At 42.1% G+C, this 63,997-nt stretch overlaps 2 protein-coding genes across 2 annotated transcripts; both read left to right on the forward strand.

Moving 5' to 3' along the window:
• The first annotated feature begins 20,533 nt into the window (after positions 1-20,533).
• On the forward strand, positions 20,534-40,701 carry cnksr3 (cnksr family member 3). Its single transcript, XM_030770731.1, has 13 exons — positions 20,534-20,747; positions 28,863-29,026; positions 32,492-32,694; positions 33,149-33,236; positions 34,792-34,833; positions 35,503-35,622; positions 35,776-35,835; positions 36,105-36,173; positions 36,634-36,780; positions 38,177-38,301; positions 38,578-38,765; positions 39,314-39,400; positions 39,833-40,701. Exons 1-13 carry the CDS (start codon positions 20,696-20,698, stop codon positions 40,135-40,137), a joined length of 1,650 nt encoding a protein of 549 aa, XP_030626591.1. The 5' UTR covers positions 20,534-20,695; the 3' UTR covers positions 40,138-40,701.
• A 4,344-nt stretch (positions 40,702-45,045) lies between these two features.
• On the forward strand, positions 45,046-50,393 carry ipcef1 (interaction protein for cytohesin exchange factors 1). Its single transcript, XM_030770880.1, has 7 exons — positions 45,046-45,204; positions 45,760-45,833; positions 46,617-46,688; positions 48,291-48,303; positions 49,213-49,429; positions 49,823-50,004; positions 50,127-50,393. The coding sequence occupies exons 1-7, from the start codon at positions 45,046-45,048 to the stop codon at positions 50,391-50,393; spliced, it is 984 nt and encodes a 327-aa protein (XP_030626740.1).
• The last annotated feature ends 13,604 nt before the right edge of the window (positions 50,394-63,997 follow it).

The following is a 63,997-nucleotide window of genomic DNA, read 5'->3' on the forward strand; positions in this document are numbered from 1 at the left end:
TGACTGATACGCTGTACGTTCAAAAGAACGAGCTATCATTGCACACATCTGGACCCGACTAATGCACATCTGGGTATGTACTGTTAAATATTTCAAAATAATCTGTATTTACCTACGCTACAGTTACATCGTCTATCTTTACAGGGCAAAATAAATGAAGTGTTCAGAATTTCATGAGTGAAAATATTGTTTTAGCTACGTTACCTTGATTCTCCAAAGAAATGCGGATTATTTAGAGATGCAGATTCCACAATAAGATTACTTTCAAGCGTTCTGAAAACGATTTTACAATCGGCAAATCGGGAGTTCGCTGTAGTTTCGCAGTGTGCAAAAGAGTCTTAATTCGGGTGCCTCTTTTCCCAAGTTCTCGTTCTTTGAAAACTTTCCTCTCGAAGCAGCTCGCTTGGATGTAGTTCATGCGTATCCTATTATCGCCCAACGAAAACGTTCTTTCCCCCCCTACTTTAAAGAACAAAATAGTACAAATGCTTCTGGGATTATGAGTTCGGTTGTTTTTTACCCATCGGCGACAAGATTTAAACTACATTACCCTAAACTTAAAGAAACAGCGAACCCTTTGATGCGCAGGCGCAATACCAATAGCTCCTGCCTTAGCGCTTTTGGGGGAGAAATGGCTGGAGTGTCTACGACCTCTAACGGTCGATCACACAATTCAAAAGAGAGGGATAAAAAAGGGTGGTTGTCCAAACGGACACATTTCACATATCGTTGGAAACCAGTGTGGTTTCAGATGAAAGAAACAAAACTTTTGTATGGTGGAAGTGAAAAGGTAAGTGTAAACCGTAGGCTAATTCCAAGGGCTTCTATGGCATCTAAAACCTAGAACGTTTCAGAAGCTATTTAAACTGTTTATTTCATAAATATCTTGGTGATGTTATTGATTGTGGTCGGCCATAGCAGAAATGACACAAGTTAAAGTGAAAGGTTACTTTATTGTGTAGATCCGAGAGTTCCAATTGACCGACCACGAGCATAAGCCGTTGTCATGTTGCCATGGCAGCCAGCCTTGATCCTGTGAACATACTGGACCATGCAATACTCGCATGTGTCAGTATAACAAATAACCGTACAAATCGTCACAATCCAGCAAAACAAATATCTCCTCCTCTAATCTGTTGAAATAAAGCATTTTCGCGGTGAAACCACATATTTCTCTTAAGTTGCTATGGTGGACAATAGTTCACATCAGTGAACTTGATATTGCCAAGACATTTTGTGTGTACATTTCCAACAGAAGTTTAGGATTTCAGCGCACTGTCATACCGATAGGTGAATTTATTCACTAATTATACGCCTTATGTATGCCATCAGATATTTTGCAAGATGATGTTGTGGCTTGATTCTTTTAATTTCACTTTCTATGCTTATGAATGCACTGTTCTGTAAACCAGCAGTATGTGCATAGCTTTTATTGTACATATTTCAAAAGCAATATAAGGCAGCTCTTCATTCATTCTGACTTTCCTCTTACCACCACAGTACACTAGCCAAAGTAGTGAGTTGTTTGGGATGATGCATATTTTGTTTAGTCGACTAGGAAATTATATGGCTCTTTGAGAATTACCATGAGCCTCTCAGTGGCCTTTCTGAGCAGGCTGCTGTGTGTTTAGGTCGTCCAGCCAACCTCATTTATGAAGGATTTCCCTGGTGTCACACAGTCAACCTTATCTTAATAGTTCTAGCGACCGTACTCAATGAGATGTTCAAAGCTTATATTTTTGTCCATCCACTAAGTTCCATTCCGTTTTGGAGCTCCATTTGAAGTTTATGCTGAAACAAAATTTGAAGCTTTTCCCCTTCTATACAAAGTGCTTCATATGTTTGACAGTACATTTTCACCTTCACCATACATATGTTTCACCTTCAGAAACTTAACAAGTGCATCAACCTTGTCGGGGCAAAGGTTGAGCCAGTAGAGGGAGACGGATCTTTTGGTTGGACTGTCACTCCAAAGGACAGCAAAAGGACATTTTACCTGAGAGCTAGCACAGCTGAGGAGCAACAGGAATGGATGTTGGCAATCTGTGAAGCTCAGCTGAACTGTGGAGAACATGCCTCCAATGCATGTGTAATTCAGTAATTTTTTTTATTTATATTTTTATTTTATTTGTCATTTTTATTAGGTTTTTCTTTACCTTGCAAATTAACCTTTTAATGGAGTTCTACATTATTTATACAGTTTTTATGGATTGTTAGAAACTGCATGTACTCTTTTTGAATTTATAAAATTCAACTGCTTGTAGAATATTTTTGAAAATGAAAACAGCATTTTATACCCTTCTGAATACACTGCACATAAAAACTTGAAAAAGATATCTAATCAAATCTGCTTTTTCTGTGATCAAACAATCAAGTTTTACATAGAATATATAGCTGTGGATGTTGTCCTTTCTCAGAGATGTTTCCTGTGTTACACATATAGGCCTAATGCACATTGTAGTAACCTCAACCCTCTTTATCACAAGCACTGCACAGCCACACAGTGGACCGCTGGACAAGGTCACTGTATAAATATTGACAGTTGCCATGGTGTAATTCCCCATTCACTGGACTCCTGGTACAGGGAGATAAGCCGAATGGTCTATAGGTTAAATACATTCAAAAGGTGTAAATGGTAACACCCATCACATAACTGTTGATGAGGTCAGAAATTAATGAAAGAGTAAGGGAGCGGAACGTGTCAGTCGTAGAGTTGAAGTCAAATGTGAAGGAAAAGCTTATGAGGTCTTATGGAAAAGCAAATATAAGGTATGTTTAGAGGAAGACAGCTGACAGCCTGTTAATTTTCAGTGTTACTCTGAGTTCAGTATTCCATCTGTGTTAAAGTTTGTGTGAACATGCAACATTACCCAAACACTTACACACACGCGCGCACATGTGGCAATGCATGTTAGTACAGGTAGGGCTGATGTGTTTCAGTTATGCTGAGGGTAAAAAAAATCCTCCTGACTTAGTCTTTTCTTATACCAGAAATAATAATACATTTCTCAGTTGCCATTACTATTTACGTTGACCATCTGCCATTCAACAGTCAAAATGTAAAGCAGTATATTAAAACTGTTTCACAAAGTTTCTTTCATAATAAAGGTAATTAAGTGTTGGGTGAGTTCGGTGTAAGCCTAACAAACGGAAGACTGAAATATTTCCCTCTCTGTTTCAAAACAATGAAGATTAAAAATACTTACATATTTTCTATTTATGATCATCAAGATTATGCAAAACTTCTATCTCTCTGGACTGCTAAATAAATCAAATGGATTTTTTAAGTATAATTAATACTGTAACATTGTGTTTTGCGTTTCTCATTCCATGATCCTCCTCATGTTTGATTATTCTCCATATCAGAATAAACTGGCACAGTTCCTTCTGCCCTGAAGAGGGCACGGGTCAAGCCACTGCTTAAGAAGCCCACTCTAGACCCAGCTGATGTCAGTAGCTACCGTCCAGTCTCTCTCCTACCGTTTCTCTCCAAAACCCTGGAACGTGCAGTATATAACCAACTCTCTCCATATCTTCTCCAGAACAATCTCCTGGATCAGAATCAATCTGGATTCAAAGCCGGCCACTCCACCGAGACGGCCCTCCTTGCTGTCTCGGAGGAGCTCCACTTGGCCAGAGCGAAGTCTCTCAGCTCTGTCCTCATACTTCTAGACCTCTCCGCAGCATTTGACACGGTCAACCACCAGATTCTCCTCTCATCCCTTGCTGGGCTGGGCTTTGCGGGATCTGCACTCGCATGGTTCAAGTCCTATCTGTCTGACCGTTCCTACCAGGTCTCTTGGAGGGAATTGGTCTCCTCCCCCTGCCCTTTCCACACTGGAGTCCCACAATGTTCTGTACTTGGTCCACTCCTCTTCTCTCTCTACACCAGATCACTCGGTCAAGTTATCTCCGCCCATGGTCACTCTTACCACTGCTACGCTGATGACACACAGCTGTTCTTCTCCTTCCCCCCCTCTGACTCTCAGGTTCAGCCTCGTATCGCAGCCTGCTTAGCTGACATTGCCTCCTGGATGTCCGCTAACCACCTCAAACTCAACCTGGAGAAAACTGAGCTTCTGTTTTTTCCCACTAAGAACTCCCCAACGATTGACACTGCAATCACCATTGAGGGATCTGTGGTGTTCCCCACCACAGCAGCCAAAAACCTTGGCGTGACCCTTGACAACCAGCTGACCTACTCCGGTCACATCGCGGCAGTCACTCGATCCTGCAGATTCTCCCTATACAACATCAGGAGAATCCACCCCGTCCTCACACAACAGGCAACCCAGCTCCTGGTCCAAGCGCTTGTCATCTCCTGCCTGGACTACTGCAACCTTCTACTGGCTGGCTTGCTGACCTGCGCCATCAGGCCGCTCCAGCTCGTTCAGAACGCCACTGCACGCCTGGTATTCAACCTCCCTAAGCACTCTCATGTCACTCCGCTGCTTACTGCGCTCCACTGGCTTCCGTTAGCTGCCCGCATCCAGTTCAAGACACTGGTGCTGGCCTACCAGGCCACAAGAGGCTCCGCCCCATCATACCTTCAGTCTCTAATAACTCCGTATATCCCTACTAGAACCCTCCGCTCTACGACCTCTGGTCAACTGACGGTCCCCTCACTTCGGGAACCCGGCAGCCGCTCCTCCCGACCACGCCTCTTCTCTGCCATTGCCCCACGGTGGTGGAGCGACCTCCCTCATGCTGTTAGGACTGCGGAATCTCTTATCATCTTCCGCAGGAAACTGAAAACCCACCTCTTCAGAACCCACCTGTGCCCCACTACCTAACCTCCCTTTCCTTACATAAAAAAAACCCTTGTCTTGTATCTATGTTTGTCAAAGTATTCCAGGGGCGCAATACAAAGGGGTAAATCGACGCTCGGTCTTATTGTTATCTCTGCTTATGAGGTATTAGGAATCCGACTGATGCACTGATTGTAAGTCGCTTTTGCTAAAAGCGTCTGCCAAATACCAAATTGTAAATTGTAATCTAAAATATAATTGATTAGGCCCTTTTCAGGTGGGAGCCCTGTTTCCACACAGATTATTGCCAATGGAAAAGGTTTGCAGTGCTTAATTTAGCTTTCTTTTTTCCCCAGACAACCATCTTGAATACTTGGAGAACTGGAAAGAGGAAAAATGTGTAAGGCTGACACGAAATACAAGTTATTGTCAAGATAAATACAGGTTTTAAGAACTGCGTTGTCCTTCACCAGTCATGTAAATGGTAGTAAAGAAGTGTAAAGTGTCTATTTCATATACTAATTTAATGAATTTGGATAGGAAGACTTATACAGGATGAACTCACACACACTCAGCTGTGACTCAGAACATGTTATGCTCTTCTTGTTTACGGTTAAAAACATTTTTTTTCAGATCCAAGCTTCGAATATATAAAATTGATCACAGAGACAGGATGGCCAGTGGAACTCGTTAGTGTACTGATATAACTAAGAGGAAAATAAGATCACTTTACCTCATAGCGAACACACAATAAAAATCAGTTTACAATATGTGCAAACAAGAAAGAGGCAAACTTTTCAAACTTATGCTTCTCTCACTTCAATGACTCATTGAAAAGCCAGTTTTTCTCATTAGCCAGACTGTTTACCATGAAGATAAAAATAATCAAAGATTTGGATTGGTTAAAAGCCAAAGGACTGTTATTATTAGGCGTGTGTGAGAAGGGCTGTTATTTGGAGTCTGTGAGAAGTAGGGTTGCAATTTACATGTCAGAGTACACACTACACATTTCTAGGCAACTTAGAAGTGTTCCGCTTTCATTCAACTTAATGTAGTTCAGTGGCAGTATGTCATTTTTTCAAGGATCTTCCTCCCCTCAGTGGTCATTTTAAGTATATATGCAAGAAGACAGGTTAAGAAAGTCAGCTTGACAACCTTAAACTGCATTGCATCAAGGTTTAAAACTCAAAACCACATCTGATTAATTTCAAGTTGAATGTTTTTTTTTTTTTTTTGTGCTTGGCATGGAACTGCACAATATGTGGAACTCCAGCCTGGATTTCAGAGCAGGGAAAGCCCCTCATCACAAAGTGGAGCCATGTTAGAACCAAGAAGATTGTGACGTAGGTGTCATGTCTTAGAAGACATATCAGGAATATAAGGATGTATAGACAATGTTTTTGGCACCCCTCAATTAAGAGTTCATGCTGGTTAGTGACTGGTTCCCATTGAATTAGTCCTACCGCAGAGGGACTATTACTCTCTGTCTGTTCCTTTTTCTTTAAAACAGGACAGACTGAAATGAGGTGACCAGGTTCGTGGCAATAACAGCACGCACAGCTCGTCAGCACTTCATAAAGGCATATATATTTATATTATCTTAATTTATTAAACATTTTGCCACTTTTAATTTGAATAAGCAGCAGATTTGTGGAAACATACCGATTGCGTTGGAAAATATCCCTTGCACAAACCCTAAAGTTGCTCATTGGGTCCTTATTCAACTTTCTTTGGTTGATAGGCAAACCGGTAAGGCTCGTTAGTGTGTCATTGTCCTCCAGGAGCATGAAGGTGAACGAGGTTTTGGATTGGTTAAAGCCAGAACACCCTTCCTATTTATCCTGCAGTTCAGAGAGCGTGTTAGTGTTGTAATTTATTGGGAGTGAGCATCATGGCATTTGTTTCTGCTTTATGGTAAGTGGCTGGAAATTCTGCAATTTAAAAACAAGTTCAATCAAACTGGCAGTCTAATGGGTTTTTGTTTTACGTATTTATTTTTTTTTTGCAGGGTTTTTGTCCTCGTGGTGCTGACTTGGAGTGTGCAATGTTATCCTAGGGGCCAAGGTGAGTCCAATGCTGAAGGCTTTAGATGCAAGTCAAAGCTGTACTTGCAGAGTTCGGGTGAATCCAGAAAGTATGCTTATGGAGTTCTTGAGGATTGCTGGGGGAGCAGGGGCTTGGTGACTTCTTGCAGTACAAGCCAAGATTCATTCCTTGATCTCTTTTGTTTTTAACTAGCACTGCTACAAAGGAGCTCTACACAGGGCGATCCCAAAAGCTTGACATCTGAAGGAGCTGGCTATGCTCCTGCTGGCTATGACCTTAATGCAGGTGATGTTGCTTCAACCTATGCCAATCCATTTTGGGGGGGCTACGGCATCTCCTCGCACCACGGCGAAGCTGCCTTGGCATCCTACCCGTCTGAATTCGCGACTGGCTCCGTGGGGTTCGTCTCAGACCTGGAGTCTGGGGCCGATAACCAAGGCACTGAAGGAGGCGAAGTCACTCGTTACCTCTCCCAATACGACTACGGCGACAGCGAGAGTGAGATCCAGGAGGAAGTTGCTGTGGATCCTCCACCTGTTAGTCTAGGAGCTTTGGGAGTAGGCTCTGGTGCAGATGAGGGAGTAGGCTTTGGTGTAGTTGAGGGAGCAGGCTCATCTGCTGCTCTTCATGGTCCAGGTGACTGGCATTACCTTGAGCAATTTCTGAACGGGGCGATCCCTGCCGGCACAATCATTCATTCATCTAACACCTATGGCAGTGGACAGAATTACTGGGAGGATTACTACTTTGTGCGTGACAGTTCTCCAGTTGCTGCCTCTAGCATATTATCAAGGTCCAGCCCACGCGTCCTGCCAGCTCGAAAGCGTGTGCAGCAGCGATATCGAGGACAAAAAAATTAAGCCACAGTTCATGGAGTGAAGAAGCCACGGTGATCCTACAGGCTCCCCTTAATGTATTTTGTATGCTGTGACCTGTGCTAATCCTCCTTCCTCCCTTTTACACCCTCACTTTCTCTGCAGCTTGCAGTAGATTGAATGTTGAGCTGCTTTGCTGAATACTTCAATAAACTGGGTGCATTTACACTTGTGTCTGGTCATACATGCTGGCAACTGCTTTTTGCTTTTACCAGGGTTTCTCTGATCAAGGCAAAGCTAGCCTTGTAATGGTCTGCATCCAATGTGGTTAGTAGCCTAAAGGAGTACTGTGGCATGACCATTTTGCTGGTTTGATTTGGCCTTTAGCACTACAGCAGATGGCAGTTTTACTAGTCCTCCCCCGGACTGAGAATTGAAACGGCTGGTTTGAGGGAAGCTGATCTCCCCTGCACATTTGTCCATGATTTGCCATTAACGCCAGAATGTCGTACTTGTCAGGCAGTAGGAACACGCTCTTCAAATGGTTTGAGGAGCAGAGGTTTTTGATGTTCAGCCACACTGGCCCCTGACATTAGGCCAAATGAGTGCCACCTTTCTTTGGACTGGCACAGTCAAGCGTGAGGAGTACAGGCAAACAACATGTGGGTAGTTGAGGTGGAGACTTCAGAATGTTGCTTTGAACTGATGCTCAAAAGAATGAGCCCATCATTGCACATCTGGCCCCAACTAATGCATATCTGCGTATGCACTGTTAATATTTCAAAACAGTCTTAACAAGGCAAAATAGATAAAGCTTTAGGATTTCATGAGTGAACATTATTTTAGCTACATTACCTTGACTCTTCAAAGGTTTATTTGATGCAGATTCCACAATCAATTACTTTCAAGCCTTCTGCATCTAACAATTGGGAATTTGCTGTAATTTTGCAGTGTGCAAGAGTCTTCATTTGGGTGCCTCCTTTCCAAAGTTCTTGTTTGGAAACTTTCTCAAAGCAGCTCGCTTGGATGTAGTTCATACGTTTCCTATTATTGCCAAGTGAAAATATTCTCGTTACTTAACTGTTACATAACTGACATGCCTTCATAACCTTTATTGTTTTACATGACAATGACTTCCAAAACACAAGAATAAAGGACGCAAATGCGACTACGTTATCATGGTGTAGTCTATTATTTCATCCATGTAAGCGGGTTAAGGTTATATACGGAAGCCCGAAGATGGCATAGCTTTACATTTTAATGTGATTCCGTTTTCTCGTGATAACGTGTTGATTTTCTTTGTTTACTTGAGATCTCTACTTATTTATGCCATTATCACGAAATAACAAAAATTTGGCACACTTGGTTTTAAAATGCGTCTTGGGCGATCGGATCACAAGTGGATAGCCGAGACACAATGCAGTCTACACCTGTGTCTATCGTGCGTCAGCAAGGCATCCAGCAGACCATTGTGTTCGGATTCTGTTAGTCACTTTCGCCAGAAGGTTACGTTGGTCTCTGTCGGGGACACATCAGGAGGCATTAGCGTTTACACTACAAAGGATATGTGGTCAAATGCGTCCCAGACCACCTGGGCAAGTGGTTTGAGTGATCGGATCAGAATGCGTCTTGACGGCCGTTTACATTTGTATTTTAAAACCAAGTGAAAACGGGGCTTTTGTTTTCCGTGATAGACATAATTCGATATGTCGGGAAAACATTGACATATTAATTCGGTATCACTGGAAAACAGTGATGTGGCCTATCCAGTGTGGCAAAGCATTAAGGGTAACAATGTCCGAGGAGCAGGATCGTTGATCAGCGCAGCGCATCACATTTCTCTTCAACCAAGGCTTGACGGCTGCTGAAATAGCCTTATGCCATACAGCAAATCACAGGCCACTTGACTTATTGACAGCTGTTTTCTCCAGATCTCGAATTAATTTCGTCTTTATCTCGAGAAAAAAGTTTGGTTATTTCGTGATGACACAAGTCGAAATCTCGAGAAAACAAAGAAAAAATAACGTTACCACGAAAACGGAATCTAAATTTAATGGAACTTCATGGTATTGTCTTCCTTATAGAATCCTAAAATACAAAAAGCGCAAGCTGCTTTTAAAGGCGATCATAGGGATGCCACATACATCTATCGGCACTATGCCCACTGAGAAAAAAGGTGTGAACATGTCATTGTCCCCAGCACTTTTCAAAACAAACTGACGCCCATGACAAATCAGGGAGATACTGTAAGACCTATGCGACTGAATGGGGAAAGTTTTAGATTTAAATGCTACGAGGGATGGCACACGGTGGCAAGTTGGATTGTGGTCATTTGCTCCGTGACTACACTTCCGCTGGACACAGTATTTCTACAGTCAAGATTCAATGATGCTGCGGCGCAGCCACATTGTCATTTTCTCGCGGAAATGTATCGTTAAGTGTTCTGGTGCTAACGGCTGCGCGCATGCGCTAGTGGCCGTCGGACGATATCCCAGCATTGTGTACATCCTAGGATCTCTAGCACTTCTCGTTCTCAGTTGCCATACTAACATATCTCCATTTCGAGATAGGTTTCGACAGAAGTCCTAACTGCGACATACGTCGAATGGCTGTACAAGAATGGACTTCGCCTTTGATATAATCTAGCCCCCCCCAAAAAATCCGAATCCCAAAACTAGTGTACGCAACGAACAAAATATTCGGATGGTCGGGTCCAGCCCTGTGGATTTTAAATAGCCTACATAGACATTACGTCCTCCATGCTTGGAAGTCTGATGACATTTAAGACCGATACCTCAGGATTTAAAAATCCAGTGATACAAATGTTTCTAGCATCATTGGCCGGTAATGTTAGTCCTCACCAAGGTAAGTGACAATGCATCGACTTCAGACATGCGAGTTGCCCGAGTCATCATTAAGTTATAATTTAGCCGCTCATTAACAAGTCTTCACCTGACGACACGGTATAGCCATTTTTGATTAAAACCAATTTAGGAATAGACAGCATGAGCTGCTGTAAGCCATGATGCAAGAAAATTTAGAAGTGAGGGAGAAATGCACCATTGTTTACTTGCTAGTACTACATGTTACTGCAGCTAAACCAAGCATAGCCAAAATAGCAAGTTGAACCCCCCCCCAGAAGGCTCAAAGCTGGTAAAGCAAAAGGCAGACCATTGTCAACAGTATGCATGACCAAACACACGCGTCAGTGCATCAAGTTTATTCAAGCATTGACAAAACAACTGAATCAGTCCAAGTTACTGCAACCTACAGAAGAGGTGGAGCAAAAGGAGAAAGGATTAGTTCAGGTCACAGCATACAAAATACATTAAGGGGAGCCTGTAGGATTACCTTGGCTTCTTCACTCCATGAACTGTGGCTTAATTTTTTTGTCCTCGATATCGCTGCTGCACACGCTTTCGAGCTGGCAGGATGCGTGGGCTGGACCTTGATAATATGCTAGAGGCAGCAACTGGAGGACTGTCGCGCACAAAGTAGTAATCCTCCCAGTAACTCTGTCCCTCGCCATAGGTGTTAGATGAATGAGTGATGGTGCCGGCAGGGATCGCCCCGTTCAGAAATTGCTCAAGGTAATGCCAGTCACCTGGACCATGAAGAGCAGCAGATGAGCCTGCTCCCTCAACTACACCAGATCCTACTCCCTCATCTGCACCAGAGCCTACTCCCAAAGCTCCTAGACTAACGGGTGGAGGATCCACAGCAACTTCCTCCTGGATCTCACTCTCGCTGTCGCCATAGTCGTATTGGGAGAGGTAACGAGTGACTTCGCCTCCTTCAGTGCCTTGGTTATCGGCCCCAGACTCCACGAACCCCACGGAGCCAGTCGCGAATTCAGACGGGTAGGATGCCAAGGCAGCTTCACCGTGGTGCGAGGAGATGCCGTAGCCCCCCCAAAATGGATCGCCATAGGTTGAAGCAACATCACCTGCATTAAGGTCGTAGCCAGCAGGAGCATAGCCAGCTCCTTCAGATGTCAAGCTTTTGGGATCGCCTTGTGTAGAGCTCCTTTGTAGCAGTGCTAGTTCTTAAACAAAAAGAGATCAAGGAATGAATCTTGGCTTGTACTGCAAGAAGTCACCAAGCCCCTGCTCCCCCAGCAATCCTCAAGAACTCCATAAGCATACTTTCTGGATTCACCCGAACTCTGCAAGTACAGCTTTGACTTGCTTGCATCTAAAGCCTTCAGCATTGGACTCACCTTGGCCCCTAGGATAGCATTGCACACTCCAAGTCAGCACCACGAGGACAAAAACCCTGCAAAAAAAAAAAAAAATGTAAAACAAAAACCCATTAGACTGCCAGTTTGATTGAACTTGTTTTTAAATTGCAGAATTTCCAGCTGCTTACCATAAAGCAGAAACAAATGCCATGATGCTCACTCCCAACAAATTACAACACTAACACGCTCTCTGAACTGCAGGATAAATAGGAAGGGTGTTCTGGCTTTAACCAATCCAAAACCTCGTTCACCTTCATGCTCCTGGAGGACAATGACACACTAACGAGCCTTACCGGTTTGCCTATCAACCAAAGAAACTTGAATAAGGACCCAATGAGCAACTTTAGGGTTTGTGCAAGGGATATTTTCCAACGCAGTCTGTATGTTTCCACAAATCTCCTTATTCACCTGTAAAGTGGCAAAATGTTTAATAAATTAAGATAATATAAATATATATGCCTTTATGAAGTGCTGATGAGCTGTGCGTGCTCTTATTGCTACGAATCTGGTCACCTCATTTCAGTCTGTCCTGTTTTAAAGAAAAAGGAACAGACAGAGAGTAATAGTCCCTCTGCGGTAGGACTAATTCAATGTGAACCAGTCACTAACCAGCATGAACTCTTAATTGAGGGGTGCCAAAAACCAGAGGTTGATGATGATTTTAAGCCGTTTGTTACGTAGGGCTTTATTTCTCTGGTGGGTAAGGAAGAGGACAGGGTTCCCATTACTATTCTTAGAGATACTGGCGCGAGGCATTCTGTGGCTTGATGTGGTGTCTTGCCTTTTTCTAGCCTATCGTACTGTGGTTCTGACTTATTGGTGTGGGGAATTAAAATGAGTTGTGTTACGCATGCTGCTCCACACCATTAATCTTTCCTGTTCTTTTGTGTCTGGCCCAGTGCAAGGTGGTGTGCGAGATTGGTTGCCCGTTACAGGAGTTGATCTCACTCTCGGGGTTGATTTGGCGGGAGAAAAGGTGTTTCCAACCACTACCGAGGTAATTTAGAATTCCACCGCTGATGTGTGTGTTGCTGCCCCCAGTGCGTTCAACACAGCTCCAGTTTTTCCAGCGTGTGTTGTTACGCGTGCCCAGGTACGTAAGCTTTGTGATCTAACGGACCTTTCTGATTCTTTTTTAAACAGGTCCGATGATTCGGTCAGGCCCTCCTATGAACCGAAAGGTGTGTCGGTTTCTGTTGTCATACCTGATGAAATAGATTTATGTTTGGCAGTTCACGAAAATCAGCCCATCAGCAAGCTGATGTTTCGTTGACTACCCATTTGTTGGCAGCTCAGCATAAGAAGAATGCCTCACAGCCTGTGACTTACTATCCGTTTGAGAAAGGTGGGTTGGGATGTGGATGGTTCTGGAGTGCCTGGGCTGGAGTGCAATGTGGGCACTCGTGTAATTTTGCCAAAAGTGTATCGTCCCCATGTGTTAAGCTTATCCCACAATCACACTTATCCCACTTATCCCTTGTCCAGCTCTGGTCATTTGGGGTTATTAAACTTACAGTGGGGTGCTCCGATATTTGTTATGGCCGGGTGTTTCCCCCAACTTGCCAAGCTACTACTCTATGGTGCATCCAAGTTGGCGTTATGTGATTTCACCAGTGCTTTTACTGGAATCTAGAAGCCCGTGCTTATGCGGCAGGTGCTGTTCTTTTGCAGGGGGGTGATCGTGGTGTCAATCCTCCTATGTGCTATTTTTCAAAGAAATTTAATAACCTCCACTAAACTGCAGCACAATCGAAAAGAATACGGTCGAATCAATCCATTGTCGCATGTTGGGTTTTAAGTATCAAACAGTGGGATGTTTGATTTTAGGTGGGGGGGGGTGTTATGACCCTGAGTCATAAGTGTGTTTTTTGGGTGCTGCTGTTTTTCTCCCCCTGCCTGTGTGTAGTGCTGTTTTCTCCCCTGTCTGGTGTGTTTTCCCCATATGTCTCTCCATCCCTGTAATGTGTTCATTTGCAGGTGGCGGTTGGGGACTGGCCCACAGCCTGACGGTGCCGTTTTTAAAAAGGCGCTGCCTCTTGACCGTGCCTTTTCACTGTGTTTCGATAACTTGTTGTGTGTATATTTCTGAGAGATATTCGTTGCATGTAGTGTAAATCTGTATTTGTGTGTTTGTTGATATTCGTTGTGTATCGGGTCTGATAGATGTTCATTGTATGTATTGTAAATAATTTTTCGTGTGAACAGTCCAGGTAGTTGTAGGGGGTGTGAAGCCATTTTTGTTTGTTCTTTATCCTGTTTTTTCATTAGGGAGGTAGGGCAATAATCTGTATTTTCTTTTATTTTGGGAATTAGGTTATTTAATTTGTAAATTTTAGACTGTTTTGGTTGTTGTTTTGGCTGTGCTCACCTCCAACGCTCTTCACTACCACCTGTTTGTAAATAAATCACTTTTCAGACTACATTTGTTGGCAGGGTCATCACTGGGAGTAGGGAAAAGGGGAGTCACTATTATGTTATGCTCAGTAACCCCTAGACTGGGCGTAACAAATAGGAAGGGTGTTCTGGCTTTAACCAATCCAAAACCTCAGTTACCTTCATGCTCCTGGAGGACAATGACATGAACGAACCTTACCGGCTTGCCTATCAACCAAAGGAACTTGAATAAGGACCAAATGAGCAACTTTAAGTTTTGTGCACGGGATGTCTTCCAACACAATCTGCATGTTTCCACAAATTAACTGCTTATTCATATGTAAAGTGGCAAAATGTTTTATAAATTATCAGACAAAATAAATGGGTTTATGAAGTTCTGACTAGTACTGTCTGTATCCTAGAGCATTGATTCTCAACTTCACTCCCGAGTGCCCTGTGTACTGCACCTCTTTGTTTTAATTCTTCATTATCACAGTTAATTGATCTAATCAAGGGCTTGATGTTAGTCGTTGATCAGTGGAATTGAGTGTGTCAGACCCTCATAACGAAGAGTTAAAACAAGGATGGGCAGGACAAGGGGCCCTCAGGACTAGAGTTGAGAATCACTATCCTAGAGTTTGTGGGACTGTAACTGTATGCATTGGAGGCATGTTCTCCAGAGCCATATCTACCCCCAAAAGCGCTGATGCAGGAGCTGTTGGTATTGCGCCTGCGCATCAAAGGGTTCACTGTTTCCTTAAGTTGAGGGTAATGCAGTTTAAATCTCGTCACCAGTGTGTAAAACACAACCACACTCAAACCCAGAGGCATTCTATTTTGATCTTTAAAGTGGGGGGGGGCATTTTCACTTGGCAATAATAGGAAACGTATGAACTACATCCAAGCGAGCTGCTTTGAGAAAGTTTTCAAAGAACAAGAACTTTGGAAAGGAGGCACCCAAATGAAGACTCTTGCACAATGCAAAATTACAGCAAATTCCCAATTGTTAAATCAGATGCAGAAGGCTTGAAATTGATTGTGGAATCTGCATCAAATAAACCTTTGAAGAGTCAAGGTAATGTAGCTAAAATAATGTTCACTCATGAAATCCTAAAGCTTTATCTATTTTGCCTTGTTAAGACTGTTTTGAAATATAAACAGTGCATACGCAGATATGCATTTGCATTAGTTGGGGCCAGATGTGCAATGATGGGCTCATTCTTTTGAGCATCAGTTCAAAGCAACATTCTGAAGTCTCCACCTCAACTACCCACATGTTGTTTGCCTGTACTCCTCACGCTTGACTGTGCCAGTCCAAAGAAAGGTGGCACTCATTTGGCCTAATGTCAGGGGCCAGTGTGGCTGAACATCAAAAACCTCTGCTCTTCAAACCATTTGAAGAGCGTGTTCCTACTGCCTGACAAGTACGACATTCTGGCGTTAATGGCAAATCATGGACAAATGTGCAGGGGAGATCAGCTTCCCTCAAACCAGCCGTTTCAATTCTCAGTCCGGGGGAGGACTAGTAAAACTGCCATCTGCTGTAGTGCTAAAGGCCAAATCAAACCAGCAAAATGGTCATGCCACAGTACTCCTTTAGGCTACTAACCACATTGGATGCAGACCATTACAAGGCTAGCTTTGCCTTGATCAGAGAAACCCTGGTAAAAGCAAAAAGCAGTTGCCAGCATGTATGACCAGACACAAGTGTAAATGCACCCAGTTTATTGAAGTATTCAGCAAAGCAGCTCAACATTCAATCTACTGCAAGCTGCAGAGAAAGTGAGGGTGTAAAAGGGAGGAAGGAGGATTAGCACAGGTCACAGCATACAAAATACATTAAGGGGAGCCTGTAGGATCACCGTGGCTTCTTCACTCCATGAACTGTGGCTTAATTTTTTTGTCCTCGATATCGCTGCTGCACACGCTTTCGAGCTGGCAGGACGCGTGGGCTGGACCTTGATAATATGCTAGAGGCAGCAACTGGAGAACTGTCACGCACAAAGTAGTAATCCTCCCAGTAATTCTGTCCACTGCCATAGGTGCTAGATGAATGAGTGATGGTGCCGGCAGGGATCGCCCCGTTCAGAAATTGCTCAAGGTAATGCCAGTCACCTGGACCATGAAGAGCAGCAGATGAGCCTGCTCCCTCAACTACACCAGAGCCTACTCCCACATCTGCACCAGAGCCTACTCCCAAAGCTCCTAGACTAACGGGTGGAGGACCCACAGCAACTTCCTCCTGGATCTCACGCTCACTGTCGCCGTAGTCGTATTGGGAGAGGTAACGAGTGACTTCGCCTCCTTCAGTGCCTTGGTTATCGGCCCCAGACTCCAGGTCTGAGACGAACCCCACGGAGCCAGTCGCGAATTCAGACGGGTAGGATGCCAAGGCAGCTTCGCCGTGGTGCGAGGAGATGCCGTAGCCCCCCCAAAATGGATTGGCATAGGTTGAAGCAACATCACCTGCATTAAGGTTGTAGCCAGCAGGAGCATAGCCAGCTCCTTCAGATGTCAAGCTTTTGGGATCGCCCTGTGTAGAGCTCCTTTGTAGCAGTGCTAGTTCTTAAAAACAAAAGAGATCAAGGAATGAATCTTGGCTTGTACTGCAAGAAGTCACCAAGCCCCTGCTCCCCCAGCAATCCTCAAGAACTCCATAAGCATACTTTCTGGATTCACCCAAACTCTGCAAGTACAGCTTTGACTTGCTTGCATCTAAAGCCTTCAGCATTGGACTCACCTTGGCCCCTAGGATAACATTGCACACTCCAAGTCAGCACCACGAGGACAAAAACCCTGCAAAAAAAAAATAAATACGTAAAACAAAAACCCATTAGACTGCCAGTTTGATTGAACTTGTTTTTAAATTGCAGAACTTCCAGCCGCTTACCATAAAGCAGAAACAAATGCCATGATGCTCACTCCCAATAAATTACAACACTAACACGCTCTCTGAACTGCAGGATAAATAGGAAGGGTGTTCTGGCTTTAACCAATCCAAAACCTCGTTCACCTTCATGCTCCTGGAGGACAATGACACACTAACGAGCCTTACCGGTTTGCCTATCAACCAAAGAAAGTTGAATAAGGACCCAATGAGCAACTTTAGGGTTTGTGCATGGGATATTTTCCAACGCAATCTGTATGTTTCTACAAATCCGCTGCTTATTCAAATTAAAAATGGCAAAATGTTTAATAAATTTCATCCTATAAATGTATATGACTTTATGAAGTGCTGACTCGTAAACTGTCTGTATCCTAGAGTTGGCAGGACTGTAGCTGAACAAAATCAGAATGTGAAATCCAGTTCAATGCCATGTAAGCTTTCAGTAAAGACTGTTTTCAACAAAAATAAGTAGCTCTTCTCACAACACACAAAAATAACTGAGATGATTGTAACTTTGTACATTATTTTCATGTTTGTAAAATACATTCATAAAAATTGCAGCCCTAAGTTATTGTAATTACAGTTTGCTATCTGTCAATATTCTTTGGTCTTAGCTCACATACTCGACACAGCTTCAGTCTCTCGTAGAGAGTGGTGGTAGCCAGTTACATATTTCAACTGAGCCAAAATCAAGATGGCAGTTTTACAAAGCAACTTCAAACCATGAATCAGATTCAATTCCGAGACACATAGTATTTCGTCTAGCTGCTGTGCTAGTGGTCTGATAAACTCTCAACTCCAACAAGCACTTACTGCAGGATCAAAGTATTTACTCTGTCATTCACAGTTACAAGACCAGCTTTGCCTTCATCCAGAATGCTCAAAACTATCTAAAGCAAAGGCAGTCCTCTTCCTCATTACTATAGTTACTAGCATGTATGACCTGACACAGAAGTGTACATGTATTCAATTTACTGATGTATTAGTAAAGCAGCTCAAAAACAAAACAAAACAAAAAAAAACATACAAACAACTATACAAAAAACAAAAACAAAAACACAAACACAGATGTGATTCGTGTAGTGATGTCAGTTAGTTGTTGTGACAAAGGGTCCAACAGAGGTCGTATGTCAAGAGGTGCTTCTAGACTATTCTCTCATTTGGATTGTGGCTCATACAACACAAGTAAAAATGAAAACTGGAAATGTATATGAGATTGTTGATGATAGTTTGACCATGTTTGAGTTTTAAATGTCAATAATTGCATTGACAAGTACAGTCATTTTGGCAAGTATACAGAAATATCAAATAGAATATTGATTATTCATATTCTTTTTTTGTCAAAAATTATATGAATGCCAGAAGGAAATACAGTTGCAGGCATGATTGCTGATTAATTATTTATGGTGGGGTTACAACAGAGAGAGTGAACTTCTTTTTAGAAGTACATTTTCTAAATTATATCTTATGTAGTGTGCAAGAAAGAGAAATGACAGAGCAAACATTTTGCCTTACCCAGTCAGAAAATGAAATGCTTTCCTGAGTTTTGACAGGTATGTACCTCCTGTCGACTTAAGAGTAACCTCAAAATTAATGTCAAAAGTTTGTTTCATGCTTAAATGCACTTTCCAGTGATGAATAGGAGATGGCTACATAACGTAGACATAGAATTAATGCAGTTTAATTTATCACCACCAGAGTGCAGTATCACTTGTGACTGAGAGAGATGGGTTTTCGCACCTTGGTTTGTACCATTGACAAATTCAGTCAAGCACCAATGAGATTGTATTTTGAACTGCCTCTGCAACACAAGACTAGAAAGTAATTTTTCTTTATTATTACAGGTATCTGTTAATCATATTTAAAGGCTGTTTGGGGTATGGAACTTGTTTTTTGCACCTGTATTAGAATTTATGTTCAGTTTTCATGTAGTACATTTGACTGCCCTTGTTGTGATATGTTCAGGAACATCAGTTATTTGTTTGTACACTGAGCAAATGAAATCATTTTAGCAAACAGGCCAGGTGACCTCATCAACTCATTCAGATCTTACAGTGAATTCAGATGTTGTTTATACTTCAAATCAGCAACTTAAGGCTAACATGTTTTTGCCTTCATTAATTTTTTTTTTTTTTTGATAAAGTGCGTGAAAAGTTGTCACAGTTGGGTTGCATCTTGCAATGAAGGAACATACTGTGTGTTTTTTTTTATCACAACCTCAAATTAGAGATATTAGAATTTAGAGAAACATTTTCTAGAATTCTTTCACATTCTGTAGAATGCAGAATTTTTACCAATACAATACAGTGGGAATGTATTGTGCACTCTGCTTAACAAAAACATTTTTTTTCATCGTGTAATACTCCAACCTTTTGTCCCTTTTCTGATTTTACATTTAGTCTTGTTTTAGGTAGATTCATTCACATTTTTTAAATCATGTTCACCAATTTAGAGCATGTATACTGAGTAATTATAAACTAACTGTTCAGACAACAGATAAAACAAATGATCAATGGCGTGAGGAGTTTGCATTATGTTGTTTAGACATATCTGTATTGACAGATACCTGGTTCAGTGAAGAGGGCTTTTGACCTTTTGGTCACTTACGTCAAATACGTACACATCTGAGAATAAACAAAGGCCACACAATCTTGTTTTTTTTTAAGTATATTTCTGTTAGGCTTTTTAAAAACATGTCCTCTGTGTGCAGTGACGTCTTCACTTTGATTTGAGATTCTGTGTCTAAAGAGCACCCTGTCACATCAAAACTGTCTGTTTCAAACATTCTACACTCCTTATTGGTTGGACTTGGTTTACAGAAATGCCTTTGCTGGTCTTTCATCGCTGAATAATCCCTCTAGTTTAGATCATGCCATTTTTTGGTGTTTCCCGTGCGAAGCTATGGAGAGAGACAACACCCTAAACATAAATATAGTTCCATCATGTAAGGGATCTAATTTGGTTTGCAAACTGATATCTGCTTCTTATTGACCTCAGGGAATTAAAGATTTAAAATAGATATCAAAATACAGGTGACATGGCTTTCACCATGAGAAACCTTTAGAAATGATCAGGGCATTACCATAAAAAAAACAAACATTTCTAGAATGATTGGTACTCCGCTCAGGACTTCGCTCTCAAAGGGGTGAATTGGTCTAAATAATGATTGTGCGGCTTTCGCAGCGTAGCAGAACACAAACAATAGTTGCACGCAATGCTGTTGATTTCAGGACACCTAATCACTCATAAATTTATTGCAGTGTGATGTTTCGAACGCTGCCTCTCTGACCAAATGGTTGTTTCAGCTACGTTCGCTGGGTAGTTGACCCGAAACTGTAATTTGATCCGCCCGCCCCCAAAGCTGCTCAGCTTTTGCGCTACCGCTCCACAAACTTGCTCAGCAACCTGTGTGTTCAGTCAGGGAAGACTATTGTCGCGGACGAACAAAGTCAACTGGTGTAGCTGTATCGATGTTTATTTCGAACAATGAGGATATATAACTTTTAGTGTATTTTGGGAAGGGTACTCATACACTGTGAAACTGAACACGTTATCGCGAACAGCTTTTCACATCGTTAGAAAGAGAATGGAGCCAATAACGAAGTGGTCACCAACACAAGTTGTCGAGTGGATGAGAGGTAGGATCATTCTACATTCACAGAAGCTGATTTCCATTAATTGTCTCCCATTATATTTCCAACTAAATAGATTTGAAAGTTGGTCTCAGTTGGGTCTGAAAGCAGTTTTAAATGGAAAAACTTTACTTTGATGGTTCGCAAATTTGGTGGGCTGTAACTTGGTTTGAAAAACGTAATTGTAATCATATCTTTTTTTTTTTTTAAAGATACATACTCTGTCAGATTATACCGACAAGACAATCGTTGCAGATATATAACAAAACAAAACCTCCGTGTGTAAAGAAAAGTCGTTTTAAAGTCTGTGGTGAAGAGGTAATTCTCAATCTTCGACGGTCTCAAACTGTTGAATGTTTGCTCTTGCTTGTCATGCGTACCTTTTATAAGAAAAGCAGCAGGACTTTTAAACAGTAAGACTTTAAAGGAGATGTAACTGGTTTCTCTCAGTACCTCACACGTGGAAACAGAAAGCTTGCCTAGTAAAAACTTCTCTAATCGGAGATCCAAGCGTGTTTGAGATGCCACAAAGAAACCTACTGAGACGCATTCCTTTCAGCCTACTGTTTGTCACACTGCAGTTATTATAGCTGAGACTTATTCCATGAAAGTTGCCAGTTTACCTTATATGCTGAACGCAGTACAGCTATTATTGACCGTGTCGTACAAGCATAGGAGTGAAAGATTCACAGCTTTGGTTCATTGTGTTTACATGTTGTTGAACAGCGTATTCCCTGTTCACCTTCATTATCGTGTATTCAGTTATGAATGGGCAAGTTTGGCAGAAGAATAATAGTACGCTTGACCTGTTAACGGTTCATTACTCTAAAAGGGATATGACGCTGAATTTTACGTTTAGACGTAAAGTGACAATAGACCTTTCTCGGGGGGATATGAGGGCCTTTTATATGGAGTTGCTGTTGATGTCTCGGTGTGAAAGCGCTTTAAGCTACAAGTACACGTTATGAATGCCATACGCCTTTTAATTCGAGTGCCAACAAAGTTTCAAGGCAAACACTACTGTCTGCCAGGCCACAGTCTCCTAGCAAAACATTGTCTTTAGGTGTACAGTCAAAGACTTATTCGGGTACTTTTTTTTTTTTTTTTTTTAAATTATGGGCTCCATTCAACATAAATCCATTTTATTTAAAGGTTTTACAGTGTTTCAAGACATTCTCTAAAAGGGCAATTTAAAATGTCCTGTCTTTTTTTTTTTTTTTTGGCTTGAGTGCTGCCACCTGAAAGAGCCTTTCCTCTCCTGTACAAGCTTCTGCTAAACGAGAGACTGTGTGAGAACCCTTTGGACACCTCTCTGTCTACAGCCGGTCTAACCCATGGGTCAGCAGTTAGCATTGTCCATAGGTGGCCTACCTGCCAGTAACTTAGAGGCTGTCCAAAAGGGCAGTTCAGAGGAATCACACGTACCCCAAATGGCGGCGACCGTGTGAGCGCAAAGGTTAGGAGCATGTTTGCTGTTCCTCCACAACTTGTGGCTCAGAGACAGCACCAGTGGGGTGCCCCAAACCTTTGTGTGTTAAATAGAAACACAGCACTTAGACAGCTTTGGCAGACAGCAAAGGCTTAAGGCTGTTTAGCACAACTTCCGGAGTGTGGAACCATTCTTTTATATAGCGCCGTGTTTACACTGTACCCATGATGGAAAAGATAATGGTTCCCTCAAGCTCAAGCTGTTGCCGCTTGTTTACACTGTTGCCAGCAAAACAGGCGACGTAGCTTTCATCCCCGGTAGGATGGAACTTTGACTGCCAGAATTTTGTTTTAGTTTCCTGTCATCGTGGGTTTTTTTTTTTTTTTTGTACAAATAATTTCTTCTATTTTTTTTATCTCATGAGTTGCATCTACAGGTAAGCAATACATGATGTTTTCTGAGCAAACGTGACAACTTTACCGACCTTTGGCGCAGACAGCATGAATATCACCTTCCTTATACATGTTTAACAAAGCCTTTTCACATATTTCTGGCCACTATTTTTCATGTGCTAATCCAAGTGACAATGCTTTAAATATCTGTTCCATCCATACAATGCAAATGAGCTTTTCAGGTGAAAAACCTGTTTACAACAATGCACCACTGAAATGGAACCAGTAATACCTTGGAACGCTTAATAGGAATACAAATGTATACAGGTATGTCCATATATTTCCTCTGATAGAACCGTAGAGCAAAAATGTGATTTTTAAAATCAACAATTCAAAACTGAACATTCAAAATGGACTTTCTCAGTCACTCGGTAGTGTCAACTATGTCTTTCTCTAGTATTGTTTGTTTAGGGGATCTCCATGTAGTAATCTAGTAATCTCTCATGACATTCCTGGTTTGAGGTATTTGTTTATCAGGTGTGGATCATAGTTTCATCGTCTTCAGTGACGTTTCAGAGTGACTCATCTTGCCCTGCCCTTTGTTGCAGTTGCAGCGTGAGCAAACTGGGAGTGAAACCAGTCTCTCTGTCATTGAATAATTGGGAAAGAGGGAAATGGCCAAACGCTCCATCCATGCTCTTCCTGTTTCTCTTTGATTGGTCCCAAAGCACACAGAGTTTGCATTTTCTACACGTAATATGCTGGGTTAGCCAGTGGATATTGCGACTGCCGCTGCTTTCAGAGAGGGTTTTTGGAAGGAGCTGCTTCAGCTGCAGCTGCTATGAGCAGGTGTTGACTGATGATTTACTGTGTTAGCGTGATGCTTCTGAAGGCTAGCGGGCCCTGATAAGTCGGGCCGTGTAGATACATGCTAATGTATGAGGAGAATTACTTAGGGTTTTGTTAACTTTTGTGCAGCTGCCAATTTTGTGGCCAATATATGTGAAGATAAACCTGACTGAGAATGTGCATTTCACTGCTCACTGCTCACTGCTCTGTGTGTGTGTGTGTGTGTGTGTGTGTGAGACAAAGTACTTCTTCTTCATCTCTCTACCACTTGTTGATGTTTTGATCTATCTGTACAATATATATTTTTGGTTGTAAGCCTGTAGGTCTTTTGTGAAGTGGCTGTCTCAAAAAGGGTTTTTTTCTGACCCTTTCAAAATGACCGTTTCAAAGTATCTCATCCATCCCTTAATGTAATATACACCAGAGATGAATGTCCAGCTTTGCAGAACAATGTCATACATACTGCTAGGTAAAGGTAGACAGTTGGATTGCGTTTCCCCAGACATGGGTCAAATTAAAACAAACATGATTCAGTGAGAGGTACCAAAAGTTCTTAAAGTCATTCAACCAACTGATGACATATTAAGAGTTTTTTTTTTTCAGCACAAAGATGAGAGCAGCTATTTTAAAATATACCGTCAACACAGTGTATGTGCATTACGTACAGAATTTCATCTAGGTTGTGCTGTTGTCATATAAATCACCTCACTTGGCTGCTTTATACTCGTGACACCATCCCAACCACTTTAATGACTTTGCGTATGAAATTGCTTGCTTTGATACATAATCAAATGTCTGGAAAATTGGGGTGTTTTTTTTTGGGGGGGGGGGGGTTAAAACTGAATTTGTGTTGCCTCTGCATTTGTTCAACTCATTTGCATCCTGATTAGAACCAGAGAGCCAAGAGTGTCAGCACACAGTCGATCATTCAAATACCTCCGATCCACAGCTAACCCAGGTCTGTTTGGCTCCAAGTTCAGTTCTTTAGCAGGAAGAGAGGAAGCTGTTATGTCACAAGCTGGATTTAGCCCAGAATATACACACACGGAGAAGAGAAAAGCAAGGCACAGTATGGCAGCCGATTATGTGAAAGCTTTGTTTTAGAAACACGGGGGGAATTTCGGGCAGAGGAAATCCTTTCTCCCAGTAGCTTGGCCTCTCTGTGTTAATACAGATCCTCTCTCTCTCTCTCTCTCTCTCTCTCTCTCTCTCTTTCTCTGATTGGTCACTTGCTTTGAGGGAAAAGAAAAAAAAGATTGATGTGTACCGGTCAAAGGGAAGGAGTGTGGTTTGGAATTCCCTGAATGCTTTTCTATCCATTCTTCCTTTCTGCACACTACAGTTCAGAAGCAAGAATTGGTGGGGTAAACATTGCCTTTATTGACCCGCCCCCCCCTCCTTCCTAAGCTCTGGAATGTGAGTCCAAACTCCACTTATACACAGCATACCCATCCCAGCACGTGCCTCTTGGATGGAATGGCCTGCAGCCAAAACTCCAGCTCAATACGTTTGCTCACATTGATTGAGTGCCTGAAAAAAGTGAACGACGTCAGCTTGTTTTCTCAAATCAACACAGTTAAATGCCCTCTTGCGTGTGTGTGTGTGTGTGTGTGTCTGCTCTTTTTTTTTCTGAGGCCAAGCAGTTTATAGTTTTAGTTTATAGTCTTAAATGAGTTTTAAACTCAGCTGTTTCTTTACTCTATGGAGAAATAAAAGTTGATTTATGCTACTGAGAAGGCTCTGAATTCCTAGCTGAAGAGCATTTGCTATGGTTCTGTAGCGCTGTCATACAAAGACAGCTTAGTGATGCATTGTTGTAAGGTATAGACTTGATATGTTTGTAAGGAGGGATTTTTGGTCTGTGTTTATGTTGACCCAAGCACAGGAAAAACTGGAATGCTGCTAAGAGTTTTCTTCCACTCTTTTGACAGATGATTAACTGAACTTTGAGTTTGTTTGATGATGTGGACTGTAGCTGGGATATCTCCAAGTCTAAACAGTTTACTGACCTCTTAGAAAAACATTTAGGTTTATTTTGGTCACGTTTGCTCACCAGGAAAACAGAAATAGTCCAGGAGATGTTGAGAAACGTGAACGCAGCACAAGACAATCCCGGTTCCTGTCACTAAAAAAATGAACAAAGTCTTACGATCCCATATCTTGCTCTGCAGTTCGTTTTATCAAAAGGATACCTCCAGATGTTTTTGGTTGGAATACTGATTGTATGATGGTCAGTGTTGTGTGCTGTAGTGTTTTCCAAACCTCGTTTGCCCATTTTCAGTTCCCTGTTTTCATTCTGGTTGCTTTCCCTCAGTGTGCTCTTTGTTAAATTTTTAAGATGCTGCTCAGTGTCATCACAGTGAGTTATTATAGACTCTTTTTTTTGTTTGTTTGTTTGGTTGGTTGTTCCCTTTTTGGCTTTTCCAATGCTTCTAAATGTGCAAGGAACACTAAACAGTGTTTTCATACAGTTATCTAAAAGGGCAGACTGAGCCAACAGAACCATTGTGAAATCTTGGAGCTCTTTCAGAACGGCTCTTAGAACAATAAACATTCCTCTGGTCCCCAAAGGTTTGGTGTAAAAAGCTATAGAGAGATACAGTGCTACTAACTTTTTATACCCTGTGACTTTCCCACTGTTTGTCCCTTGGGCTCGTGGGGCAAAGGGCCAGAGTGCTGAATGAGAGACTCCACGGGGAGGAGAGAGGGAGGCTCTGGTATAGAAAGAAAGAAGCCATAGAGAAGAGGAAAAGACAGAAAGACAAGTGCTATTCTCTCATTTGTAATGAAACCCTGGGAGGCTTGGTCTCTGTAATAGTGCGCTTTTTAAGCTTGTTAGTAATTTGGATACGGGGTGGAGCTGGGAATATGACAAGAAGCTAGATTAACTGGCTTTGTTTCTCGCCATGTTGGAGTAGGCGAAGCATGTGCACTGGGATGGTGACTCACTTGATTGACAGTTAACAGGATTGAATGTGGGGCAGTAAACGTGCTCGTGCCAGATTTTTCAGGTGGTGTAAAAACAGATAACAGTGCTTGACGATCAGTGAAAATATTGGCACAGTTGCTCATTACTCGTATGACTGCTTATGTGTACGCCAGCAAATTCACCATGGAAAATTTAACAGTCAGCCATTTCAGCTCCTCTTTTTAGTTATACACCTTTCTCATTATGGCACCTCTCTGTGTCTACATGTCAAAGTGTTACGCAACAGCCCTACTTGGGTTTCTTTTCAAATTAACAGACAGCCTGTCTTCGCATCCACTTGTATACATATGGTGTTTTTGTCTCGGTTGGGTAATTGATAGCAGCAAACAATGCTAAGCCCTCTTACATATTTTGAATAGTCTAGTAAAAAAAAAAGAAGAAAAGAAAACATGGAAAAGAAATTATTTAGTGAAAAAGTATGTAAGATATGCATTGAAGGGAAGAAACGCTCGAGTCAGTTTATCACAGCCTTATTCTCACGACCTACTCCGGCTTTGAAGTGCGTTCCAAACACCCAATCTCAAGGGAAACCATCCTGAGAATTCCCAAGCATGAAGACTCAGAAGTTTGGATAGAGCTGTAATTAACTCGTTCCTTTTGGGAATTACAGCTTTCGTCTTACGGATCCGGAGAGTGTATCGGAGACTCATTAGGTGGTCATTAGAATGTGCCAAGCTGTTCCGTGGGTTTGGCAGACCTTCCGCTCTCCGTTGGCTTTGAGATTATGGCCCAGCTCAGGTGTCCAGAAACACGATCCCACGCGTAAGTTAGTAATTCATTCATGAGCCTCACCCACGTACAGGCTTCCTCCCAGGCCATCACAAATGGCCAAATGTGGGTGTCAGTCAAACCGTTCTCCCAATGCCCCTCACACTAAAACAATCCCTGAAATTTGTTGACAGTTGTAGCTGATGGGGAAAAAAAGTCACATTTTTTTTTTTTTTTTTAAGTGCTCCTCCAAAGACTTTATACACTGGAGGGGTTTTTTTTGTATATGTGATCATTGTCCTTCTGTTTGTTTCACTGGCTCTGTGTCTTTCACATTGTGGAGAGTACAGCTGTCGTTTTAATGGTTGTGATGGTTGTTCGGGAGATTCGGTTGGGGGTTGGGTAGTTGTGGCTTTGGCAGCTTTGCCCTTTGCCCTCTCAGAGCCTCCATCTCTCTCTTTCCCTTTGATTTTTAGAAGGACTGTCCACCCCCCACAAAGAGCCTCCTTTCACACTCCTGACACAAGAACAGTGGTCAGAAGGATATACACTCTCCTCCCCCATATGCCCAAGTCTTTAAAAAGACCATCAAACCCATGATTTACAGTGTTGTTGAAACTTCGCCCTACATTAATGAGGCCACTACCTGATATGCATGAACTCATGTAGTTTAGACAGAACAAAGAGAAAATGATTTTTTTAAACTGACGTTTAATCGGGGTGACGTTGCAGTTTGCTTATCAAGTGTTTTGCTCATTAAATTTGGCAGTGATGAATGGCACAGTGCTTTCATGGGGAAAGAGTTGACGGACAGATCAAAGCCGTGGACGGTACAGTTGTCATTGGCCTCTGCAAACAGAGTGGCAGGTAACTTATTACACCAGGGTTAATTTGAGCTTCCCTCATCCCTCCAATCCAAACGTTGAGCTGGCCATCTGTTATTTGCCAAGTCAAACAAACAAAGGTGGTGTGTGTGTGTGTGTGTGTGAGAGAGTTTGTGGTATTAATGTTGGTGTGAGGCTGACGTTGTTTTCTTTTACCCCTCCCCTTCTCAACTATTTGCACAAATTAGTGTTTGGAGACCAGCTGCTAATCCTCGTGCACTTAAGAAGAGCAAGTCTGAACAGATGAGAGGGACAAATGTGTAGATTAGACACAGTCGATGGCGAACCATTCCGACCTGCAGTGACATGGCGGCCCAGAGTTCTTCATTCGGCCAAGTGCTTTATGACTCCAGATCAGTTTTATTCTTAGTCTGAGTTGCAGCGCTATCTTGAGAAATGCTTGAGTGTTGGACTCGCCAGGCTACAGCAAATAGCCAGTGTAGACTTAGTGTCTCTGTGTTTGCTACTTCACCCGTAGGGTGTCAAAACAGACAGGGCCCTTTGACTGAAAGAGTCTTTGTACGATCCCTCGCTTCCCCTTCCTCGCCTTATCCCTCGCTCTCCACTTCGTTTTCAGTCTCGCTCTTCTTTCGCCCTCTGCTTTCTTTATCTCCTGTCCTTTTCACCGTCTCTCAGCTCACCCTCTATTACGTGGCTTTTTTTTTTTTTTTTTTTCTTCTCTCACGATGACCGTTAACAGGTTTGCTGCAGCCAAACCAGTTTTTAAAGGAAAATTGTCACTGTGTCACAGGGGAAAAAAACCCCCAAAAAAAACCTAGACGAAAGAGGCATACCGCTGTGAAATTCAGTCTCTCTCTCTCTCTCTCTCTCTCTCTCCCTCTCTCTCTCTCTCTCTCTCTCTCTCTGTAGGTCTGGATGACAGTCTACAGCAGTACGTTCCCAACTTTGAGCGAGAGAAGATTGACGGCGAGCAGCTGTTGAAAATCTCCCACCAGGACCTGGAAGAGCTGGCCGTGTCCCGTATCGGCCACCAGGAGCTGATACTTGAGGCCGTGGACCTTCTCTGTGCCCTGGTTAGTACTGTACCAGAAAAAAAACAAAAACCTCTACCTTCTGCCCCCCCCTTCTGTCCTGTTAAATGCTTTTGTTTCAATTTTTTTTGTTTGTCCGCTTCGCGATCCGTTTCAGCCTAGTATCCCACCACGCCCTGTTCACTCTATACTCACGAAAGCTTTTCATCATAACACAACTGTATTATTCCACAGAAGGGATGTAAAGACTGGAGCTTGTCAGGTCCAGACTTGTGCACTGCTTTTTTTTTTTCTTTTTTCTTTTTTTTTTGCATCAGAATGAATGTTAATTAAGCAATAGTAGAGCTTGTGTAAGGCTGAGTCATGTGCTTTCTTGAGTAACTGTCTGTAATTAGTAGGGTCATAGTAAGTGGGACTGAGTCAGGATCAAGTTGCTTGCAAGTGCAGTACGTTTAACACACAAGTACTGCTGTGCATCAAAAAAAAAAACAAAAAACCTGTCGAAAGTTTCATTTTCCACATTACAAAGTGCCAGAGAAGTCGTGAAAAAGTGAAGACGGAGGAGGTGGCTCATGCGAACAGGAAAAAGGAAGACTACCCTGGCATGTCCGTCCAGCTGCCTGCTTCTCTCTCTCTCTCTCCCTCCTCTGCCCCCTTACCCAAGACCTCTTCCTGACCCTCACTCTCGCCGGGCGAACCCCCGACGGCGCGGCCTTTTCGGCCGCCTCGGTTAGATTTATGACCATCAGATCCACCTTGAACCTGATCCAGGGGTGAAGAGGATGTTCTGTTTCATTTATAAGAACCACATGGTGTTGCACATGTAGCCGTTCGAACGTACGAAAGCGCACGCTTGCCCACAAGGGACCAGTTTGGGACGGCTGTGACTCATTTAGCGTTCTCGGGGGGGGGGGGGGGGGGGGGGGGGTTCTGGTTCTTATCACAGAGAGTGCATGGATGCCACAGTTTGCTCTCAGTGTTGTGTGAATAGAGCTACAGTGACAAGACTCTGAGCTGGTAGGACAGTTGGGATAATTGGTGTCTCTTCCCATTGTGAGTACAATCTGGAGAGTGTCAATAGTGACAAACATTAGTCTGATAATTCATATAAGTAGCTTAGACAAACAGTGGTACTCAGTAACAAGGCATGTCTAACATAAAAACATCACCAGAAAGCCTCTCTTGTCTGAAAAGGAATGCACTGTTTATCGTGGAGTGATATTGTATTCACTTCCAAGTCACAGCCAGTTTTGTAGACACAAATTAGGCATAGTTCAGTGGTCACATGTATGAATTTTCTCAAAGTTGGAGTTAGTGTGTTGGTCCAGGAACTCTTTTGGCCCTTTACCGTCCTTATTAAATACATTTATATTTACAGCGGGAAACTAATCCTAGACCAGACCTTGAATAAGAAGGATTTTCAATGAAGATGGTGAAACTTAGTCAATGAATAGGCTTTACCTTTGTTTGGTTAACTGCCCATTAACGTTTTTGATAATACAATACCCAGGTTTCTTTGGTCTCAAACAAAACATTCACAGTGAAATGAATTCCAGGATCTGTATTCAAGGACTTCTTCATATGATCATTACGATTTTTTTTTGCACATGAACAGTTTCACACACTAAGGTTGAGTAAGCTGTTGTTCCATTGCTGTGGTGTTGCCCAGGCTAAAACAGGGAATTCTACAGGAAATGAGCTGAGATCTTAAATAAGGAGCCTGATGTAGTGCTGGAATAGACATTAAATGCTCGCCGAGGAACCAGTGAGTGAGACAGGAATGTGGCTTACTGCCGCTTTCCATGCGGAACATTCTGGAAGATATCTCCTGGAGAGCAGGAAACAGATGTGACCCTCCCACCTGTCAGAGAGCCCCCCACCCTACACACGCATGCACACACACATACACAGTCACACACTTAGTGTAAGCACAGGAAAACATGTAAGCCCATTGTTCTGTCCGTTTCCGCAACAGTGGTGGTGTCAGATGATTTGTTCTACCCCAACGCTGGATCTCCATCTCAGTTTAGACTAAAATGTGAATCCCATTCACTGCAACGGAAAAAAACTTACGACTCCACTCCCTCTCTTTCTCTTTGTCAATTTCTGTCTCTTGTACTCTCTTTGTCCGTCTTGCTTTTGTATGTTCTCTCTCTCTCTCTCTCTCTCTCTCTCTCTTGTTTTTTGTGCTCTCAGTTGGCTATGGATGTTTGAAATCTGTTGCCTCAGGACTAAAATCAGCTGAACATCTGCCTGGCTGGCGGCATGCGTGTGTGTTTGTGAAATTCCCCATTTGATGATCAAAAGCAATCTGAACGCTTCATCTAAGTCAAAACCGTGTTGTCTCGTTTGAGGGCCTCAGTCATCAGCACAGAGCCTACAGTGCTGTGTGGTTTGTTTTCCTCTCTTTGCCACTCAGCGTGATGTTAATGAACATTTCCTATAGAGAGTATCGGGACGGCACGTAGTTACCTCAAATGTGAAAGAGATTTCACAGGACACGTGTTAGAATATTCCCCTAGCAAAACTGGTTTCTAATTGACAGATGATTGACACTCTTCTTAGAGTTCCCTTTTAGTGTTTCTAAACCAGTCCATCCATACCAGACATTTCTCAAGGTTCAGCATCTCTTTCAGTGGGTCAGATAGTTGTCAAGACTTTTGTATCTCAGTTCAGGTGAAGTAAAGGTGAAACAGGGTGAATACGGAGAGTGGCTGGATGTCCCTGGTGATTGGGTTGGGAAACGCTAGCCTAGATAAGTCTATCTCAGATTAAACAATGGTGAACTATACACAACATGGTCCCAAAGACATTTAGGCTCCCTGAGCTCCTTGGTTAACACGAATGAGAAAGGGAATGTGAGATTGCCCAAAGATCTTTAAGGTTTACTGGAACAAAAAAAGAATGGGCCTTGCTTATCTTTTTGATGGCAAGACGTCTCATCCTCGGTATGCTGAGGCTGAAGACCTCATATTCAGCTGTGGTGATCTTTCCAAAGCAAGAAAAAAAAAAAAAAAAACTCCTCAGTGTTTATGCCTCACTTTTGCATTCCTTTAGGAGAGAAACACTAAATCTTTCCCCGTACTCTTCTCTTAGCATTTAAGCGGCTACACGTATTCCATCATGCAAACCTGACTAAGCTGGAGGAAACGTTGCGGACGGAATTCTTTTGAAGTCAGGTGATGGTAGCATGCGCATGCCTGTGCGCTGACTGGCCCTCAGGAATGCAGTCGGGCTTTTCAGCCCACAGAGGTCGTGAGAATGACCTCACAGGCTTTATCCGCTGTCATAGCAGATTATAACCGCCAGGCCATGTTTGCTTTATTCCGTTAATGTGCCTTCAAGTGGAAGTACTGCTGATAGGCTTCTCATGAAAGCCCAAAGCCTTGATAGGGTAGGAATGCTTGTGATGGCTGGCAAGCGGGTACATATATTCCATTGTGAGCTTGTTTGGGTTTATAGGAATGGCTGATGTAGCGATTTTGAATTTTTTTTTTTTTTTTCCAGAACCACGGATTAGAGACCGATAACCTGAAGAATCTGGTTGGGAGGATGAGAACAGCAACCAATAACCTGCACAACTGTGCGTCCGAGCGGCGAAAGAGCCCCGCGTATGACGGCGGGTCCTCCCGCAAACCGCCCAATGAGTTCCTTACTGCTGTGGTGGAGCTTATAGGAGCAGCCAAGAGCATGTTGGCCTGGCTGGACAGGTGAAGAAGAAACGTACAACCTTACACCCTGATATGCACACAAACTCTTCAAAGTAGTTGAGCGATGAAAGCGTCGACCTTTTCGTCCACCGCGTACTTTTCCGTTCTCTCTGAAATGGGGTCCGAAAGTGCTTTGAAAGGTTTATTGGCGACATTTTAGCGTTGTAAAGCGGTTGTCATAATCTCTTGTTGTTCTTTCATTTAGTCAGAATGTTCAGAATCCTTCCGCATGAAGTAATATCAGCCATCTATTACCATAAGAGTATATTTCAGTCTCAGTTCAGCACGCGCAGTACTTGCTCAGACCTGAGACGGGGCATTCCTAAAGCAGAGCCTCAAAAAGCTTAACGTCTCTGCAGATTGTCTTTTGTCTCTTATGATGTTCCAGAGAGCTGTCGAAATTAACTCCCGTATTTACTCTGTCTGTCTGTCTGTCTGTCTTCTCCTAACACAGAACACCCCTTACAGGTATCAGTGACTTCACAGCCACGAAGAACAGGATTATTCAGCTGTGTTTGGAGCTGACGACCACCGTTCAGAAGGTCTGTGCATACCTTCATTCCTTTTGTGTTGAAAGTCCCAACAGTTATGTCATTCTTGCTCTTACTCCAACATAGATTCTTTGTTATGGTTACAAAACTCTTGAAACTCTGAATACCCATTTGTGGTATGTAGCTTCACAAGAAAATAGACACTGAAAGGGAAGTAAGCATTTGAAAATACTCACTACACATTGCTCTCTTGTAGGTGCTTATTTACAATGCAGCATAACTGAAAACCTTTTCAGTGTTCAAATTGTTATGTGGCTGTAGTGTTGAATGCAGGTTGTTATAATGGGCCCACAGAAAAGGTTGCAAGTTCTGTTACCAAATGTTAAGAGCCAAAAGCAACATTTTATTAATGTTCTTTTAGTAAAAATAGTAAAGCATTGAAACAAAATGTTTTCCTAGGCTCCTCCTGAGCTTAGCTCCAATGGCTTCCCCTTTATGGTGAAGTAAAGCCTTTCAGCTGTTGTGCACATCTTGTCAAAATGCAGAAGCTGTGGAAATTTTTAATTGCAACCATGACACTACACACAAAATCCAAACAAGAACAGACAGCCAATCGCCCAAAGGGAGATTTTACTGCGGGGCCCTCTTTTATGACTGTAATCCATCAGTGAATGTTCTGGCCCCCGTGACCACAGCATCCCTTGCATTAACTGTACCCAACAGAGGCCTACTGTCTTACCTCAGAGCCCTTTCTGAACCCTCTCAGAACCTGATACCAGCACCAGGAACAGGCACCTGCAGAGCCCATGGTTCTGTGCTTGTTCCTCATGTACCTCCTCCCATCTCACACCTTTTATTCCGCCCAAACATTCTCACGCCTCATCCACTGGATGCAGTCAGCTCCTTAATTAGCAGAATGAGAACCACTGGTTTACAGAGAGAAAGAGCATAAGAGTGAGTATGGGCAAATGTTTGGGGTGGTTTTTTCGAGAGCCTCTTTTTTTTTTTTTAAGGGGGGAGGGGGGGGGTTGCTAGTAGCAGTGTGAAGGTGTAGTCTGTCTAGTACACAATGTTCTGTGTGGTGTTTGAGACGGGAGGACATATGGTTCTACTGAAGGCCTCCCCGTGGTTTTCCCCTCCACGCATGGAATCCGGAACGCTGTAAATGGGCTCCGTGGTTTGCCGCCGCGTCTCCGCTTTCGAGTTTGGATTTGGATCTGGGTGGAAGTCTCTTTTTCTCTCCAACCCCCCCCCCCCCCCCCCCCCCCCCCCCCCCCCCCCCCCCTCTCCCCCCCCCCCCCATGATACAGCCTCCCTCCCATCCGCCTCCCCCGGACTTCATCCCACATCCCTGTCTCCTAATCATCCCTTCGCTTTCGTCTCCATGCAGACGTTTCGTAAACATACGCGAAGAGGCCTCATTCCAATTGCCGGTTCTAAACGTTTTGTGGTCCCTTTTGGTTTCATATCTGGATGTTTTGTGTCTCATGTATTTATGCTACATGGGCTGGTATTTTATTTTTGTTTATTCCTCTGTCATTTGTCACAGACAACTAACCGCCATTGGGTGGCGTTTTTTGAATGATGCTGTTCTTTTCAATTGCAGGATTGCACCGTGTTTGAAATGGAAGAGAAGATACTGGAAGTGGTAAGCTATGGGCCTTTATCATCTGTCTCTGAAAGGGAAATATCTTCGTCAGCTAACTGCACACGTACGCAAACAAAAACATAAAACACCCATTCCTGTACAGATTTCAAACTACTTAGTGCTGTGTAAGTCTTTTTTCGAGGACCAAATCTTTGTTTACCCAGTCCTGTCCTAGGATGTCTCACAGAAAGGCCCGCCTGGACATCCTGTGTTAGATAACACTAAGTTCCTCTCAGGCTTGGCCGACACTTCTTTAAGTTTAGCGGTTTTCACTGCCTAAATTTACAGTCGACCTACAGTCCTCATACAGTCTGACAGGATTTGATGATTCTGCATCTTTACAGTACGCCAGGGTGTTTCAGACTATGGATCTTTCTAGAACACATTGATACTGCAGCCTTTTGTTTGCGTGATCCCTGACTGTGGCCTCACTATAGAATCACTGTGATGACATCACTCCCCACTCTGCTAGGCTGAAGCCTTACATTCAGAGAGGATTGTAGTGCTTTGAGGGGTTTTATTGTCTAATTACAAATAGACAGTGGCTTTTGTCTTGGTTTTCTGGGGTTGATCTCACAACAACAAAGTGTGTGTGTGCGTGAGAGTGTGTATGCCTGTTGTGTAATGTCTCGGTTTGTTTTGTAATCGTCTTTTCCTTGTGAATTCCAGTCCAGAGTTTTGAATAGCATTTGTGATCAGACCTTGAGGATGACCTCTGATCCCTTAATGAGCCAGGTCACATGTCTAGAGGAAGTTCACATCACTAATATCAAACCAGGAGAAGGATTGGTAAGCGGCAGCTACCGGACCATGTCATATCTTTCATCTCTCTCTCTCTCTCTCTCTCTCTCTCACGCATGCACGCACACACACACACACACACACACACACACACACACACAGACATAGAGCTAATGTTTACCTTTCCTCTTGTTCATTTAGGGGATGTATATTAAATCCACCTATGACGGCCTTCATGTTATCACTGGGACCACAGAACATGTGAGTAATGTCATCACCATGGTTACAGTGTTTCTGTTCACGGGAGGAAAAACACTTGAGTCCTCAGTGAATGTAAACGGTTCGCTGACGTTATGAGCCTGGTTCATGCGACATTCAAGCTGCATAAGAAACTGAGGTTGTTGTATTTGACTAATTAGTTTTGTGGATTAAGTGTTGTTAGGGTAGAAGGAGCGAGTGCATCATTGGAGGCCTACCTTTGGTCTTGAATTTTAACTTCTGACTGACTGCTTCTCTGCTCTGCTTCACAGTCTCCTGCTGATAGAACCCATCGCATACATGCCGGAGATGAGGTCATCCAGGTCAACCAGCAGACAGTGGTGAGTCTTGCATCTGTCAGTCAAATCTCCTCTTTTCCCAGTGAGGGAGAAGGAATAAAGACTAATATTGGTGTGTCCAGTGATTGTACTCAGGCCCTCCTTAGTATGTGATCATGGCATTTTTATGAGGCTTGACTTGTAGATTTGATAAAATACTGGTTAATAATAACACAAAGCATTTGGCTATGCATACCTATATAATGTAAGACTGACAGATTTGGGGTCTTGCAAGAGTGGTTTAGAAAGACTGACTCAAAGCAGATGGAGTGAACTCTCTGGTTTTTGTTTTGGATAATTACACGTTTTTTTTCCCACAAAACATTCAGAGAGCAGGGACAGTGTAGAAGAACATTTTGGACGGGATTGAACTTTCACCACATTCTAACTAGAGTGAATGCAGGGAATGTATAATCATAGAAGCTGACATGTTAAAGATGGATACGTGCTGCTCTTGGCACAGGTGGGTTGGCAGTTGAAAAACTTGGTGGCTAAGCTGAGAGAGGACCCCCAGGGCGTGGTGCTGATGCTGAAGAAGCGACCCACAGGAACCTGCAGTTTCACCCCCGCTCCCCTGAAGAACATGCGCTGGAGACCCCCCATGGTGCAGGTACACTTTCCCCACCTCGTAACATACTCCACAACGTCGCTCTGTTTCTGATGCGTAACAGTGATTCAAATACAATTAATTTTAAAGTAAAACCAGCAAGTTCTGCTGAAAAGTAATGAATGTTTGAATGTTCTGGAACTTAGTTTTCCCGCATAGTAAAAAGGGGGGCGACACGCTGTACATCGAAACACCCCGTTGTGACGACGACTTTACATAATGTGTTGAATTGCAAATTTCGTCCCTTTTTTTATCCTGTTGCCATTTTCATATGAATCACCCTCGTATTTTTCCCTTAATCTCCTATTTTCCTTTGACGCGTCACACATTCATTAACACTCGAGTGTTGTTCCATTGTTGTGATTTGGCAAGAGCCGACAAGCCCCTCAGCCACCCAGGCTAAAAAAAAAAAAGGGGGGAGTGGGTGGGATTATTTGGGTGTTGCACTCAGAACAATGGATTCCTTCTCTCTATGAAGAAACCCCCTAACAAAAAAAAAGAAAAAAAAAATCCTTTCATATGTCATACTTCTTCCACAGGTGACTAACATTTCGTAAACAATGGTCTGGTCTTTTCAGGGAACTCCTGTTTTCTACTGGGGGGGGTGTTGTCAGGATGTGTGTTTGAAACTGATTAAAATACCTGCCCTAAATGCCATTTGGCTGTGTTGCCTATGTGTCTGTTCAATCTTGGACTCCTTTGATTTGTCCTGTAGTCCACAGTCACTCCATTGTACCAGCTCGCACCCTTCACCCTTCCTGAAGGGGGGGTGGGGGGTGCGGGGAGGGCTCACCTAGATCTAGCAGAGTCTGCACTTTTGCATTACCTAGTAAAAAAAAACAAAAACCCTCCTCTCGTGTAAAAGCTCAAAACTTTGTTCCCATCTTACTTTACAAAGCCCTTTTGATATCTGTTTATGTAACTGGTGTAATCCCAAAAAGGAACTTCATAAAGAATTATGCCAGGCCTTTTAGAAAGATGGAGAGCTTGGCTCTCTTTGAATCGCTTGGACCTAATCAGGGACAATATGATCTAGTGTTTCAAGTCATTGGCAAGAAGGTCTTGGCGGGGTCACGGTGCCATGCACTTAGTCTGGGAAAGCCAAGACTAACCCAGGCCAAATTTGGCTGTCTGGACTTACCACACAAAACGAGGCTAGCAGCTGAAAAGGCAATACAATGTAAAGGTCCGTGGTTATAACTGTAGCTTTCCACAATGCAGTTTCCTGTTGACTAAGACTGTACTAGAATGTAGAAGTCCCTCGCAGAACAATATGGTTAAAAATTAACATGACAAACAATGAGGAATTCAATTGGGATTCATTCTAAGCTTTAGGGTTTCCCATGTAATGGTGAAAGGTAATTGTTGTTGTTTTTGTTTTTGTTTTGTTTAATTTCAGAGCAATTCTTTTTTGCCCAACACCCAGTCTCCTAAAAGCCCTATGGAATCCTCCATCAAGAAGGAGAAGCCTGCCATTTTAGATTTATATATTCCTCCACCCCCTGCTGTTCCTTACACACCACGGTGAGTTACAGGATACTGGCGCTGCAACCACAAACACTAGCATAGTTTCGCGACCATGCTTCACCGCAGTTTCAGAGAGGCTATGAGAAATTTCAGTAGATCTTTATCAGCAGATGATACATCAGCTTGTTGGCTACACGTTTAAGTATTTTTTTCGTAATATTTTTACATAATTTGTGTGCAGTCAGCATTTAACAGAACCACGTTGTTCTCCCTCACCTCACCCCCCCCCCCCCCCGCCCCCCTCTCTCACACACACATATGTTCCTCCTGTAGAGAGATGTCACACAGCGCATGTACTGGAGTCAGTATGAGGCCAAAAGGCTTGGAGTCGCCCAACTCATCCCTGGACATGCAGAACAGGCGACGCTTCACTATCGCAGACTATGACACTAAGCCAACTATTTTACCAGCAGAACCCGCCGTCCCTCAGGCAAGACTGAGACAACGCACTTCTTCTAGAGGTTGGTGCTCAGCGAACTTGCTTAAGCATTTCATCGGTCACTGGATTTATGGAACCAATCCCAGAGCCTCTTTCTCTATGCCTTTCTAACAGATTTCTACATTCTGTCTGGATTGCTTTAAAACAAAAAAGAGCAGACTCACAGTAAAGCCAACCAGTGGACCGGGAGGTGGAGGGTTGTGGGGGGTGTTGAAGGGGACACAAGTGTAAGGGACAGGGGGTTAGTTTTGTCTTTGTCCTTAAGTCACTTAAGGTTTTCTCTGTACCTTCCATTGTCTAGTCCAAAATACCCTCAGTACCATGGTACTGATCATGCCTAAAATCATTTGCATTAATAAAGGCATTTTTGAGAATTTATGAGCATATACCAGAATTTCAACCTGGCACTGAACAACAGACAGTTATGCAGGCTTTGTTTCTAAGGAGTTATATTTGTTTTATGGCATTTTGTTGGGACGCTCCTGGGCCAATATAATTTATGAGGACATTACAGAATGTGGAGATAAGGAGGTTATGATTGACAGTGTGCGTGTGCTGATCTCTCCACAGGGAAACCCAGACCCGTGTCCATGCCAGCAGATACTTGCCTTGGCCTGTCTGACTCTCCCTCCAGGCTGTGGGCCCCTAGCAGAAAAGGTAAAGGGAACATCTGCCCTGTAGAGAGCTCTACCAGATCAAACTCAAACTAATCTCCTGTTTCAGGGCAAAGGCTTCTCACAAGCCCAATTACACAGAGGAGAACAGTTTGAGGTCAAAGGCAGCTTCATACTTAGCATTCCTTCTGTGCAGTTTTATGTTGATCATTAAATCTAAGGGCAAGGCATTGCATGAACTCAGCTCTGAATTAAGGTGCCTTACTGTGAAGGCATAATTGTATATGACTTTGTGTGAGTGTGTGTGTTTATGACTGGGGTTACAACACATGGAGAGACGAAGAGAAAAACAAAAGAGCCATTAATGTGTAAATCATAGAGCTATAAAAGTTAGAGGGAGCACCTTTTTCTCTTTTAACTGCCAAGCATTTGTTATGTATTTCCAAAGCAAATCTGAGTCTTCTTCTTTGCACAGGTGAGGATGTGTTGCACAGGTATCTGAGCAATGAACGTATCCCCACTATCTTGGAGGAGGCACCCTGCTTCCCACTTCCCTACAGACCCTCGGGTGAGCGACGGCTGGTCCGAGGTGTGGACCACATCCGAGGGAGCCAATGCTTCATCAACGCTGACCTGCATAACAGTGCCACCATTCCCTACCAGGAAGCCACAGCCAAAAAAACCTCTCCCTCTTCCTCGTCCTCCACCTCCAAGAGGCCCCAGTCCGAACCATCCCTTCTGAGCAGCTGGATCGCTCGACTGAAGCTTCTCAAACACTAACCTCGCCGATGTTGCACGTGTGTGTGTGTGTGTGCGTCGCTACGCACGCAGGCCGTTTCACCAGTGCCTTCACTCAGTCGTCACACGGTGGTGCGGAGTCTTGATCTCTAGTATTAGCCTTATTCATTGAAAATTTTCGTTAGAGCTCCCGGAATTGCACCAGCAAAGAAAGAGTGTCATGGAGCTGCTTTTTTTTTTTTTCTTTGTTTTTTTTAATTGTTTTGTTTTCGAGAGCTCAATGAGAAAATGATGGACAGTCAGTTTATATCTCATGTGGTTAGGATTTGATCCACCAATGTTACAGGCAACCTCAATCCAGAGGTTTATCTACGTCATCTGGGTTACAGCAGCAAGAAAGGTGCTTCTGAAAAAAATTTTTTTTTCTGCTCTCTCCTTGAGAGGGATTGTCATTCAGGTCTAGGAAACATTTCCCTCTTCAAGTAAACACTATCGTGTAATTAATAATTTATTTACTTTGTATTAAAAGGTTCCTGTACATAATGTTTTCATTTTTTTTTTAAAGTATTGGTTTTAATCTTTTTGTCATGTTGACCCATTTGATTTTCTTCATCTTTTTTAGTAAATAATTTGTCATTATTTGTTTGTTGCTTTCTCACAGGAGTAGGATAAAGCCGCACATGGCTTTCAATAAGCTATGCACTGTGTTAGGATTATACAGCTGTGCGTGTATGTGTGTGTGTGTGTGTGTGTGTGTGTGCACTATGTATCAGCAGATGTTACTTGCTGCATATTTTGTGTGTGTGCATGTGTGTGAACGACAGAAAAAAAAAGCTGTAGAAACATTTGAAAAATGTGTAAATTGCTGTATTTCTTCCACGCCTTAAGAACCTCAAGATATGACGGTTTCTCTCACACGTCTTAGTGACCTATCCCAACAAGCACAATTGGGTTTGGCAATATCACAAACAAGTCACTAATCACACTTATGCAAGATTCTGAAAGCTTTATTACTACACTACATCGAAAGCTATTCACATCTTAACCAAATCTAAATCCTTGGTCGTTCAAATTATTGTATAATATTAATATAATAATATCAAATTGCTTATATTTATCTTTGCAGCTACTAATAGATATGTGCAAAGAAACGTTTAGTCTTCATGGCTAATTTATTCCAAAAAAAAACAAAACTCTGAGGTCAGCAAAACATTTTCTAAAAAAATGTTGTTTAAGTTCTTGTTGAAAAGGATTTTGACTGACACAATAAATACCCCCCCCCCCCCCCCAATCATCTCTAGACTTGTCAAAATTCACTTAATAAAAAGTGATATTAGATGTTCCTCTTTTCTGTTGTTATTTAGGCAACAATTATTATTTCTATGACTACTGTTATTATTTCATTTCAACTATCACTATTTCATACTGATACATCTGCAACGCTATCATCTGTTACAAAGTTCTCTTGATGTTGAAGACATTACGTTTCTTCTATTCAGCTAAACTGCTTGTTTTCTTTCCCAACATTTTGTTTGACAAAACTTGTCAGAGGTTGGAGATCACTGAAAATTTGCCAGTCAAAGCACTCATTTAGCTGACATGGTCATCCGGAGCACCTTAAAATCGTTAATTATCGACATCAGGGGTCACTCCTCTGGAACAGCCTGGGAGTTAAGCATCTTGCTCAAGGCCATATCAGTAGTGAGCTTTCATAATTGGGGGTTTGAACCCACAACCTTCAGTTATTAAGGCAATTACCTTGCATTACTGCCCAGTTTCAGAGGATGAGCTGTAGATGTTTAAAATAGTCACTAAGAATTTGAGAAAGGCTGGGCCATTTTAGCAAGAGAGCCAAAGAGGGCTCTTTTTTTTTTTTGTTACACTTGGTTATTTTCAGTGTTTTTCTAAACTTTCAGCAGTTCACCACAACTTTCATACTGAATGCTCCAAACAAAAAAATTTTGGGACTGTTTCAGAAGGAGAGTTCAGTTCACATTGTAGCTTTCCTCATAAGCACACTATTAACACAAAGGTCACTTACTACTTGTAAGAATCGCTTTTAACATATAGTTTTTGAATTACAGCTGATGTGGATGAACAAAAGCTGAGAGTCCTCCTTAAAATCAAGGGTTAGTGTCAATACAAAACAAAGAAACTGAATTCTCCTTTTACTCATTTTTACACTTCCTGGTTAATTTAAAGCAGGACTAAATTTGCCTCTTTTATGATTAGTAATGGAATTTCTTTGAATGGATAAGGTATACCAACACTCTGCACTCCAATCTTTTTTTTTCTTTTAACTTTGAATTTAATTGAAAACACGTTATCAAACTGTTATCAAACAATTACATTATCAAACAGTTTCTTGAGTTTCTGACCCTCTTCAATACTAAGAATGATTCTTTGTTATTTACATTTTCTTTCTTTGTTATTAATCATGACTTATTATAAGAATTACAGATGGAAATACGGAACGTAAAACACTTAAAAACCTGAAAAAGATATGCCTTGCTTATATAAATACATAAATGTAACCGCACTACATACTTATGAAGCAGAACTTGTATATAACAAGTTCATCAAGAGTCCGGATCACGCATGAGAATAAACGTCTCCCCTAATTATGATGTTTATACTAGTAGGAGAGGTTTAAGACAATGTAGCCCCAGAACTAAATCTATAGATCTTCATAGTGAGTTAAAATAAAATACCATTAGCTAAGAAACAAAAACAGGTTCGGTGGCATTAACCATGCTCGTTTTAAACGTTACAAGAGACGGTTCGTAAACGACCGATCATTAAATCCCGGTGCCAGGATTATTAAATCTCACATACTGGAGGCGCACGTCTAAAGGTTCTGACCCAATCATTTTAAACTGAAACAGTGACACGCGACTATCAGAGATCGCGAGCTGTAGCGCCCTACCTTCTGAAAAGACTGCTGTAATGAGAAAGAGTCAGCGATGACAACGTTACAAGTAGGAAAGTACCTTAGACACCAAGTGGTCAGTTTGTCACGATGTTATTATAAATGTTTTGTGCTTTCAGCTGATATGGGAACAAGCGTGAATCTCGGCACGGCAACAGATCAATAGTGCACAAGAGTAAATTCAATTTACACGCTTGTCCCTGGGTAATAATCCAATCTTGATGGTGATTAAACCTCACTTTGTTCTGCCAGACACGACAGTCCCCTCAAAAGAAAAACAATTGTTGGGATATCGACCTAATTGCGAAAAGCTTGTCACACATCTGAGATAACCACGGGTCTAGTCTTCCAACACTGAACTTTTGAGCTGCAGTGGCCGAGAGAGCCAGACCCCTAAGTCACCAGGCAGCGTAGCCGTTTAGTTTTAAGGGCCCAGGAACTCTTGGGCTACGCATTGGTAGGATAGCCAACTCTGGTCATATGGATCGTTTTTTCCGCTGGATGAAGGTAAGATACTCAGACATGGGATTTGAACTGTTTGAAACATTGCCAAGAATCCTGCTAATTCATATGTAATATGTCTGTTTAATTTTAGTTGACGGAAACCCAATAATTAAATTAAATGCCTAATTGGTTTAACTTTCTCTATTGCCCATTAATGACGCTCTCGTAGGTTTCAACTTATTATGCTAATTAGCAACGTGACAGGTGACATGTAGTTTATTTTACCGGCGTGACAAAATTTTACCTTTTTTGTTTGTCTTAAAATGTTTTCAAATACTGTTGAGCAACACATACGTGTCGTCACTGATTGGAAAATTCATATACTCAAATACTGGCTTAAGGTAATTCAAATCAATTTTGTTTGACCTTCGTCGTCTTAAAGCTCCTGCTTTGACATCTCGTTACATTCCAGTTCGTCCCTAAGTAACAGGTATTAAAATTGACCTGCGATTGTAAAATTGATGAATTTTTCTGTGCAATTACGGAACTCCGGTCATGTGTTTCTCACTGCTTGGCTAGCCACCCAAAACTGAAGGGTGTAACCAACAGTTCAAGCATTTGAGTCTGACAAGCTCTAATTAGGCTGAAGTGGAAGACTAAATGACTGTGATCTACTAGACTCTTCGGGGCCGATTTTCTTATATGTTGTTTTTGATTTATCTCTCTCCTAGGCTGTGTTTTTCCCAACATTTTTCCCCCCACTGGTAAAAAGCAGAGATGAATTAGTAAGTGCTTGTCTTTGATTTATGAAGTGTTTGGCATCTTGGTTACCGTGTGGAGTGAACTTGCACATTCCCATAATGGCAAGGGATAATGTGCAGGCTTATGTATGAAACTCATGAAGCTAACAGTGGCCTGAAACCAATCCTCAAGAATTTTAGCCCTATGGCTCCCCCTGTCTGCTGACATTATGTTCTGTTGAAACTACTGATGAGTCTTGTTGTCACAGGAAACATTCAATGTGTACTGCTTCTCACTGTAATTCTGTGAGGTCAGCAGCAAGGAAACTAGACAGCATCGCAGTGTAGGACAGTAGTCACACATTTCAGCTTGTTCCTTCTCATGTAACCATTGGTAACAACGCTAGGAAATGATATGTGTGTGTGTGTATATGTAAAAGTGTGTGTGGTGTGAGGAGGGGAAGTGTGCTGTTTTTTTTTTTTGTGTGTGTGTGAGGAGGAGGGGGGGGGCGGCAAGGGAGTGCTCTGAGACACAGTGCATGTGTCATGAGTGCCTGCATGAATTGTGTGGGGGCTGATGGCTCGGCCGCTCTGGGGTTCCTGTAGAAAACCTCAACCTTCTTCTCCGTCTCTCTGCTCTTTCCTCGCCGAAAGCTCCCTCTCTACAACCTCTCCAGTGACAGAACCAAAGGTAAGGGACCCACCGGTGATCTGCTTTCAAAATGGGCTCAAAGCTTACCGATGCTACTGACTTCTAATATCGGGATATCTCTGATTCTTAAACGTGTGTGTGTGTCTGTGTGTGTGTGTGTGTGTGTTTCTGAAGGCAATGTGGCCATGAGCCGAAGGAGGGTCTCGGTGAAAGACCTGGGGCAGGTGGATTGTCAGGGGTGGCTGCACAAAAAGAAGGATGGCAGGGGATTCCTGGGAAACAGGTGGAAGAAGTACTGGTTTGTACTGAAGAGGTCCTCGCTCTACTGGTATTCTTGCCAAACTGTGAGTTTAAGGATCCGCTTTACGTCCTATTGCTGTGCATGAAATGTACTCTGTGGATGCTGCGTACTGTAGCGCAATGCTACAAATGTCTTTTTATTTTTGGGCGGTGGCAGTGGTGAGGTGGGCAGGGGGCACAGTAAAAGTCAAAGACATTTTTTTTATTATTATTATTATTATTATTATTATTATTAATTTGGTTGTAGTTCAGTTGAAAAAACCAAAAAAACAACATTTCCATGATGTTTGAAACCAAGCGCTCATCTTCTTAGCCTACCTCTCAAACTTTTAACTTTTTTTCTTTGGGTTGGGGTGGGGGGGGCATTTTTTTAAATGAAAGGCTATGGGTTTGACCTCAGCTCTCTCATCCTTAACCACAGCTCTGACCATAATCAGCACACAAAATCAACATCTAAACAAAAAACAAAAACCAAAAAACACCACACACATTATCTCATCACATAAATGCCTTCAGCTGATACAGCTGTTGCACAAAATCCCTCTTCTCGGAGGGCTTTTTCTTAATGTTCTGTATCTTGCTGTTCTCTTTCCAAACAGGCAGAGAAAGCGATTGGCTATATAAACCTGCAGGATTTCACTGTGGAGCAGGCAAAGGAGAGCAGGAGGAAATAGTGAGTGTCGACCTTATTTGGATAACCTGTATTTAAGTGTTGGGTGAGTGGAGGTGGTAATGGCAGTGGGCATAAAGGGGAGCTGACCTTATTTGTTTGTCTCGGATCACCTTCATCTGAAGCGCTTTCGTGTCCCTCTCACAAGTCAAGTGCTCTATGGCGAGCCAAACAGATCCAAAATCTCCTAATAGATGTAACATTGCCCACAGTGCTTGCTCTGTGTAAGACAAACGCACCAACTGTAGTTTTCTTACTGTGAGCTAAGCAGTGCTGTCAAACCTCCTAATAGCATGTTGTCAACACAAGCCTCAGACACAGGAAATGGTTTGACTACAACATGTATTCTTACTTTGGTCTGCTATGACTTCCTCCTACAGAGACCTGAGAACATATGCAGAAAGAGAAGCCGAGTTTAACTTTTTTTTCGGTTTCAGTAGAAATTTGTTTCACAGTATGTCTTCAAAGCGATGCGCCGACAAAGGCGTGACGTAATAGCCCCCCGTTACATGCTGTTTGTGGTCGACAGCGTAATCTGGTTTTGTTATTTTTTTTTTTTAATGGTAACTAACGGGATGGTTTTGAATGGTTACGTGAGGCAGATTTTACAGCTTGTCCCTTTTTTTTTTTTTTATGACGATGCTTTTGTTTTCACTGGAAAAGTATCAGATTTGACGCTGTCTCTGTGTCTTTTGTTTTCTTTTTTTCTTTCTTTCTTTCTTTCTTTCTTTCTTTCTTTCTTTCTTTCTTTTTTTCTTTTCTTTCTTTTTTTTTTTCTTTTAACAGTGCTCTAAGAGCGAGCCACCTGCAGCTTGTCACACTGCTTTTTGCAGCTGAGAACGTCAAAGAGATGAACAAGTGAGTGTGAAAAAAAAAAACCAGAAGCTGAAACAGTGCTTTTCACGTCTTTTCTCACTGCGGTCAGGAAATGATAGTTTATGCGAGATTCTGGGAGGAAAAAACAAAACAAAACACATAAACCCCCCAAAAGCTATTTAACCTCCGTTCTGCAAACAAAAAAACCCAAAACATTTACCACCATTTTATTATTTATACTGAACGTGTTCTTTAATTTTTTTCTTAGTGGTTTGCTGAAAAAAAGAAAAAGATCAGTGACAGAACCAAATGCGTAATTAAAAAAAAAGAGGAAAATAGACATGATTAGTTTAACACGTCTTTATCTTAGTCAATTCAACAACTGCTACATACACTGATACATTATTCATTTGTGTATGCTTCTTTGCCCCCCCCCCCTCCCTGTTATGATGCAAGCTGTAATCTAATTATCCAAAATTTTGCTTAAAATTCGAAACATGCCAGGAAGGCTGCTTCACCTGAGCAGGTTGGTAAAGATGTCTTCTTTTGTTTGTTTGTTTGTTTGTTTGTTTGTTTTGGGGATTAACGCAGGTGGCTGTCTGCCCTGGTCTCAGCCTCTGCACCGCGGGGCCATTTAAATTCCGCCAGTGAAGGTACCAATCTCATAAACGAGTTTACTCATACATTATTACCGGAAATGTGACCTACCTTGCTTACTGCACTGATTCTCAGACCAAGCAGTTTCGTGGGCTTTTTTTGTAGAGAGACATGACATAAATAGATGTGTTGCCTGTTTCTTCTGACGACCTTTAAGATTTGTTACGGTTGTGGTTTCAAGGCTGCAGACTCAGAACGATTAATCTGATTTTGTGTGCCTGCGTGTCCGTGCCTGCGTGTCCGTGCCCGTGCCCATGCCTGTGTGCCTGCGTGTCTGTTTGTGCGTGCATGTGCATGTGCCTGTGTACCTGTGTGTGTCTGTGTGTGTATGTGTATGCCTGTGTACCTGTGTGTTTGTGTGTGTGCTTGCATGTGTGTACCTGTGTGTGTGTTTGTTTGCCTATGTGTGTGTGCACGCGCACATGTGTTCGCCTCTGTGTGCCTATGTTCACCTCTGTGTGCGTGTGTGTGTGTGTGTGTGTGTTGCATGTGTGTGTGTGTGTTGCATGTTTGCATTTTCAGAGTGCTACAGTGAAGCAAGTGATGATGATGAAGTTGACTCAGCAGAACCATGTCCACAGTACTCAGAGCAGCCCACTGCAAACTTCCTTAATGTGAGTAATGAGCTATATGCAGATTTTAGTGGTTAGCACCATCATGAATAAAACTTCATACGAATTAAAAAAAAAAAATAATAAAATAAAAAGCATATGTCAACTTTGGTTTTCTTGTCCTTTTGACATCAAAACCATCCCTCACCATTTCTCATGCAGCTGGAGGCTGCTCATCCAATTAGCACATCCATCTTATTTATTTTTTTGCTCTGTGCGTTCATGAAAATCTGTAGCCTCATAAAAATGACCCTATAAGGGACACAAAACCTGTGCCGTACAGCAGGCAGTTTCCGCTCCACTAAGTGTTAGCGGAAAACCACGAGACCAAGAGGCGAGAATGGCCCATGACAGCTTTCTGCGTTTATCCTTACAGTGTGAGTCAACAGGTGCCATCAGAGTTGATGACATGGGGGTACTTGAAGATATGATGTGACTGATAGAGTAAGGCTCATGTTTGTTGTGAAGGCACAGTGCTGTCCTCGGCGTGTTTTAAGTCAATGTCCCTCATCTACAGTCCCGAGGACTACTGACTGAAAGGGGTGGGGTGGGTGTTTATCCGTTACATGGCTAACTTGAGCGAAAAGTCAAAACTGTTCAATAAATAAATGACTCTACTTCGTTTCTCTCAAACTGCCTTTACCTTTGGCAGAGAAAAGGAGGTTGGAAGTGTGTCTTGATCTTATCATTAATCTCACCACCGCTTCTTTCAAATGAGGAAGAAACGAGAGGCTGACAGTTTGAATAACGTGTGCACATGCACGTCTGACAGGAGCCGCAATACTGAGTGGCTCTTGAGAATTGGACTTTAAACCTAAATCTTAAATAATTAGTACCACTTATACCATTATTAGGGCAACATGTGCTACCCTTTGTGAAGTGTTATAAAGATCTTTTAGTCAAAACGTGTGGTGTCCTGATGAAAGCGCAAAATGACTGGCTTTTCAACTCTAAAACACACACAATGCTGACTTTCAGCCTTTAAATATCTATTTGTCATGCCTTTAATAGATCAGTGATGTTAGAAGTTTAGCTTTTAAGTTCAAAGCAGAGATAGCGATTTAATAATTTCAAAAACATGGTGTTTTCCTTTTTATTCTTTGTTTAAGATTTTTAACATATTTTAAGTCATGTTTTTTTTTTCTCTTTTCTACCCAAATAACATTCGTATTGAATGAGATTGAATAAAAAGAGGATATCCTGTAAAACACACACACACACACACAAGAACTAACCTTTTTTTTTTCTTTTTTCTTTTTTTTTTTTTTTTACGTTCATCTTGTCCGGCTGTAACTCAGGGATCTCCCCCGCCTCCTCGTTCCTCCTCCTCTCCGTGTCATCCCATGATCCCCCTGCTGTCTCCTGTTGGGAACACCTCCTCAGAGAGTGTTCTCAGTGAGTCCTGGTTGGATGTATCCATAGAGCAAGCCCAGGAAGCTCAACCGCAGAATTCCGACCCAACAGAAGATGAGGAGGACCAGCAACCCCCACTACAGGGCCCCTGTGGCGAGGAGAGTAAGTAATGAGAGAGACTACCATACACTTGTTTTTTTTTAGACTGCCTGTTCTAAAGGAGAAGGGTTCAGTCATGACTTGGATTTGTGAAGTAAATGAAAAAAAAAAAAAAAAAACCTAGATGGTATGGTAGTTTTCTTTTTGCCAGCTCTATATGTCACTAACATTGAAAAGTGTTTTTAAATATCATGGTTACATGTGAGTCCTGCATTTGTTGTCAGAAATAAGATGATGAACAATAGTAGCTTTTTTTTTGTAACACTGTACTATACAGGTAAATTTTGCGTGACAAGAACTCGATTTCTTTTGTGTATGAGTGTGTGTGTGTGTGTGTGTGTGTATGCAAAAACCCTGAAACATGCCTTAGTGGTGCTTCTTTTGGGTTTTATCCAGAAGCTGCATCTGATGAGATGGAGATGCTGTATCTCCATCTAAAGAAAGCAAGTCTGTCTCCAACTGGACAGCTCCAACCCTCCACCAAACGAGACTTTAGGTCTTCCTTCATCCGCCGCTGCAAAGACGAAAACATCAACGAGAAACTGCACCTAGTTAGAGCTCTAAACAGCACTTTAAAGGTATCATACGTTCACATCAGCAAACCTTAGAACTGGCATATTCTAATTGTGCTTTCAAACTTTAGGCACCAGGGGGCAGTATTGATCAACATTGTGTATTGTCTGTGTGTGTGTGTGTCTAGGCTAAAGAGGCAGACTTGCTGGCCATAGAGCAGGTCCTCTCTGACCCCACGCTCAGTGCATGTAAATACAGAAAGTGGAGAGAAGCAAATGTTCTGCTGCTACAAGAGATTTGTCAGCAGCACAGCTCTGAGAGCAGATCAGACCCTCACCAGAACCTTCCAGAACCGTCTGAACCAGACTCTTCCAGTACTGCCAGCACCAGTACCATCGCTATCACCACCTCCACCACAAACATACCGCGTGTCTATGCAGAGACCAGTGTCTGAGTGGAGAGTGGAATCCTGCTTACTGCATGCTCAGTGTACACTAAGACCTACGGAAAAGTCTAGAAGGTACACTTAGCATATTGTTAGTAACGTGTTGGGCGGATGCATTTAAAATTAGGGCTGGTGATGTGAGTCAAGGCAAGGACTTTCGGGACTAAATGTAGATGTACAGAATGGTAGAAAAACACACTTTGAGTCAGATGGAACAAAAAGCAGAGTCAGAGTTATTTTAGAGTGTATTTTAGCGTCCCTTTGGGAATGTTGCTCCTTTTTGTTTTAATACAATAAGCTGACAGTTGTGTTATTGAGTTGTTTACAGAAACATTTGGCTATTTTAACCATTTTAATCATTAGCTGTGTTGTATTATTATTTTTTAGTTATTGGGTTGTCTTCAGTTTTTACTGTTAAAAGCCCTTTGAAGCCTATTTCGAGTGTGAAATGAATGTGTGTATGTTTAGTACTGATTGAACAGAAAAATGAAACACCATTAGGGTTTGTCGTTTGTTGTTTATGTGTCGTTAAGGTTTAAGTGTATCTTCATCACTAAATGTTTATTTAATTGTAGTGGGTCAAACACAGAGCAAACACCATCACTCAACCTCACCATCAGTTCTGTGTAAATTACACCAACACTCACACTGTGTATTCCTTTGACTATATATTTTCATGTTGATGTTTTATTATTTTATCTCTGTAAATAGGTTATAGTCTTGGACAGATGATGATGTTGTTAATGATGTAGATTTGTATAAATGATTTATGTTTTTAATTTTTGTAGTGCTGTGGAAATAAAATAAATTCACAGGAAATATGGATCTCTGAGTCTGTAATTATTAGACCACAGGGGATATTAAGAGGTTGAGGTGGGCGAGTCTTAGTGAATAGCACTGATGATCTTGTAGAGGAGTCATAGACAACGTATGCTAAAACACAGGAACCAGGACTGTGTCTCCTCTCACTTGAGGTGACTCTGATGTACTCTTCATTTTGTTTTTAAAGTCTAGTGCGCTCTCAACATTTGTCACAAACCGCTGATGTTTTTCACTGGTGTGTAGTACTAGTTGAACAAGTTTTTGCCAGTCATTTCCATACCTCATTCACAAAAGAAGTTCCCAGCTGCTTGCAGACTGAGCGAGAAGTCCTTTCCGTGTATAGTAATGTCTGCATAGGCTTGAAAAGAACTCGGCGCTTGCACACAAGCATCCTCAATACTAAAGAGTTTTTTTTTTTTCCAATCCATTACACAAAGCTGACAATGTGGTATTAGCATCTTGGATTTACCATCTGCGGCAAGCTTGAAATGAAACTGGGTATGATGGTGCATGCTGACAAGCCTGCATATGAATGCGTGAAAAAAAAAAAAAAACCCTCTTCTGAAAGTTTGACACATGAAGGGAGTCCGGCATGCAGCTGATATGTAGCCATCTGTTGCAGGCTTTTGTGCACCAATACAAAGAGACTTAAGCTGGCTGCTGTCCTGTCATTCCTAATAGACTGATTTAAATAATAATAGAAGATATGTCAATTTGGTAAATGTCCACTAGGGGGCAAAAAAGTTAAATGAGTTTTAAGCATTACTGTGAATGGATATTTTTGGGAGGGGAGGGGGCTGTTTTTTTTGTTGTTGTTGTTGTTGTTTTGTTTTGTTTTTTTATTGTGTTGTTTTTGTGTGTGTGTGTGTGTGTGTGTGTGTGTGTGAGAAGGCGTACTGTATTACTCATGGACAAGCTCTGTTTTGATGTCCTTAAGGTAAACAAAATGTAAATTTGTTATTCAGAGGGGCTGCTGTGTATGTAAGCTGATGCATTAAGAGTGTGTGTTTGTGAGATGTAACTGTGTGTTGCCCACGTGACACCATTCTGGGAAAAGGAGGCTGGTCATGTAACAAACTCAATTCCATCTGGAGTAACTGAATCAAATTATCCAATTCAGCTTCTCACAATATAATTACCCCTTCACAAATAACAGCAAATGTCGGCCAGTTAATAACCTCTCTTGATAAATAGCCCCTTTATAGCCTTGTGGCAATGTTAGACACTTATGTAAATATAATGGCAGAATAGACATTTTTATCGCTTCGGCCCAGAGCGCTGCGGTTTGAAAGCTCAGCAACTTCGGTACATGTCTGCTCTATCGGAGCGTTCATAACCAATTCAGCTCATTATTGCTGAGCGTCTCACAAGCCTGAAGATGATTAAATGAGCGTCAGACAAAGGGACCGGTATGCACTGGGATGCTGTGGTGCTAAGAATTATACGGGGAGTCAAAGGGTTAATTTATTAAACTTCGCAGTGTTGTCTTGAGCGTCGAGGCAGTGAACAGCTTCAATGATATTTTGAAGGGTTATTCTTAGATACAAATGCACGACAAAGACAAGGTGCTCCACTACTACTGTCCTTTTGATCCTCCTTGTGTTTTTCAGAGGGTTGAAATGACCAGGAGACATTTAGTGTATGTCACATGTCCAAAAAAAAAAAAAAAAAAATCTAGATAAGATCTGTTCTTCTGCTGCTCTGCACGTGACCAAGCACGCACAATCCAGCTCTTGAATCATCCCGACTGTTGAGGATAAATTTGGCGTCTTTGACCCACAATGGTGAGAAGTTAGGCCAAGAAAAGGCGACACTGTTCTCTTTGTTTACTAGAGAAAGGTGGATTTGAAAGCCCATGCAGAACTGGAGCTGGGTGACGTTCAGATGGCGGTCCCAGGCATTCCTGTGGTTTTAGAAGAGTGTAATGCATCCCAGGACTGACTTTAAAGCCACAGCAAATGTGCAACAAAGACAGGCCCCATTCTCTGGTCCATTATCTCTATTTTTGTATTTAGGAGCAAAAAAGAGTAACATTCCACAGATCAAATCAGCTAAAAATAAAAGTTCTTCCCCAGTTTCTAGGGAATAGTCTGTTATCCCTCTTAAATTTCTATCTGTGTGTCCCTTTTCTGTCTCTTTTCTCTCTCTCTCTCTGTCTTTCTCTCTGTCTTCCTTTCTCACCACATAATTATAGAGATGGATTGGCCCTGGTTAATTGCGCAACAGCAAACATCTTATCACATCATAGAACTTTTACCATGATTCTAAATCTAGTTGTTTCACGGTCTTCCAACACGCATCGACCGCCGATGTTTTTCTGCACTGCGTGCCAAAAACATATGCCGGGCTCAAACCATATGCCAGCCTTGTTCTACCAAAGAAACAGAACCTCCATAATGGTTTTTAAATTCCCTCCTGATTCCCAGTACCCCAAACACCAATCTAGCCTCATTCTCACTGTCAATAAGGTTCCTGATAGTTTTTCTGCCTCAGTAGACTGAAATGAAAGATAATAATGATTGGCCAGATCTACCACGAGCAGTCTGGATCCCCCTGGGAGCCTTCCCCCCTTCCGTTTATCCCGGTCTGATATGATTACATTTCTCACTCTGTCTGCCTCTTTAATTCTGATGCCCTGTAGCAATAATTAAATGGTGTGAGTTATCCCTCTGTCAATTTTGTCATAATATAAGGGATGTAACGGCAGTGTGAGACAGGACAGCATGTCCAGGGGGATTCAAGCAATAACAGAGCATTGTGGTGTTTGTCTGCACCCAGTGCTGTGAGGCAGGTTGTGAACTACAGCATGTTGTCTTATGTCTGTGTGAAGATACTGGTTCTGTCTAGCAGATGTGGCCTCACCTGAGGCTGAAAGGAAAAAAAAAAACAAAACCCTTCTTCACCCGTCGCAGTTCGCAGTTGATAATAACATTCCCATAAAGCTGTAAACATGACCATCACTCAAGCGTGAATAGCACCTCAACAGCTCAGGAACGTCTCACTGACTGACTGATGTTGTCTACTTAGGTTTGTACACGCCCCCTCACACCCTCTCGCTCTGGGCATTTTCAGTCAAGCTAAGCTTTAGCACATCTGAATAACCTAATCAACAGATCATTAACTGATTCATCGAGCAAACTAGAGGGTGCCACAACACAGAAACATTTAAATATATTCAAAGGATGCCTGTGGACATAAAGAGAAAACGTGAGATCGAGAATATGAATATCTGACACACAGATCCAAAATCAGCTTTATGGATTATCAAAGAGATTATTAAAGAACTGACCAGTTTGAGGAAACTTTGTTAAACTTGGTATGGGCTTGTTCCGCCAGCTCTGTTTGTCTGGGTTTGTACGAGAAGCTCTGATATTTGAAAGGCCGCGGAAAGTAACGAGGACCTTTATGAGTGCAGTAGTGAACCAGCCACTGTCTCCATCACGACGCTGCTTTCAGCACTGCCTCCCCTCAGGACACGCCGCTGAAAATGAGAAATGTAAAAAATACACAGACGCATTCACTCACACACACACACACACACACGCACACACACACACACACGCACACACACACACACACAAATACTGTAGTATTTCATTTCACTCCCACGCTGAGCTGCTCGGCAAACATGACATGAAGAGGAGTGATAATGATGCCCTCTCCGCCTCTCTCTTCCTCATGCACACACACACACACACACACACACAAGAGAGCATTGTGCTATTAAGTGTCTGAATGTACCTTAGTAAGACAGCTCAACTGACAGCTGTTTGATAACACTGAAGTGTCTCTCATTGTTCTGTTGTATTCAAATCAAACTGGGAAGGTCCCTAATGAATGTATTCATCATATTAGGAAGGAAGAGTGGACCACAATAGGAAACTTATTTCCTCATGGGAATCTTTTCACCTTATTTTACTCACCAAGAATTCAATCAGTTTTTGTTTACCTTTGAAAATGATCGTGTAAAAGAAAAATAAATCTAATGGAATTTCTTCCTGAGTTGTAAATCCTACAGTTCTTGGTTTGAAGCAGAGAAACTTATACTCTACAATTTAATGTAAATTTTAAATTTGTGTTATTGCTTTTGACAAAATGGTTTTCCTATAAAGCTTTATTCAAAAACAAGTAGTGCACTTTTGTTAAAAGACTCTTCGGAAGAACAAGACCAACCGTTTTAAAGCAAATTGAGATCAGGCCTCTCTGGTTAAGAGATTACGTGAGATAATGCCTTCATTTGTGTTTATGGGATGCTTGGAATGTCCCTTCTTTAAATAGGTTTAGATAGGACATACAAGGCTAATGCACTCATAGTGAAAAAATCCTAAATCCCGAAGAGCCTTTGGGCTTTTGTAAATTAAACAGTTTTATAACGTCAACATGGCTAGAGAAATATCACGTAATCACTAACGCTCTAGTCTTGGTCCGTTTCACGAGACGCGTAAAAACGTCCAATAACAGATCAGTCAGTATTTTTAAATATGAAGAAAATCATGAGGTGGTCACGCCTCGGAATCCACAATTAGTCATATTGAGAATATTCCGACTTAATGCTGGTACTGGAAAGGTTAACGGGTATATTTGAAGGATGGGGGTGTGGTTTCCACCAATACAACAATGTCTCAATGCTGTGAGTAGGAAAGCTGTGTGACATTTTTCAGGATTACAGTTGGAAGTTGTGGTGCTGTAACGGTACCCGTTGTGTGCAATAAAAAAAATAGGAGAAGAAAGAGCTGAAAAAGTTGATCAAATTCGATGAGATACATTAGCATCGTAAGCGTCAAAAAGGTTTTGGACTGAAAGAGTTCAGGATTTTCGGGATAACATTCAAAGTCCTCTGGTTTTCCTTGGAATAGCGTCTGGTGAGTATGAGTCAAATCGACCGTTTTTCATTCCCGCTCCATACAGCAAAACGTACTTCAGAGCGACTTCTTGAAACTTTGTTCTTTGTACCATTGTTGTTCTACACGATTATTCTTTTAAATTTTGTTCTGTTTAAATTTTACGAATTTAACTGAAATGAACAGCAGATAATAACGATCATGTATCTGTTATCTTTTATGATCGATGTGTTTTTACACTTTTATCAGAGGACGCGCTTTCGGTTTACGTTATTACGCAATTATCGATAAATTTTGTTGAAAAACAGTTTGGCCATGCCTTGCTGGAAGGGTACCTGGGCGTAAATGATGTAATTAAACAAATATAACAACAGTCATTTGGGGATAAGCAAGTGATATGAGTACAACATGTCTAATGTGTCATTCGAGTTTTCCAGACAACTTTGTACGTCAGTACTACAAATGGCATATTTGTACCCCATGTTATTACGCCTGTCATGAAAAACATAATGCTGGATTATGATTTTATGAAGTATGTATAGATGCAAACCGGGTGCCTTGGACAATTTCTGCTCAGTGATGGACAGGAGCGTTCTAAGTAAAACTGTGGCGCAATCCCAAATTTCAACCTCTCTGTTTTGGACTTCTCGTAATCTCAGCCAAGACACACGGACAGACGTTACTACCTTTCAAAAAACACCTGCTATCGTGTGCGCGTAATCACTTTTCCCAATACTGCTGCGCTCTCTCTCTCTCTCTCTCTCTCTCTTTCTTTCTTTCTTTCACACACACACACACACACACACACACTCACATAGTGAAAGGAAATTGCTGTTACTTTATGAACTCAGACTCTCAGTAATTTTCAGAACGCAACATTTCACGTCGTGTTGCTCATAAAAATGTGCTCTTGCCTCTACATTGTGTCTCCTAGTAATTCTTTTATACCTCCTCCCCTTAGCAACAGCTTTGTTGTGGCACTAGACTATTGACTAGAGTGTGGAGATCTGGCTTGCTAAAAGCACATACAAAAGGAACACAGGAGTCCTGGAGTGTGGCAAAGAATGGAGCTATCCTACCCACAGCAGGTCCGCAGCGTGGCAAACCGTATGGCACAATGAGAGCTCTGTAGTAGAAACCCAACCCCATAATCACCACTTGCTTGCCTGTCATGCACACACCGGTCCTAGCCACTAGACTTCATATGCCAGCGGCCTTTGATCACGAAGGCCACATCACACCGGAATGCAGCCCTCTAGTGTATTTTTAGTTTTCTTGGCGTTTTGCCTGTGACTGCATCCATTTAAATGGCTATATTTGACAACATAACCCTTGAGGGCAAAATGAATACGCTTGAATATGCTTCTGAAATGTCCACATGCTAGATGAGAAACAAAGGAATAGGCCTATGAATTTTCTGCACTATTAAGGAATGTTTTTTTTTTTTTTTACCTCTTTTTTTTTGTAGCTTTACTCAACCTATAAGAGTAATTTGGCACAGAAGTCTGCTTTGAGCACTATTAATGCAAAGCAATAATTGCTCATTGCCCTGTGAGATGGTTCATTTTTTTTTTGTCTCATGATTGCGACAAATTAGACTCATTGTTTAATTTCAATTGAGCATGAGCTGAGAGCATTTGCATTCGCTTATCTGGAGGCATACCTAGGCAGAGCAGGTTAGAGCTCTCTGACGTTGGTTCACCTGATTGTTATTGTTAGATTGTAAGCACATGTAGCCATAACTGCGGAATGTCAATGTGCCGTCCAAATGCCTGAGAGTTTGACTTCTGTCCAACACCATTAGGTCTTTGTTTACTTCGTTCAGAGGAGCACTTACAGAGGTTTCAACTTTCAAAACGAGAATCAAGACTGCGGATTCTCTTGTAAATAATTAACTGATGATCAGTCTGGGTCGTGAAGCCAACAAAATGACTAGAAGGTTGAGCTTAATCAGAGAGAAGAGTTTGGCATGTTTCAACTGTTTGACAGTTTAGTTTTGTCAGAGTAGTACCATGTTATTACAAAGACACGGACCCTTAGAAGAACTCACAGTCATATGGTGTTCATAGATGACTTGGAAACCATCTTTTATTGTTTGTGCATGTCCTTCGGTGACCTTTCAAGGGATTTATGGGAGGACTTTCCCTTATAACTATTGATGAAGCCCTGCCCACCCTGTTCTAAAGGTCATATTCAAAATGACCATATGGTGAATGGACCAAGCCACTGCTAATCACATGGCACACCTAGATGGTTCTCTGTGTTATGTAGCTGGTTTGAATTTGCCTTGTATGTGTAGGAGTGAGAACATCATGTAAAAGGAGCCTCAGTTCCCACTGATCAATTCTAATTGTGTCATTAAAAGTGAAACACGTTGCTAACTGTAAGCATGCCTCTGATAATGTCTGACTTGCTTTTTTTTTTTTTTTTTTTTTGCTTTGCTGAAATAAGTCCCTGGAGGAACATTGGGTTTCACTAAAATATGGGTTCTTGAACAGGTTGCCAATGAAGAGGCGGAGCAAGTCAACTGAAGTGTGAAGTCTTTTGATGGCCACATGCTGCCAATTCATTTAAAGTTTTGCTGGAGCAATGAATGGCAAACCATTTGTGCTCTGATTAGCTCCGAGGACCCTCATGTTCATGTTCTTTTTTTCTTCTCTCTCTCTCTCAAAAGAAAGCACTGCCAAATAGTCAGATCGTCAAAAAATAAAATCCCCCAAGAAATAATAGGTTTGGGTTTTGAATCAAATGACTCCGGCTCTTTAGGGACATCATATTAAATACTACTGCCATGCCTGGAATAGATGAAACCTTTGACAATGGTTTTGTTTATTCCAAAAAAAAAAACCCTTCTCTTCATTAGACAGTGACATGAATAAAAACAGTCATGCTCAAAGCAAAGTTAAGGTTAATTGCATCTTATCAGTAGAGTAAATGAGCTACTCCAGTATTTATGTTATTGTTGTCTTGGTACTGTTGTTGGGGTTTCAAATCGAATTTCCCGCCCACACTGAAAGGAAAGACCAAGGGAGAAAATAAAGCAAGATCTAAATTGGGAGGTCTGGGGGTTTAAGTGATGTATAATGCTGGACTGATTAAATTGAACCTCCGTGTGTCTGTCCAATTGAATTTGCGGTTACTTATTAGGATCGATGAGACCCTGAAGGTTTGTATTTTTGCAAATTGTGGCAACATGCCAGGTTTCATGTTCGAAATGTTTGCTGACTGAGTTAGCAACCTGCTCCAGCTTTTGTTCAAAGTAACCATGATTAATGAAGCACATACATGGAGCTTAAATCAGTAAGCTGTAACACAGCTGACATGAATCAGTTAGGAAAAAATGTGTTTTCTTTCAGATAGAAGATGAGACATCGGGCTGCAGCCCTTGTTTCTCATTGGTGTGGTGCTATAATCTTTTCAGTCTCAAGTATCTGGTAGTGCAAAAAGTCTTATGGTGTTACTGGAATAAAGTTCTGTTAGGGTTTATTTCATATCCATACTGTGTCGTATTCCATGAAAGAGATTTTTTTTCAGGTAACCAGATCATTTGAACCAAAATTCAAAGTCTTGAGGAGCTTAGGAGCGAGGAACATAGCAAACGAACAGTCTTGAATACTGATTCAAATTAATCAGCTAGCTGAGAAGTCCTGCTTCATGGAATACCCTCATTGATGTTGCAGGAACTTTCACAGAATTAGTGCAAAGTCATGCACATTTGTGTGAGTGTGTGTGTGTGTGTGTGTGAGCAACTCAACCACACACTTGAAACTCAAAGAGAATGCAAAAGTGTGTGTGTGTGAGGGGGAAAGAGAAAGAGAGTGAGAGACTGAAAGTCACTGAAAGAGAGACAGACAGACCTGGCACGAGGTTCTTATGTCTCCTGAACTCATTTTTCCAGTCCCAGTCATTGTGGGCTCTTAGCTTGGCTGCATGGCTAATCCAGTTTGAAAGTGTCTCAATGTCTTTGTTGGACTCGTTTATAAAAGAAGGGTCTACTGTTCTCAGCTGACCGAGCTGCAGCCTTGTGGAATTTGTGGTGGATTTTCTACCTAATTAAACCTCGCATTTTCTCGTGCAAAGGACTTCTTTTTTCTTCCGATGGAAAAATGCGATAGGCTTTGTGGCCCTGTGTTCTGTTGTTTTCGCTAAGCTCGCGCGCGTACAACATTAACCTGGTTGTTTGGGCTCAGCAGAACCGTGTAATTTAACAAAGAAGACTCTTCACTGCAGTAGACGGTACAGTAAAACAAGTAGATGGGCGACAAGGCAAGATAACATCTTCACAGTTTATTTTAACCAAAATCAACTTAATCACAGCCATACCTGTGGCCAGAACAACTGGCATGCCCTTTCTCTCTTTCTTTCTTTGGCTGGGTCATTAAATCAGACAAGAAGTCCTTTCATATCTAACCCTTAAGCGTAAGCCTCACATTGGATGTTTGGATACATGATCACTCTTTAAAAACTGATTCAAATAACACAGCTTTTCGGTCACATATCAGTGGTTCATCATCTTGTCAGTCCGCATAGTTGTCAAAATTCAATACCTGATTCACTGATCAAATAAACATCAAACTCTTGTTTCAGGTGTGTTGCATGTAGATTAGAGTAAGTACATAGAACAGCTTAGGGTCATTTAGAATTTGACTGAGAATTCTTTAAATCTGAGACGCAAAGTCACCTGTGAGTAATTACCATCACGGCCATTCCCTTTTAAACAGTCCGGTGTTAATGCCGTGTCTTTCCTGTCATTTCCACATCGTTCCCACAGCATCAGTCCCCCGTGTCATTTGCAAGATATGATTTCACGTCAGCTCAAGACTTTTGATGTGTCCGTCCTTAATACATTCCGAAGAACAACTCTGAGAGGAAAACCGAGAGAGAGGAGAAAGCTTCTGGTAGCATGCCCAGTTTCCCCCTGCTGTTTAGACACCCGAGTGTATTGGTGAATATCATCCAGGCACGTGCCTGTAGGTCAGCTGACAGCCCACGGCTTGGAAAGCAAAGAGCCATTGAGCACAAGCAGGGATCTGGTGCTGAAAGCCAACACCCAAAGGAAGGGTAGAGTCTATGTTGTAGAACATACCTTAACCCAAATTAAACAGGGCCAACATTGTCCTTGCCAAACCCTGCCCCACCCACCCACCCACCCAATTTACCACCGGCATTTTTTAAAACATGTTGAAAAAGCAAATGTAGATTTAGCTGAGGTTTGTGAACTTGTGGGTCTGTAGCATGCAACGCTCTAGTGTTAAGTGTGCAAATGTGACAGGATCAGAGGCCACGATTTTTGAAGGAGTTTGTAAAGAGCTCAGTTTTATGGTTATATCCGAATCTTGGTTTTCTTTCAGAGTTATACTGAGCTGCAGAAGTAGCCTAACAGTTGATGTCTTGTGTAAGTGTACATTAAAGTATATTATACCATACATGTGGTTAAAGTATTCTTACTATACAGTATTTTCCCACCACTGCGGTGTTAATAAACAGTTGGCATTCGCTAATGGCCAAATAGCTATAGTCTCGCTCTCTCACGCATGTACATAAATTTCGGGAAATGGGAAATCTTGGGCATATAGAGCATGATAATGAGAACTGCTCTCATGCCCGCAGCTGTAATTTAGGGAGTCTTCCGTCTGCGCGTCTGGGCTGCGTGGCTTTGCTGGAGACCTGGTTTAGTGGGGTCGTCATGTAGCGGTCGGTTTTTCCCTCGTCGTCGGAGAGAAAACTCACAGTGCACTGCGGTCGTTGTGGCGGTACTTTAAACTTCCAATTCTTATTTGGCCACGTTTAAATGCAATTTTCACATTGAATATCAGCGTAGCGTTCAGGGTTAATGGCAGTCCATTTTAAAGTCATGCGCGCCAGAATGTCTTCTCTGGTTGTGCGCCGCTGTCACTGCTTGTTTTAAGTGCGGTGCCAAATAAGTAAAAGTGACGTTACTTCTCATACAACGCAGAGCTATTTCAAGTTCGGAAAGAGTAACAAAGTGACGCCATTTTAATTGTTTGTTTTCGCTAACTTGTGTGGTCTGCTTTGGCGACGGAGCATAATGTGGTCTGTTGCAGTTCTAGTCCCCATCCTTTGGTATAGCGGTGATGAGATGACATTATGAAAACAAAACAATCTTTTTTCTCCCTTTTTTCCCGTGTGTTTTTAAAATATTCAACTCTCAGCACTACTATTCGTCAGGATAACATCCTCATGACATCATTATGCAGTTTTCCCAGGCTTTCCCGACTTCCAGTGAGCGCCCCTGCACCACAGCTGCATTTCATTAGCAATGTTTTATTCTTCCATTTTCTTTCTCCCCCCTTCTCTGTGCCCAGAATCCAGACCAGATAAGTCTCTCTCTCTCTCTCTCTCTCTCTCTCTCTCTCCTTCTCCCTCTCCCTTCTGTTGTTTATCCTTGTACTTAACACAGACATTCACCAGACTCAGAATTGTAGAAATATGTGCTTGTCAACTTGTCACATACACAAACACAGCTCAAAATCTCCAATACACTTTATAGCTCTTATTTGCATACTGTGTCGAAAGACATTCTTATTACACATACACACTGTGAGGTTCCCTTATTTGCTTGAACTCCGATTTTTTGTGTGTATACCTTAAGTCAGAGCAGAGTATAATTTCCCTCCCCCTCTCTACCCCAAAGGAGATGCATATCTTAATGCCATCTCCCAGTGAGGCTGACAGACCTGTTGTGGAGTACGTGCATGTGTACCTGTGTTAGAAAAGAGTTTACTTTTAGCCGCACCTGGGTTTGTCTCGAAGAGTGATACGGCAAACTGATTGTCCTGAAATCCTGTCTCAGATTAAGGTTTTAACATGCTGAGACCACAAGCTTTTCCCCCCTCCAAAGTGCCTCCATGGGAACTTCTCTGATCCACATTTCATTTTACCCTGTCACATGAGGTGAACGTATTTGTCTACTTTCCATAGGTCCTGCAATAAAACAAATAATAAACAAATAAGACATGTACAGGGAATGCTCTCTCTCTCTCTCTCTCTCTCTCTCTCTCTCTCGCTCTCTCTCCCCCTCCCCCCCCCCCTTTGTGAGAATGTGTGCGTGATTCTATGATTTTGTTTTTCATTGTTCTTCAGTCCTTTTATTCTGTGGACTCCAAAAAGAACACTGGACATATTTCTAATATGACTAATGGGATTATACAATTATCCTAATATATTTTGTGGTGTCCTCCACAGCTTTCCTTTGGTCCGTTTTCTGCACGGCCGTTTGCTCCACCTTTTTTCTCTTCTTGTGCCGCGTGTTAACTCTGAAGCAGAACATTCTAGCCTTTTAATGACTGAGAGAAAAAAATAAAAAAATAAAAATAGCGCTCAGTGCAGTAATTTCCTGGTTGATATTGGCTCTGAAAGGACTCAGCTTCATCCAGGATTGTTTTCCATTTGTCCAATACTGGAGAGCCTCTCCCAATGTTGCATAAGAGAGTATGTGTGTGTGTCCTGGAATGTATAAGAGGGGGATGAAGTGTATGAGTGTTTATGTGTGTGTGTATGTGTAAGTGTGTGTATCTCTCTTAAATTCCCGGTGGTGAGATCAGTTTTGTGGCGCTCGATCTACACGGCTGGTTATGTAAGAGTGAATGGGGCTGCTTTTGGGGTTTGTTGACATGTTCTTCTCCGGCCAGAAATAAAAGGGAAAAATATGCGCAGAGAACGAGACAAATGTCTGCATGTGGGGGCGCAGAGAATCACGTGCAGGCAATAGCTAAAGACAGCAGTGCCTGTAACTATTATGCTTTTTTTTTTTTTGTGGTCCCTTTAGTGTAACTATGATTCGAAATCCTTGGTGAGTGAGAACAGTAGTTTGGTTTGGAGGGAAGAGAAGGATTCTCACTGATGGAATAAAGAGGCGGAGACGTTCCCGGCTTACCTTTGAGCTCCCAGCACACGCTCATTTCATGCAGAGAGCTTGATGGGTGGACA

The sequence above is a fragment of the Chanos chanos genome, chromosome 4, assembly GCF_902362185.1.
Source record: "Chanos chanos chromosome 4, fChaCha1.1, whole genome shotgun sequence".
In the NCBI taxonomy this organism is placed as follows: Eukaryota; Metazoa; Chordata; class Actinopteri; order Gonorynchiformes; family Chanidae; genus Chanos; species Chanos chanos.

Coding starts and splice junctions, on each gene's coding strand:
- cnksr3 (XM_030770731.1), top strand. CDS start 20,696: ATGGAGCCAATAACGAAGTGGTCACCAACACAAGTTGTCGAGTGGATG. Junction 34,834..35,502: donor AAGAGAAGATACTGGAAGTG/GTAAGCTATGGG, acceptor TGTGAATTCCAG/TCCAGAGTTTTGAATAGCAT. Junction 35,836..36,104: donor TCACTGGGACCACAGAACAT/GTGAGTAATGTC, acceptor TCTGCTTCACAG/TCTCCTGCTGATAGAACCCA.
- ipcef1 (XM_030770880.1), top strand. CDS start 45,046: ATGAGCCGAAGGAGGGTCTCGGTGAAAGACCTGGGGCAGGTGGATTGT. Junction 45,205..45,759: donor ACTGGTATTCTTGCCAAACT/GTGAGTTTAAGG, acceptor CTTTCCAAACAG/GCAGAGAAAGCGATTGGCTA. Junction 49,430..49,822: donor GGGCCCCTGTGGCGAGGAGA/GTAAGTAATGAG, acceptor GGTTTTATCCAG/AAGCTGCATCTGATGAGATG.